At 36.6% G+C, this 72,089-nt stretch overlaps 1 protein-coding gene across 1 annotated transcript; it reads right to left on the reverse strand.

Annotated features, from left to right (window-relative positions):
• Window positions 1-1,076: 1,076 nt before the first annotated feature.
• Window positions 1,077-48,829, reverse strand: IGF1 (insulin-like growth factor 1 (somatomedin C)). Its single transcript, XM_010566305.1, has 4 exons — window positions 48,521-48,829; window positions 43,983-44,139; window positions 9,219-9,400; window positions 1,077-1,496 (listed from the first exon to the last, which is right to left on the reverse strand). Exons 1-4 carry the CDS (start codon window positions 48,581-48,583, stop codon window positions 1,437-1,439), a joined length of 462 nt encoding a protein of 153 aa, XP_010564607.1. The 5' UTR covers window positions 48,584-48,829; the 3' UTR covers window positions 1,077-1,436.
• Between the last annotated feature and the right edge of the window lie 23,260 nt (window positions 48,830-72,089).

A 72,089-nucleotide genomic window follows, 5' to 3' on the forward strand; every position in this document is an offset into this window, starting at 1 on the left:
ATATGTCTCCCACAAGAGTGCATGAAAGGCTATTGTAAGTAGCAGTTTGAAGGACGTTATGCTTCACCTCTTCTTGAGGACTCTTTCCACACTGTAATTTGGTGATTAGATTAGCTTTTCTGATTTACAGAGAGATGCAGCAGCCTAATTGACAGTCAATTTAGTCACGTCTGATTGTGGGAAGAATTAAAATGGCAGAGAACTTGAGTAACCCTCTGTTACCTTTGAATAGAATGCTGATATTTCAGAAGGGTTTAGGCCCTGATGGGCTACCCTTTGAAGTCATTTAAGGGCTGTTTTTTCTAATTGTCTTCTCTGGGCCTAGGCATCTATGAATTTGTGTTCCACATAACTGTAAGTGAAAACACCACCATTCAAACATCTGAAAGGAAACATGTATCTGAATTTTCTTTTGAAGATGGGAAAGTTATTTCCATGAAGGAATCTGAAGCCGGTTTAGTTCATTTAAACTGAGTATTTTAAAAACTATTTTGTTATTTAATCTTTGGCTTGATCTTTTCATATTTGCTTTTACCCATTACCATTTTGGCCAGACCCTTTCATGTAACAAACTATAAAATAGCACCATTGTACTATAAAACAGAGATTTTTACATACTGTTTGATATATGTGTATTATTGATATGCTAAATTTTACATACTGCATTATATGGAGGAAGAAAGAAGTTACCTATACTGTTGCAAAATAATTACCTGGAAGAATCATTAATGGTTTGAGAGCCTATGTATGCTTTAACTGCTTTTAAAAATCTTTTGTCTCACAAATTGCAATAAACTGCATCTTTGCAAGAGAAGGAAAAATAAAACTGTCTTAAAACAAATGCATCTATAACCCATATTCTGTCAAAATGCCACAGATGGAATTAATGGATGTTTAAAACTGTATATGTTACCTTACTGCTGCTGTTACTGGGAATGTCAAACTGTGCAAATATGAAGGGGTAGACAAACAATGTTATCAGACACTGTAAAACAAACAGCCTGTTGCTTGTATAGAAGTGCAAATAAAAAAACCACCACTTAGACAAGGCTGATGAATGACTCCAGCAGCCAGTGTTCATAGGTTAATTTAGTGCAATTGGATCCATCAAAGGCCCATAAATTTGTAGGCTTTTGAGGGGCACAGGACTTTAAGAGATTTTGTGCAGGACATTTAAAACAGGTTAACAAACAGTAATATATCAACCGCAGAATTTTTTAGCTCTGGGCTGGTTAAAATGTTCTGTTCTCTAAAGACTTAATATTGGAATGTTTAGTTGCATTGTTCGCTGGGAGAATGCCCATTGGTTGAGATTGCATCAAGCTTATTAAACCATAGGGTTTTTTAAGTCTTCCAATGTTTAACAAATAATTTATTTACAGCAAAGTATCCTGCAGATGGCACATTCATTCTTCATTCTTGTGGATGGCATGTTCTTACATTCTGTAGTTTCTGTTTCCTGTGTTCCCTCTACTTGTATTCTTCAAATGCACTTCCTGAAGGTGTAGAAAAAAATAATTATTCCAGATAGGTTTTAACATGCTGTATGACCACAAAATTCATATTAGTGGGAAAACAGTTATCCTGAATGCTGGAATTGTTAGAGCCCTTCTGCCAGTTCACAGAGAACTTAACTATACAAAACTTCTGTACACTAAATTCCCCGTTCTCTCAGGCATAAGCACTTTGATTGCCGCCATTGTTGATCTTGGCAGAGGAAACATCTGCATACTGGAACCTGGATGGGCTTAGACACACAGTAGGTACCAAAGATTTTCTTTCTTTCAGAACAAGGACATTTGCAAAAGCAGGATGTCTAGGGGCTAGGGAACTTTAGAGTTGTAACTGCAAGATTTATGGAGCCTCCTGGGCTTTGGTACCCAGTGGTCAGAGGTTTTCAAAACTGCTGAGTGGGACTCTGTTACCTACATATTGCATAAATGGCATATTAGATGTGTAAGGTTTTTGTTGGATAAGGCATTTAGGAGGATAAAAAGTGTGGGTTCACTGCAGGAGCTGCAGCCAAATAATTTTTATTTTCAAAAAGAGACCTGTTGATGTGCCAGGCAAATCAAGAGGGCTTTGGAATGAATAATGCCCTTGGTTCACTGTCATTCTATGCACAGGCCAGTTTCCAGCAGCAGTGGTGGTTGTGGCATAGATCTTTCAGTTTGATTTCCTTATTTGCCATGCTGGTAAATATTAGCCGGGCCCAAATCTTTTCATATTCAGTACCAGACTAGAGGCAGAATTCTTAAGTGACTCTCCATATTTATAATCCTCATCAGAACTAAAATTCTCAGTTAACTGAAATCATGTCTGTTGTTCTAAGAAAAGCCAAAAATAAAAAATCTCCTTGAGAAAGGTGAGGCATGTGTATGCAGCTCTACCACTGCATTATCTGCTATTTAAACCCTAAAAAAAAAAAAGGAAATGTAATCTCTAAAATTTAAAAAGTAATGAAATTTTTGCCTGCTTTTCTGATGGACAGAAAGAAAATGGAAGCTGATTTGATGCATTACAGTAGTTTTGTGGCTTTTTAAAAATGATTTCCTATATAAAATACTATTCTATATATAACTTTTCCATTTGCCTCTAGTATCTATTAAACACAAAATAAATCAGAAACTGGCAAAGGATCACAAAACTTGAACTCACATAGAGCTTATTAATTTTCACTGGTTTTGGATTGGGTTCTGATGGATATGAGTTGAATTATTATTTTCAGAATATAAAAAAACCCCAAGCAGTATTTGTAATTGTTAAATTAATTATACCACCAACAAGTAAAACATTGAGCCAAACTAAGATTTATCATCACTGACAAGCCAAATTTGTTAATAGCAAAGTATTCATAATGAAGAAATGTCTTTGTTAGCAATCTGCCATTCTAGACATTCTTAGTCCGAAATGCAATACTAAATGAGGAAGAAGAGATTAATCATCTAGTCATTATTCCTGTGATCAGTTCAGTAGGATACTGGCTTGTCTTCATCAAATTTTGCTAATACCACTATAGAATAGCTTCCTCAGCACGGGTCAAATAAAGAAACAGAAATGTCAACAGAACTCTCCTTATCCATAAATTAAAATTTTGCTGTTCCATCACCTGTTTCTCTTGCAGCTTTTCAAAAAATACCTTTTCTGTCTTTAGTTTTCCCTAAGTTATACCTTAGATTTCACCCTGAAGTACTCATTCTGGATTAACCCTTCAAATTGCACTGATTTTCACTAAAATCATCATTGCAGCACTTCACAGGAGTCTACCACTGTTAAGGATCCTGCTTAGTGCTACAAATGCTTACATTGGTAGCAATGAACTAAGAAAACAGGAATTCCTGGACTCATCTGCCCTGGTTTTTTTCCTCATGGCAACAAAGTAAAATATCCTGGTCAGTGCTGCCCCTAGGTTCTCCTCTTTGAAGAGAGTTTACCAGCATATAGGAAAAGTTATATGCTACATTTTAGTTGCAAAAAGTCATACATTCTTAAAAGCTGCACACTCATGACCTATAAAATGGACAGTGAGAGCCTTATTATGAAACAACAGCCATTTTGCATTACAGTGGCTTTCAAAGTATACTTAGATTGAAAATTAACTATATGTTTCCCAAATGAAAATATTAATTCTCTCCACTGCTGTTGTTGCCTGACTTTAAAATGGTTTTATCATCCAAATAAAGCAAATACTAAGATGCAGCAGGGTTTCAGTTATAGCTTTTAATACTGACATGTAGATGGAAAAAGAGCTGTCATAATACACAGGCTAGATTTGAAATTGAGGGAAGATGGGCAGGTTACTTTTAGAACAGTTTCTCCTTTGGAATCAGCGTTTTGATGAATAACTACAAAGTGGCACTGGTGGTGGCAGCAGTAACATGCATGCCAGAAAATGCTTTGACCCACATAACACATTTTTTCAAGTATGCAGTGTTGAGACCATTGAAAAAAAAACAGTGTGAATGCCTGAATCAGGTTCTCAGACCTGCATTTGCACTGGTATAGAAAAGCTTGCCTTATTTCTCAAGTCTTTGAAAAAAAGGTAATTAGAAATAAAATTGTTATCTGTGGTGCTTGTTTCATTATCAGATCCTCTGAACTGATATTCAGATCCAGACAAAGACAATAAGCATTTTAAGGTGGCAGGTGCAAATGTCAACTTTGCATAAGTCAGTTCAGGAACAGAGCAGTGCAGACTTCTAGCCTGTCACCTTAAGCATGGATCTTTGGAGACACGGCAGCATTAACATAAGGATTACGACAACCTCAGTGATAGTAAAGGTCATTTGACTAAGATGGAGGGGTATTGGGAAGCATGCAGCAGCATTCTTATCCTATTAGGCTGGACATTCAAACCTCATATTGGCATTAAAAGGTCTCTTGCTTTATTGGTAATAAATGGAAAGTCTAATGTTTGTAGTAACAGGCATGATATCTTAGCTAAGAACTCCCTGGGGTCTCTGAAAACTTTTTAGTTCTGTGGGCAGTGTGATCAGTAACATCATAACAGGGCTGGAAAGTAAGCAATGGGAGAAAATAGTTTTCTGAAGTGAAGAGGCCAAGTTCTTCCATCTGGTACACCTAAAGGTTCCCCCATTGGCTTGGTAATGTGGCATGGCTGTAGAAATTAGGATTAGTGCCATTATGCATATTTTGGCCTGTAAATGTATCTGTGAGTTGATATTGAGCCAAATACAAAAGAATCTGCCAATCTTAGAAAGATTAATGAGAAATAAAGTTATACTTTTTCTGTTTTCTTAATGGCTTTTTCTTAAACTAAAAATATTAACATCTTTTCCCTCTCTCTCTTAGTCCCACTTAGTATTTATTTAAATTTTGAAGATTAGCTAAAATCTGAAAAGGATTTTTGAGACAATCTGCTTCCTATTGATACTTTGGTGGTATATATGTATATTTATGTGTATTTTCCACATATGAGGCCTAAAGAAGAATAAGGACTAAAAATCTGAGGAAGAGCAAAGTTATATCAAGATGTACCCCTCTTTGGTCCTTTTGCTCAGGGTGCAAGGGGATGGCATGGCATTATGGTTTTTTGCTTTCCCTCTTCTTTATTTACTGGATTTTAAAATCAGCCTTACCAGCGTTCACATTCATGTAATAATTTTCAAGGTACCTTGTAGCCTTAAATTGGTAAGAACTTTGTGCCACTGGTTCTGTGACACTGCTTCATTCAAAAAGGTCAGTCTTCCCTCACATACACAATTGTTGTGGAAATTGCTCAATTATTTCCTTTGCTTGAAGAGAGAACAAGGGGGTTTTCGATGTTCTATTCACTGGTTTCCCAAATTGCTGTTAAAACTTAATTCACTTAAGGGTAAATAGACTAAACTTTTGTTAGTATTTCTCAGAAGAGAAAGAAAAGAATGAAAGAAAAGCTAGATGGAACCATGTACACTGAAGACAGAACTTTAATTCCCCTCCTTGCTCCTCTTTCACAGTTTAGAACTATAAACATAAACTTAGTGTAAAAATAGGTGAAACCATTACTTTGCTTTCCAGCACAAATACTGAAAGTTTCTCCCTTTTCCTTACTCCTACCTTACGAGCTGATGTATTTGCTCACTAAATGAGATTTTAATCTGAAAGCAATGTCAACAATTATTCTTATAGTTTTAGGTTAAAAAAAAATCTTGATTTGTAATGTGCTTTGGTTTCACACCTGTTCTCTGTTAAAAAATCAGGGACATCTTTCTTGGCTTTAGAAATGCTGACATATGATTAAGTTGTGTCCTCTTTAATAATCTCTGCTCATATACATAACTAACTGCAGTTGAGGTAGAATTTTATAATGGATTTGTATCATGCAGTTGATCACTTCCTATTTTTTAATTAGTTCTGGCAAGAGGAAAACCTAAGTATCTCTCATTTTTTAACAGTAAGAATTCTACTGAAAGCTTTCAACAGAGTATTCAAATTGCAAGCAAGTAAACAAAACCCTTCTGATGAGCATAATTGATGAGTGATCAGTAAATGAGAGACCAACAGATCCTCCAGGTTGGTTGGATTTCTTTCTTCATTTCTTTTTTTGTGAATCTGTGAAGCATGCTGTTTATATAATAACCCTAAGTATATAATAACAAGGTGTTTATTTTTCACTTTTCAATGTACTTTTATATTTATTTGTAAGTGAAGGTCTTAGAACAGAACAAATACTGGTCTTATAGAGAAATAAATATTTTGTTCATTAGCTACAAACAAATAAAACTCTACACATACAGTCTCTGTAATTGAATTAAAACTAGTTCTTAATGTTGGCCTTATAGCAGCAGATAGGCATTTTTGGAGTTCCCAGCTGACATTAATCATTCAGTGCCTGGCCCTCATCATTCAGATTTGTGCGTGTAGCATAGCAACTTTTGTAATGTAATGACTAAAGACCAGCATTAACATAACCTCTAAGCAGAACAGCCCTGCGCCATTGAACTAAGTTATTCTACCAAATTGTGCATAGAAGGAATGATCTGCTCAAGGAACTGGGAATGTGGACCACTTACAAAAACACTTAAACTAAACCCCATATCCTGTATTTGTTGATTAAAAAGGTTATGAGGCGATGCCACATAAAAATTACATTAGAAGTATGAAAAGCATAAGAACTGATTGTGTATGGAATCTGAGAGTAACAGTACAATGTCTTATGTATACCACTTAAGCCTGCCTTAGATCTTGTATCTAAATAAGAAAATATTAAAGAGGACATATATATTATCTTACATATATATATATTCACTTTATATGTACAAGATATATGTCTCATATATAACATAATATTGAGAGAAAAATATACTAAAGCAGAAAAAAATTGCTCAACTGAAAAATAATTTTACTTTAGTATAATTAATTGTTTAATTAAAATCAGTGACATATCAACACTATGAATTAGCTAAATGCATTCATATTGGGGGAGCCTATCCAAAGAAAAAAGTATGAACATAGCATTGTCTTTCTTAATGGAGGCATGTACAGCTGACTGAAAAAAGCAAGAAAAAATAATTACATAAGAATATGTACCAGAGATGTTTCACACAGTTTTTCTTAATGAATTGTTTCCCTTCTCTTCCCTTCCCTGTATTTTCCTTTTATCTATCATAGATCTGAATAAGTTTCTCCTACCTCTTCTGTATTTTTGTTTCCTCAATCTAATTTTCTCCATCCACAGATATTAATGAAAATTCAGTCTGTTTTTTCCATCAGATTTCTGTTATTTTATCAAGTTCCCATCAAGAAGCGTTTATGATTTTTCTGCTTCTGTTCACCTCTCTCCTCCTTTTCACATACATTTTCTTTAAAGGTGTTGTTTTCTTTAATATTAATTTTTCTCTAATTTTATTTTCTCTCCCCTCTTCTCAGAATCCTGTCTTTTCTGTGTAATGCACCATGGTTCATTCAGTTCTTCAACATTTCTCATCTTCTCAACCTCTCTGATCTAATTCCCTCCCCTTTCTTTTCCTCCGCTCCTCACTGTCCTTTTACTGCCCTTTCCACATCTTGATTTTTTCTCCTTTTAATTTCCCGGATGATTTCTTCTGCAGCTAGGTTCTTTCAATTACTACATACTCCTTCTAATTTTTTTTCTTCTTCCAGTATTCCCTCTTGAACACTACCTCCCCTGCTGCTGCAGAAAGATGCAAGGCCTTTCTTCTGTTCCTTCCTGCTTGTAAGAAAAGTGTTTTCCTGCCTATCTTTTGAGCTGGGAAGAGGACAGCTGCCTAAAGAATGACATCATTCCTTAGCCCTCCAAGGAAAGTGGTGTGGAGATCCATCAGAGAGCTGGCAGGTATCTTGTCTCCTTTTACTTGAAGTTACAGAATGTTTTACCCATCACCTTAGCAACAAGTATTGGACGGAGCACACAGATTGCTGGCTAAGCCTGTTTTCTTCTTCTCCCGCAAGCCTTAAATCTATGTGTGCCCGGATAGGAATGAACCACAGGGTTTTCTTGTCTATAGTTGAGCTCTACCTGAAGAAGACTTCACTCATCATCATGTGTGCCTTTTGAGGTGTTCATGGCTAAGGTGATACTTCCCCGGATGAATCGTACAGCCACTACTTTAAAAGGTTGAAAACTCCTGAGGAAGAGGTGAAAGGATTCCATTCTATGGATTGACTTATGGAAAAGAAATGGATGCTGGAACAATTAAAATTGTTCTTTTCATAAAGGTGATATTAAGGAAATTACTATATATAGCTGGTTTCCTGACTTTCTATGAAATCTTAGGATTTCATGCAGTTCCATTCTTATAAGAAAAAATTTTCAGATAACTGCAGGAGTGGAGTCAACATATGTGTAGGACAGACAGGGTCAACAGCAATAAAATATATCACTAGAGGCTTACAGCAGATGACAGATAACATGTAAAACAGATGTTCAGAACTCAAACAGGAGAGACAGTTGGACGTGAGCTTAATGGTAGCCTAGTCTAAGATGGGTTACTGAACTATAGGCTCTGTTGAGGAGAGATGAGATTTAACTACATGTATGTACAGTATATATCTAGTATGACAGGAACAAAAATCTGAATACCCTGAACTCCACAACTATACAAATAATACCAATGAATATTTGAAGTGCTTGGAGATTATACATATTAAACTTTAAATAGTTAAAATGAAGCATATAATGATTACAGTGACTATCCAGTTAATTTAGTTCTGATAGACAAAAAAAAAAAAGGCCAAAATAATGAGGAAAGAAAAAAATCATTTGTTCATTTACATATAAAATGAATAGCAGAAGACTGTGTTTTCCCTCTTGATCACTCACTCTACCTCTTCCTGACAAGGAAGGATGAGTGAGGAGGTTCTGGATAGATCAGTGGTTAAACATTCAGTGTTTGGTTTCTCTTTTGAAAGAAGTCTTAGGTGCTATTTATGATTGAATGATGTGAGCACTTGTCATTTACTACCCAGTAGCAGGATAAAGCCTCACAACTACTAGCTGAGCAATTCCATGTTTTATTCAGTGTTCTAAGAAATTAGATACAACCCACCATTTTTTACTTATTTCCTACCATGGACAATATTTTCCAAAACTCCACTAAATCTTAGTGTCCCTAGTAGGCAGAACACATCAGTTGTTTGCTATGTTATCAGCCTTGATAGATTTTTCCTTCCCTAAAATAGGCAGGGATTTGGGGTTTTTTTGTGTGTGTTTTTTTGTTTCGTTTTGTTTTGTTTTGTTTTCCAGCCTGGCCTACCTTTTGTGCTTTTGGCATATCAGTGTGGCGCTGAGCACGTACAGAGCGTGCAGATTTAGGTGGCTTTATTGGAGCACAATACATCTCCAGCCTCCTCAGGTCACAACTCTGGAAGCAGCATTCATCCACTATTCCCTTGTGGTGTAAGCGTCTACTGCTGGATCCATACCCTGTAGGCTTACCTATTCAAAACACAAATGGAAAGTTTTTATGTTAGAAAGAAAATGCAAAGATGTCAGAAGCAATCATATTAAGTTGCATTATTTTAACTGAGTCACCAATGACAGTTGTAGAAGCTGCCTGTGTGTATCTGTTATAAGACCCTGTTCTCAGACACAGGTTCAAAAGATGTTCCTGGAAAAGGCCAGCGTTGATCTCTGTCTATGGGTGGTTGCTATGTAAGCATTTGAGCAAAGTTGTATCTTCTTAGAAACGTATTAAAAGATTTTCTTGAACTGCCTTGGCATTTAAAATGGAGAGGGAGGAAGCTGAAATCTGGCATTTAGAAGCCTTGCAAAGGAAATTTGCCCTTTAGCTTTTGGATAAAAACTGATTGTTGAGCTGACTGGTGTTTAAAGATCATAGATCATGCCTGTGTTGTAGGCAAGTGTTTTCTAATGAAAAAGGCTACACTGAGCCACTATGTGAAGTCAGAATGGGTTCCAAAGGGGAAATAAATACTGTATACAACTGCACAGGCTGCAAGATCTGCAAGCTCAAAAACTAGTGGGAAGCAGGAAATAAGGCAAAAAAGTAAGCAATGAAAGGCAGCAGAAATAGGAAGATGATCGATAGGACAGATAAAAGCAGAAGATTTTATATTCTATAGCTTTGCACAAGACAGAAAATGGGACTGACATAATGTGGTCTTTTCTGTGTTTTGTGTTTGCACTGGGCATCTGTACAAACTACTTGATTGGCAAATATTTTTTCACTCAGCTCCAGTAAAGGGTGATGTTTTCATTCATAGAACTCTTACACTCTTCTCTTTTTTCCCAGTGATTTATGATTTCTTTAGTAACTGTTGATTTCTCTGCTATACTATGCAAAGATTACAGGCTCATTATTTCCTGGCCTTGTTTGTATGCAACCCAGTTGGATGTTCAGTTGCCCTGTTATGACTAACTAGAAATGAAGGAACAGTAAATTCACAAAAATAAGTAGTTGCTTACTTACTATATCTATTTTAAAATTCTGGTGGAATTTGGTTTCAGACAGTAAAATTTTGTAAAGGTTAAATGTTTTGTTTTGACATTTTAAGCATTAAATGTTTCCATTTACAGAATGATCCACATTGGTTAAGAACCCAAAAATGTGGAAAAAAAAGGAAAGAAAATTGCAGCAAGAGCCAAAAAATGAAGTAACTCAATTTAGTCAGCAATTTTTTCTTGCCCCCTCGCCCCCGCCCCCCTTCATTTTTATCACTGAGACCAAAAATCTGTTATTCACAGATTTTGGAAGGAATTTACTTTTTAAGAAATTACTCAAGCTAGATAAAGAATAAGGGTATCAAAAAAGATGAAAATTCAGTTTCTCTTTGGGAAATTATTGGCTCCAATGCTTACACAGCAAATTCTAGGTTAATAGCCATATACTTGTCCTGCAGTTGTCAATTTGAAGACAACACTGCATTTTGCAATTCTCTGTGATTAAAACATATGTCCACTGATGAAGAACCCTTGAGGCCTTAGCACATCCGTAAATGAAAAGACCTCTAGTGGTAAAGTATGTCTAACATTTTAGCCAGCAATACAGTCAGCTAAGAACTAACTATCCCTATGAGCTTTATAAACCCAGACAATAGGTTTTTAAATGTCTTTTTTTCCAGGGACTATAAATTAAACAAAAAGAAAAACATGCTTACTTAGTATATTGCAATCCACTGAGGGCCTCTATACTGTACATTGCCTGCTAAATTATTTGTTTCATAAGACTAAACAGAACAGCCAGCCAAGAGTAGATTACAGTAATATTTTGATTTGTCTGTGTGCGTGTGTGTGTGTGTGTGTTGTTTTCTGTGTATCACTGAAAAGTATTATAAATACTAAGACAGAGTTTGTTTTTTTTTTTTTTCCCCAGACTATTTTCACTCACTGAATTACAATATAAAGTACAAGCTTTTTCCTGGAGATTTTTCTGAAGTCTGTTAATCAGGTTGTCTTAGCCTAATACTTTTGAAATTTAGCAGTCATGGTAAAATGTGGAGTGTCATTACTGCACGGGATACCCAGAGCTGCTCCACATTTTGTCTTGCTCCCATTTAAAACATGGAAGGGCAAATTCTGTTCCCGGATATACAGGTGTAACTCTCCCTAATAGGTCCAGCTGAACTGTAGGTACAAATAGTTGGTTAGTTAAGCTTACCTTTCTTTTCTCAGTCTGCCAGTTTTTCATGAGCAAACACACTCTAAAAGCTTCTGTTTGAGAATTTTCCTTTAAATGGTATTTCATAGCAGCTAACAGTCATAGGGATTTGGGTGATTCCCTGCCTACTGCTAAAAATAAGGATGGACAGTTCATTGGTTAGTCTCATCTGGCTTATCACAACCTTTCTACCTAGAAAAGATATTACCTATTAAAAAAATTCTATCAATCCAATAGAAGATTTCAGGATTTGTAAGATTTTGCACTTCAAAGATTTTTACAAACGGTAGCTGCTCATGACATTCATGCTAGGTAGGTTTTCTTTGATGGTACAAGACGTAGAGGAACTAGAGCTGTGTACTCTAACTTTTAATAACATCACTCATTTATTTGTGTATGATGTCTTCCCAATAAGTCAAGCAGGAACTTGCACAATTTTTTTGTTAGTTGGAAGTTGTCAATTCTGAGTTTTATTCTCATCTAGCTAGTCTCTAGTTGTGTGATTATGTGGAAGTTATTTTACCCTTCAGCATCTGAATTTAACCATTTATAAAGTTGATAAAATACCTTGAATAACCCCTGATGCATTGCCTGCCTCATTTAGCAATCAGTAGCAACATTTCTCCTGCACTATCATATGCATAAATAGTTAATACAAATCCTGAAACCTGGAATCTTTCAGGTGAAAATCTCAGTGTACTTCACAATTATTTTTACTGTAGAGACACCAAAGACGTCTATGAGTTGTTCTTCTTTCTGACTGAATAATAACTTTATGAAGGAGGATATAATACCTTATAACTCTTTAAAAAAACAGCATAGTACATGTAAGAAGCTTGAATAGAATCACTAACACATCGGTGATGTGGTCAGCAATGAAACTTGATGTTTATTTATAGACTGAAATATTCATGTATTACAATTCATGTATTACATGGCATACTAAATGCTCATCCTTCATAAAAAAGATAACATTAGTATTGTGAAGTCAAATGGTTTTAATTTTTTGCTTAAAAAAAAAATATTTTCCTAAGGTTTTTGGAAGACCTAAGCAATCAAGTATACTTAAAATTCATATGAAATACAAGGTGATATTACCTAAAGTGCAAATAAATAGAAAAAAAATAGGAAAAATTATTCTTTTTCTGTAACAATGATTCTGGACTCTACTTTTGAGAAGTATCTGATGTCTAAATTAATTTTAAACCAATAGATTTTAAATTGCTGCTGTCCTCTTAAGTCCTGCAGTATACAAAGATGCTATTGCAGACAAAGATGAGATAAAGAATTACAAGGAGATACTACCACTTCTACCCATATTATCAGTATTTGGCCCATCTTCTTCTAGAAGGACTGCAGGAGCAGGTGGTCCCAGTTCATCGAGTTACCAAAGTATGCACTTAGATCTAGGCAAATGTTCAAGCTCCTACACAGTCTGTTGGACTAAGGCACATATTCAACAGTAAGGACATGCCTGAGTGCCCTCCTACATAGGGAATGATGTAACTAAGCACTTAAGTTAATTTCTAGACCAAAATCTGTATTAGCAAATAAATGGCTGGTGCTTTAACAGTTTTCTGTTCCTTAATTTTATTTTATGATGTGGCCTTAAAATACTGACTGATCCTGCTGTGTCAGTATACTGGGCACCCGTATAGTTCTTCCTCATCTTTCTGACACAATTTGAGTGCTGCCTTCCAGCTGTTATCAAAAAGTTCCTTGTATTTACTCAACCTTCAAAGTGCTGCCTGTGGACATATAACAGTCCTAGGCATTCCTTTTTGCTGATGTACACTGATCTCCTTTCTTTCCTTTTTTGTCAGTTGCTAGCTCAAAAGAGGTTTCATATCATGTAGGTCAAAGTTTACTTAATAGAATTTTTGGCTCTCATTTAATCTACTGTACCAAATATGTGAATGTTTCTTTCCATGTGCTACAAGCAGATACGAAGTCTAGTCACGCTGTTCTGAAGTCCCCTGAAAGCAGGCCAAGGTACAGAATTCCAATAGTTAAACAGCTGGCTTCTGTACTAACAGCACTTCCCTTTAAATAATGCAAAGTCAGTGGAGTAATTCAGCAGGGCTTGTTTATGCTTCATTTCTTTGTTCCCCCACCCCGTCTTTCCAAAATATCTCCCTGGTGCTGCCATTGGTTCTGCTCTACTGATGGTTTCAGTGTGAGAAGCACTGGTGTAGGTGGACTCTAGAAGTCTCAACTGTCAAACCATCTAGGCATTCTGTGGAGAATTATAATCTACTGTTGTAGCATTAATGTTAGAAATTACATGAGAAATAGCCCAGGATAAACACAAAGCTCATCTACTGTTTAGAAGATTCTAGGAAGAACTGCAGTTTGTAAGCTTTTATGTGACTCTTTATATTTGCTGTACGTAGTGTCTTTTTTAGCCCAGCAATAGAACCCAAGAATGCCATTTAGACTGTAATTCAGAAAAACATCATAAATCTGAAGAACAGTGAACTTATTTCTAACCTACTATTAGAGCCAATCTTTAGCTAGAACTGCAGCTTTTAAAGTAATGTGAAAAGCTATTGACCTATCATTGTACTATAATCTTGTCCTGAGAAACTCAAAATGTTTCCTTCAAAACATCAGGGTTATACAATTTGTACAATTTTCAAGCATTGATAGCTGTTTGAGGGCACTTCTGTGAGGGATCCTCCAGAGAAGTGTGATGACAAACTTCTTTTCTCATTTACCACTGTGTCCAGTTTGCAGCTTACAGTATCTGGATGTACGTAAGCATACTATGAAGCAGTAGGTCAGGCAGACAGAATTTTTCGGTGGCTTGAACAACAAGCTTGAGAGTCTGTGGTGCTGTACTACAATGTAGTAACTGGACAAGCAGATCCTGTACGCTAGTGCCAGACTGGGAGTTGGTGGTTGGAGTATTTTTGAATTGCATGTACTATCTGTCTTATGGTGGCAGAGAAGACTAGGGATGCTGAGTTTGAGATTCACCTTACTCAGCTTTACTATCTGAAAATTAGGGATCTAGTTTAAGATAGTCGAGTCAACAAGCAGGTGTGTCTGGAGAGTGACTTATTCCTGCTTTGAATGCTTTCCTTAAAATGAAATGAATCCTTGTCCTCTGAAAGAGCCTGTGTTCTTTCATCGACTACAGATAAAGCTACTTGATTTAGAGTATACGCACAACTTCTAGGTAACTGAACTCAAAGAAAATGAATTCCATTGAAAGTGATTTGTCCTAAGTCACAAAATGCGTGTCACTGGTAGAGTACAAAGCCATTCTCTTTTATTTCCATTTTAGCAATTAAATGTAATGACACATATTGTTCTAAAAAGCATAGCAGCCAGCCTACTGTTTAATTATATATCTCCATACCTCTTCAACTATGTTCTGTACATCAGGCTAGTATTCATGATAAATGCATACATATGCAAAATAAGAGATTGTTGATATCACTTTTCGTCTCCTTGTGATCTTAGACAAATGGTTTAATGTTATATTGGTAATACTTCTTGAGGGTACTCTGGAATTTCTAATCTGTATTTGGAAAATTATAAGTCAATGTTCAATCAGCAGGAAATGCCTGTATTTTGATACTTCTATGAACTGTTAAAACAAACAAACAAGCAAACAACAGATCTTGTGAACCATTGTAAAGTCCCTTAGAGAAATACCTCAAGGTTTAAATGTTGCGAAGTAGGCAATCTGATTTTCATGTAAATAAGTTGCATGCATTTTGAAGCTACAATATTTAATTTTTAGCTTCCATTTTCCTTCAATGTTTTGTTAGTGCCAAAAAATAATTATGCTTAGACTGATTTTTGTTTGTATTCATCAAAATGAGCATATATTAGCATTTATAAATGCTCAATGAATGGATGCTCTAGCTCTGAAGTCTAATTTAATATGCATGAGAATAGAGGATAAGCTTTATCAGTATGCACAAGTAAAATCTTTATGAAAGCATATGCATTTGTTAATATTGAGATACTGCACTAGAGCTACTGCTTTGTGGAATACTGGATTGCATTAATTACCGAGTCTAAGGCAAGATGTTTGCTCATTGCTCTGAAATTCTAGGCGAGTAAGACTGGGAAAACATAGGCGCTCAGTTAGTACTGATCTATAAGAGAAATCTATCAAGACTTCACAGAATGTTTTGCCTGAATAATTAAGATTTATAAGCTGCACCTTACGAAAAAATGAAAACTCTTTGATGTTTCAAATGGAGAGTAAAATAACTATTTCGCTTCTTTAAAGTCAGTTAGTTGACAAATGTAGATTTGTTCCAAATGGTGTCTTAATTTTTAATTTGTATGTCTGTGTTTATTTAGTCTGCCACACAGTTGAAGAAGGTAATTTTTTCCTGTAGAAATATGCTTTCAGAAGCATTTTTTTCTTCATTGTGTATTTAATTGGAAAAAAAATTCTCCTCTTCCCCTAAACTTATTTCCAAAGTATAGCACTTGTAACAATTTCCTCTCACATATAGCTGCACTGTACTCTGCCCTTTTTATGGAAGGGCTGCTTTGGAGGCCATTAAGTATATGAAGCATGTGATAGAGCCATTATGCTTCACACAGTAGTTCCTAAGCCAGTTGCAACGTGTGAAGAGAAAGACCTATAGTCTTGTGAGTATTGCACTGGGATATGAAACGGAAATTTCAGAGTTTAGAATTCTTTTGAGGAAAAAAAATAGCAGAAAGAGTGGGAAACAATATAATGTATTATTTTACACCAATTCAGTGCTCTAGAAGGTGAAAACCTTGCCAACCTAGCACAATTTACAAGCCTACGTCAGATTCCAGGGCTGGAAAGTGCCAGAAGCTGCCAAAAAATATATACTTTGGCAAGGGAAATGCTTTGCTGGAAAGAAATTCACTATTGCAAGAATAGCCAGGTTTATCGGAGTTTGGGACAAGATAATTAGAAACCAGTAGGTCATTGTTACATTTGAATATTGCCCCCTGTAGTGCATCAAGGAGGAGAATGGTAATACAGTCACCCATCCATAATGAGGATACATTCTCTCCTCTTCTTGTCTGTGCTCTCTCAGTAAATAATTACTGCTCACCCTTAGGTGTGGTGGAAGAATGATCAGTCATGATAGGACCTTTCATACCTTTCTTCCCCCATAGCCGATGTAAAACTGCCTTTTATTTGGATTACCAAATGAATAACAATGCAAAAACCATAACTGGGTGAAAATCTAGCATCAATGAAGTCACTGGGAAATCTTTTAGTGCAGTCAGGATCATGTCCTGATGAATCCGGTGCCAGAAGCTACTTTATATAACCTGATCCAAGGTCTATTAAAATCAGTGAAAAGACTTCCATTGCCCTTAGTAGGCTTTGCATCACGCCGATAATGAACAATCACTTGCTTTTTCTTCCAACGTTACAGTTCAGTGAGTAAATACTATCTCAGTGGTATCTAAAGAGATTTGCAGGGAATGGATATGATGCGATTCCTTGAAGGAGGTGAGAACAAAATGATGTACAATGTGAAGCAGAATGACTGCTGTGTAGTTAATGCCGCTGACCACATAACAAGCAGTACATTGCTTTGCGCTGTGTAATCAAGATTTTTATCTCTATAGGTACTCTTTCTCAGCTGTATTCTGAGACATGAAAGCAAATAACAAATGACAAACATGGTACCCTTGTTTCTGCATTTTGGAATCATCATCTGGTTAAAGGCAGAAGGTATGAATGGCTGTTGCATTAAGTAACTCCTGTCTAATACCATTCACACTATACAGAAGTGTGCTTATTGACACACGTTAATTTTTATTTCTATTTGTACAGCCCTAGCACTTGCAGGAGGTTAAGCAGTTGAGCGCAGGCCACCGTCATCTTATCTACTATAGAGGTAGACAATTTTAATTCCTGTATTAGAAACAAGCGTGACAATAGAAAAGAAAGCAGGAGGGAGAAAGAAGATAACAGTAAGGGCTTGGCTCACTTCTCACTTACACTAGTTTTGTATTTGTCTAATGCAGTTAACTTCAGTGGATTTACTCAAATGTGCTCTAAGCTCTAGAGCTACAAGCTTTGTTTAGTAAGATCTGATATCATTGCCGAGGGCTTTGTCAGCAAGAAGCATCCAACCTTGTACAATGATGCAGCAACAGAGCATAAGGAATGAACAAGATTCAGCACTGTGCCTGTGCAGTATTATCTGAATCTTGTTTAGAATTTCAGTTATTGAACCCTTCTGTACAAGTCACAATGACATTATTTTAATTACTTCAAAAATTACTTTATGCACGGTAAGATGACTTAATGCTTTTGGTAGAAGTCCAGCATGTAGTTTTCTTATGGCCAACATTTTAAACATGAATTATTTTCCAGAAAACTTATTTTTTATTTTCTGCTACTTTTGGCATATTGGGATACTTTTACTAGTGAAGACTGACTTACAAGATTCCTGATAAGAAAGGACAAATTAACCACTACATTCAGAAAGGGAATTAAGACAGAAAGATTAAGAGAGATTCTTTTAGCTTCACTGATGTTAAACAGTACTTTACCCTAAATTGAGAGAGCTCTTTGCAGAGAAAGGTAGTACTTAATTTGACTAATATTTATGGTGCCTACCTATCAATTATTTGCCCAGGAGAAGGCTGTGACAGTGCCAGGAACCGAACCTACATCAACATAAGCACAAGGCCAATGCTTTAACTATATACCTGTCTTCCTTTAACCTTATTTTTGAGTCAGTAGGGCATGTAAGAATCTAATCTTGAAATGAAACATTCTTTTGAGGTCATGATGCTCCTGTTAAACTTGTCTAATGAGATAAAAGAAGAAGTGAAACTTTCCAGTGGAGGCAAAGTCATTAGGGAGTGAGGATGAAGTCACTGGGATGAGAAAGGGACAGTGAGTTGTGTCTGGAAACAAAACCAGAACCAAACCTAGCTAAAATATACTGCTATGCTTGATTCACCTTTCACTCACACTGGTTTTCTGCCAGTTGTAGCTCCATTCTTTAGTGATTTAATACTGCAATAGCAGCTAGGAAAATCGTTTCTAGTGACAGGAACATAAAGAAAAAGTCACCACTGAATAATAAATGAAACTACTCTTGTTCTCCTTAACCATCCACTCACCTTGCTATTACTGAAGACATGCAGGGGGATTACAAAGGAACACTGGTATAGTGCAGGGAAAATTGGTTCCAGTATACCATCTTAAATACCAAACTTACAGTTTCTGTAGGATTGTTGAAAATGGAAGTGCTTATAGGCAGTAATGTTGGTTTATGAAGCAAATAGGAAGTAATTCTTCTTTTACAGGGCTGACAATGCCCTCTTCAGTCACAGTTTTAAAAATGGAATGTGGTTTCTGAGTAGATCTTTTTAAGTTCTCACTTGCCAAGTTTCAATGGCCTTTTCAGGGAAGTTCAAAGGTTTTAAAAGTTAATTTCCATTTAAGGAGAAGTTTTTCTAAGTAACCAGAATTATTCTCTTCTTTTACTATTTCCTTTCCAACTTGTTTAAACCTGAGTAATGATTGAAACCTCTGCATCAGTTAAAGATGTTTTTCAATGGCTTCTCTTATTTGTCAATCTTGCTGTCCTTTTGTTTTGCTCATAGGAATACTATAAACTTTAGAAGGGCTGTGAATAAGTATGCTTACAATGGTGTAGACTTTTTCATTTATCTTATTGGTGTACTCGTGTGTAAGCTGACTCTGTCTCACCTTGTTAAAGTGTAAGGTGAGTCTGTAAATGCTAACTCTGTCAGATGTGGTTCAGTCTACAAAATCATTCTTCCTAGCACTGGGTCAGTGTTTTTGCACATCACGATGTTGACTTCATCAGGCTGAGCCTAACCCTGCTCAGGAGCTATGGTGGTTATGCAAACCCCACCCCCACCCCTCCCTAAAATATTGTGGAAAAATGAAAAAAATACTTGTCTTAAGCATACTTGGCCAGTGGAGGGCTTACATGGTGTCACAGAAAATGAGAAAGTGGAACCAAGTAATTCCTATGAAGTGCATTTCTAAAGAATCTCTTTTATTCCTGTGTTGGTTATGAGAAATCACAGCCCTTTTTAATTCTCAGGCCTTCAACACCTATAATTTATTTTTTATTCCTTTAAATGCTAATAAATCTCAAAGCCTGGAGGACTTTGAAGAAAGCTTTTGATCATCTGAAACGCATAGATTCTGAGTTGTGTCTGAAGATATTGCTTGGACATAGGCATCAGTATTAAGGCCTTTTCAAATATTTTTGTTGTCTTTTGATATTCAGTTCTGAAGTTACAAGTTACTTAGCTGTATTTGAAATTAATAATCTAGTATTCAAACATGACCTTAAGAGTCAAGCTGTATAAAGGAAAATTATGTTCAGGCACACTCTTTTGGTACCCAAAATTTGACTTCATAAGATCATAAGTATTTTCAAATAACTATCCTTAAGTAGTTAATTGTAGTTAATCCTACAATTAAATCTGATATTGATATACATAAACCGAATCAAATAGGATAGAAAACAATACTTCCACACAAAATCCCCCACCAAAACACCAAAACCCTTGTAATTTTTTCTTCTTTGCTTCTTCTATCTAACTTGATACAACCAAAGGAATGGGCAAATGTCCAAGAGAGGTTAAGTAATTTTGAGATATTATAGATGTGCAGTTAAAAATTGGGGTTTTTTTATAACATATTCAAATTAGCTTTGTTGTTAGCCACTCAAATATCATTAGAAGTGGAATAATCTATACAATTTCCTCTGAATTTGCCTTCTAAAAGTACTATTGCATAATTGTGATAATACTTGCAACCTCCTGCACTTTTAGTATTTATACATTTTGAGTGTGGATGTAGATGCCAGTAGTACAATTTTTTTTTCTCTTAGCCCTTCTGTACCAAAACTTTTTAGAGTTCTTTCCATTGAGAGTGATTTTTGGATAAAATATGACCATTGCTCTCACTGAACCTTTGGTCAAAATGTATACCAAATGAAAGTTTTCTGTGGTTTGGGAAAGTTGGATTAATTTTTTTCCCCTTGTTTTTCATTTTACATTCCTCTGAAGTCCTCTTTGCTAGCCAGAAAAGGAGGTGCCAAAATAACCCAAGGAGGCTGTGCAGCCTGTCCGGAAGTGAGAAGTTCAGCAAGTTTAGTGAGACTGTGGCTGTTCATGTAAAAGTTCCAGCGTAAGGGCCTTAACCGGGACGACGCTTTAATTTTGCAGAACTCATTTTCCCCATTTGGGAAGTAAAATGAAGTCACTTTCACAATTCTGTTTGTCTAAAATGGCTCTGAGTTTTCACTTCTTTGCTTTTAAATGATTATCTAAACTGCTTCTCTTGTGATTTTGCTTAATTATTTGCAATCTCTCCTCATCTGTCAGTTGCTTATGCCTCTCATGCATTACTACTTCTCTTCTTCTAATGTCACTTCAGAACTTTTCTAATGAATTTCCTAAAGTCATTCTAGTATTCTAGGTATTCTTTGTTTATCCCTCTAGCAGTTAGACAGCAGGGCATTAAATAAGTTGTTATCAATTTAAAGTTCATAATTGTTTTGACTTTCTATCCAGCATCATAAAACTGCTATGCAATCAACTGTGATCACTCTAAAGATTAAAAACACAAAAATACACTACTGCATATGGTTTTCTCTATACAACCTCAGAACAAAGTTGGGTTTAGACCAGATAAATTTAACATATATCTCATTTAGAATTAGTGACAATAAAATACAATCAACATAAGCATCATCCTTGCCATTTTTTTTTGGTAATCTTAGTGATACAAAGCACAAATCGAGAGCTTTGATGCAGGAAATAGCTGCATATTATGAACCTGTGTGGGACTGAATCTCTGTCTTTCTCTCTTTATGTGTCTGTCTCTAAACTTGCATGGCTGTGATCTTTTGCCAACAGCTACTATGCAGCATCCTCATAGAATACTACAGGTACCATGGAGGCATACGCTGCCTCTCCAATGGCTTCTTGTGCCTTCAACTGTATATATTATGTGAATATTATATGAATTACCTGCTGTAGTGAAATATATAGACTTTTTTTTTCTCTATCATAAGAGATAGAGAGATGGAGCTGTTGTAATGAAGCCGTATCACTAGCAAATAGATCTGAGCACTGGAATTTCCTGGATATTATTTATATTATAGAGCAAACTGGCTATGCCTCCAGAAGATTTGAGTGATCAGCACATAATAGATAAAATTTACCCTAGTACATAAGGTTTATAAAAAGACTTTCTGTCCTTTAAATGCTTTTTATCAATTGTTCTTAAGGTCAAGGTCTACTGAAACATTTAAACCAAATATTTATCTGACAGGGACTGCAGTTTATTTCTGCATCATTCTCAAGTTTTTGGTTTCCTTTTTCAGTTCAGACTGGTTTTATGGCTGGTCACACATTAGCCCCGAAATCACATTATCCGTAGCAGCCATTAAGACTAGCTGTAAGTAGATATACCTTTTTTCCTTCAGTGTTGAGATCCAGGAGGTTTTATAATTGTCACATCTTCTGGCCAGCATGTGCTGCTGGAATGCCTGGGGACTGACAGTGGCACTGTGGTCATTGTTTTGCTGCATTATTATGTGCAAAATATAGGCGGTCGGTTCAGGTTGGTTTTTACACTAGAGGGCTCCTCCAGCCTTGGTTAGCAGTGTGGCAGAACCTCCAAGTCAGAGCAGTGGAAACATGCTGCAGTGTAAGGGTATGCCTGCGTTATAGGACATAACAGGCTCGCTGGGTCTTCGCTTCACAGAAATTGCTTCTGCATATCATGATACTGTCACCTCACAAGCAGTATTAGAGAGGCCTGTGATAATTTTTCCTCCTTCTTACCACATAAGTGGGAAGAACGGAAACACTACAGAACTATTTCTGGGCAAAGAGAAGTTAAGATTCGCTCCCTGTTCAGTTTATAGGTACACAGGAGAATGGTAAATGCTGTAATCAAGCCAGCTGGCAAACTGGAAATCTTACCTTGAATGTTTCCTTAAATTATGGTCACTAGGTAACATTTTTGGAGGCTATTGAAAATCATGTCAGCTTGTCTCTCTGCTCTTAGAGTGGCTGAGTTGATTTAATTTCAGTAGTGGGACCTGTATTTTTACAGGTTGAAGAAAATGCTTACGCTCGCTCTGCATGTTGTAGTAGCTTTTCCTGTCAGTATTTGGATCTTGGACTACAGTGGCTCAAATAACACAAGAACTAGAAAATGAGAAGGAAACTTAACTGTTGGAGGAAGGCACCCCCATGTGATAACTCCTCTTGACTTTTTTTAAACCAGAATTTCAGATAATTTTGACCTGTAAATACAGTTCTGGAATTTGAAAAATAAATTGGTAAAGAAGATGTGCAAATCAGGAAGTAAAACACTTCTTTGATATCTGCCCTGTACTCTGTCCTTTGGCCTCTTTTCTGCACTATTAATAGTTTTCTTAATTGTCTATACAGAAATTTCTTAGTATTAATCAGGGTAGGCTTTCTTCATTTCTAGTTTAAATGAAGTATTACAGTAGAAAACCAGGAAATTTACAGACAAAATAGCTGTCTGCTGTAGTTTAGCAACCTTTTAAGTTTCTAAAATAACTGAACTGTATTCAGTGTGAGGGGTTGTGTAGTAAAGAGCATTGTCCATTCAAGTAAGGATATCAGAACTTTCTCCCAAAACACTGAGTTATGTTGATATTTTAAAATACTGCTACTGATCTCCACAGCTTAAGCACTTAAGCCCTGCCCTGTTCTTTGTCAGCTTCATGCTTGGGAAATGTCACTGGAGTGACAGCTGGTGGAGCGAAGGCAAAGAGCAGAGAGGAAGCATTGAAAAATGCTTGGAACATGTTGCTGTATTGTGGGGAGAAAAGGTACTCGAAATCTAGAAAACGATATATGGCTTTTAAACTCCACAACATTTTCCATCCTATGTAAAAGACTGCTTAGTATTGGCTGCAATTAAACTTATATGCATGAAGAGCAGTATATTTATCAGAACTCCTTGCCATTCTTCAATAATGCAGCAACAAGGAAGATTATCCTTTCCCCTACTCCAGGATGACGTCATTGTACTGATAAGTAGGACTTAGGAAAGGTTTATGTTCTTAGCACTAGAATTAAAGAATATAATACTCCTTTTAATATAGTAATTTCTAGCTCTACTAACTTTCAATGTTTATCTTGCAAGATCATTAGGAAATTCAGAAATCATTTCTCTGGTTTGAGAGAAAAAGAGTGGGGTAATCTAAGGATAAATAAGCTCTCTGCTGTAGTGTTCCTCGACCACTGTATCACATCTGGCAAGTATCTACAAGGTCTTTCAAAATGATACGCTGTAAAATTGCTAAGAAATGCAGTCTTTAAAAATTCAAACATATTGTTAACATTTTAGTGTTGAAGCTGGTAGTAATTATTGAGTACTATATTTGTTTCCTAAGAGAACAGACGTTCTTAATTTATTATTTCATGTTGTAAATTTTCACATTAGACACCATACTGGATCAAGATAAAATATCAGTGATAGGACACTTGTTCTTTCTTTTTATTCAGAAGAAACCAGACATTATTGCACCATGTCCTCTATCTTGGTCAGATTCATTTTGACTCATTTCCTTACAGAAATTGCTGAAACCTCTCCAGAGTTCTTCATGGACGATTCATTCATTATTGTCTCAGTGCTCTGGCGCAATTATATAAAGTTGTATTTAGTGGATATAGAAGAAGAAAGATTAAGAGTTAGCTCTTCTGGATGGGCTATATGGCATCTGGTATAGCTCAAGCAGGAATCAGTGAGGGGCAGCCCAATCCCCAAAGAACAATTCATCCTGTCTTATTGCACAAAGTGCATATAAATGTTTGAAAATTAAATACTTCTGCAAAAGCAAACTAAATATCCCTTAACATTATCATCAACTGAGCAGCCAAACACAAAGTTTGGTAATCATACATATAAATTATCATTCTTTGGCACCATAATATTGCCATTGACACTGATAGTTAGAGCAGGTAACAACACCTAATCTTCAGATTGCCTCAACTTTGTAGTATTAATCATTGCCTTAATGTTGTTATAACTTAACCAAAACTTAGCTCTCTGGGTTTCAGGGTTTGTGCATTGTGCATCTTTGATAAGTTTTTGATGGTTTTTGTTGCTGTCTTGTAAAGGAATGGGAGAGTGAAAGGTGTGGCTAAAACCATTGAGTCATTTCCTACAATAAGATTAGAAGCCACATGGTTTTGCCCCTATTAAAATGCAAGCCCCTCTTCTCTGAAGTGTATGGCTATTTTATTGAATAACCCTTGGGCTTCCATGATGTGAAGGTGGAATTTGTGGACGAGGCAAAAAGGCAATTACTTTGGTTCAGATATGTACACTTGTGTCCTGCATGTGGAAATTCACCTAAACATTGCAGATTTCCAAGGTTCTGAGGTATTTATCAGTGAAAGTAGGTACAGGTATTTATCAGTCCGGTATAAGTATTTACCGGTTCAGTTAGCTGAAGAGTTGGGCTGCCACGAATGTTTTTCTTTTTATACCCCCCTCACGATAATTTCAAGGAGTTGTGATTTGGCAATTCTCCTGCTCTTCAGAACGGCTGCTATCATTTGTTACTGCTACCATAACTGAACCCGCTGTCTGATATTGACATTTCCCCATCTGAACATTGAGGTGAGGTTTCTCTTAAAAACATTTTTTTCTTGGACTCTACTGAGACTGAAGTTAATTGAGATGTGGCTGCTTTGTGGTTAGGTGATCTGGTGTGGGTATTTCTATAGAGATGCTTCACAGCCTGCTTCCTGCTCTGCGCTGAGCAGAACTGCAAGATTGATACTTCTATAGCTAGCCACTGACATGCAACTGCTAGTACATGGTGCAGTTACTGCCCAGCCCAGATTTGGTGAGAAAAATTGGACACAGTTGCATGTGCTGTGAGTTTGTGAGAGGAGAACTGTCCTTGAAACCTGGTTCAAACATGATTCACCCTCAAAGGAATCAAAGTCCTAGTTCAGGTAAGGTAGCTGCCAAATACGGAACTTTATTACCAACTTTTAAAGGCTCCTCTGTCTTAAATTATGTTTTCTTTTGATTCATCATTTTCACCTCTTTCCAGATGAATTTTTTCTGCCTTGCTTGTTAACACCTTTCTTTTACTGCTAACTCTCGCCTTCTTTTCTTCTGCATGCAATTTGGTTGTATAATGTCTGTTTTTAAAAGAAACATACTAGAGTATTGACTCCTTTAAATTAACGATGGGCATCTCAAAGCTCAGATTAAGGGATTTTTTTTCTACTGTTCCTGCATTGAGAATACTAGAAACTTTGAACAGAGTTTCTATTAAATTTGAAAGAGTAAAACTTTTCTCAACTGATTTTCCCAAACCAAAATTACTTAGCAATTCTGAAAAATAATACCGTCACAGCTCATTAACACAGTACTGACCCAGAACTGACAGATATCTTACCTACAGGGGGGTCACTGACTTCAGGGAAGTTAACCTCATGGGAATATTGATAGAAACAGGGCTAGTAAAAAAGCATGCAAGGCAAGTGCGCTCTTCTCTGAGGCGACTCTTTTGATTTATTGCCTCATCTCTGTGTTAGCATTGGCAGAATGTTGTGGAGAATGAAAAGAAATTGCTTACTAGGCTCTACCACTTTATTGAGAGGATGCAAGGAAAGTGGTGTGAAAAGTGGAATGTGTGGGGAATTAGAGTGAGAGCACTGTATTTTGTTGCTGGCAGATGTCTGCTAGGCTTCACCATTTTACTGGGTTGGTACAATTCAGTTGTTATGACACATCCAGGAAGAAAAACAGAAAACACGAGCTGGAGGCTTGGAGAAAATTAAATGATGATGACTCAGAACTTACACCCCAAAGTAAAATGAAGATTGAAACACTGCACCAATTTGTTTAGCAGAGGAATCTGAAGCACACGTGATGAAATGAGCTTCCAATTTATTGACGCTTTGCACTGATCTTCAGATGAAGAGGGTAATATTAGAAAGCTAGTGTCAAGGTGAAAGGCAAGGGTGATTACAGATAAACTGCAAGCTGAGCTTATATTTTTGCTGCCATTCTCTTTTCAAAATATTCTTTTTGTTCAGTGTGTAGTCAGCCCCACATCTGCTTCTGCTGAAATCCAAGGAAAAGTGTTTCAGTGCCTAGAAGTGTTATTGTTTGACTCGTTTGGCTGGGAGAGCGAGTCTCAAGTAACCTATGAACTTTGTGCCATATACTTGCAGTAAGCAGAGGGCCTGCTGGGGTGATCTATTTAACTTGCCATTAAGTTTTATGTAACTGTTATAGTATTGTTTAAAAACAGTTTGAGGGATTCTCTGCAGAAATATGGCATACATTAACTTCTAGTTTGGAAGTAGTAGCCAATTTTTATCCCTTATGTAAACAGATCTATTTTTATTGTATTTACTGAACCGTCTTCCTAAGTCTGATAGACTATTACCTATAATTTATCATCCTTACTGCAATGTGGCATTTTGCTTAAAACTTTAACCCTTCCAGTGGTTGAGTTATATATGGGTGAGCTTCTGAAAAATAGTATTTGGGTGGGTCGGAATGGTTACCTGAATCAGGGGATTTCAAAAGCATTTAAAAGGTGAATAAACATCCTTGCTTCATTTTCACACATGCTGAAAGTAAGACAAATACAGATGAAATGGGTTTGTTCAAGGTTAAGTAAGCTAGTTAGTCCCAAAGCTAGAAATAGTCATAGCCCTCCCAGCTGCTTTATTCTTTATCCATTGCCTATCTACAGAAGCACTTGGTCTGTCCTCTGAAATATAAAAGGTGAGAGAGAGTTTACACCAATTAGGCTTCTTGTATTCGGAAGTCTTATTTCTGGACACATGGATTGCACAGAAAGGGACTCTGTTAGCCAGAATTGTGTACTGCTGGACTCATACATTTCAACATCTCACCATTTCTTTTTATGGGTGCAAATTTATAAATACATTTTCTGTACATATGAGAATTTGGTTAGCAACAAGATCATCTTATGCAGCATGACAAGAAGACAAGTGACTGTGGGTTTGATGCTGGAAGTAATCTGTGTCCAGAATTCTTGTGCACTTTAAGTAGCAGTTATAATTGCCAAGTGTTGAAAGACCAGATGGTGGTCTTGTTATTTGTTACCAGAGAAATTCAGGCCCTTTTATCTTTGCCAAAGAAGCTGTAATTCAGTCTACCCTAGATGATGGTGTTATACGGGGCATATCATCCCTTATCTTATGAAAGCACAGCCTCAAAACTCATTGAATAGGATGCAGCCGACAGGGTATAGTAAGCCTTTATTTCATATTTTTATGCATCATAAAGACAGTGTTAGTGGTCTCCTAAGTGGATTATCAAGAGGGCAATGGCTACATTACACCACTGCTGATGACAGTGATCACGTAAAGGGACAATGAGTCCAACATAGTGCCTCTGGTTTACAGCTCCAATATACTGATATTCTAAAAGGAGGTAACAGATAACACCAGATACTCCCTACCGCATGTCACTTGAGGCAAAAGGTATCTGTCATTCCCTTTACTAGTACCTGGCAATACTGAATTCTGTTTATCACCAGCCACTTGGCAACAAGAACTATTATTCTTGGTCAGTGCTTTGCTGCTGCCCTGCACAGCAGCTGCTCTGGAATTTCTGCAGCTTGCAAGAATGAGGCAATTTCTGTCACTCCAGTGAGAGCAGAAAGAGGCTAATGATTTTTTGGAAAGGTGCTTAGGTTTGAAGAAAAAGAGAGGAGGATTACATTCCCAGTTTCTGTTACATGCTCTTCTCCATTGCTTATAGTTGTCAGGCCTAACCTATAATAAGTTAATTTGGACTGACAGATAGACCATTTACTCAGCAATTGGGAGTACTATGCTGTTTATTGACGGCATACATTTAGGTGCATTGTGGCCCATTTGTAATGTAGAAGCTCAAGTTTATTGTTGTCCGTTAAAGTGATCAGGATTAGCTCTCTTACGAGACTATATCACTGAGTTATATTGGCGAAGAAACCTGTTCTTACTGTGTCTGTTGCCTGAACCCAAGCTTCCAGTGTTAACGTTGGCTTAACAAGCTTTACATTTTCTTTTCCCCTTATAAAAAAAAAATAGAAAGAGCTCATATTTCAAAATAAATCCTCTGAATTGTACTTTGTTTAACAACTGACACAGCTGAGATTTTAAGCTGCTGAATGCACATATAATGCACTTTAAAAAGTGACATTGCTATGGTTATGAGTTACACAACAACATGATGTCAGCCCTCTGATTGGTGCCATGGTATTTAGCAATGCCACTTGGACAGGAAAGTTCACACACACAGAAGCCTGTCCAACAGTTCTAAGAATTTTATATCTTTTGAAGTATTCAATATATTTCTTTATGTGTTGAAGCACTGGCCTTCCAAAGCCTTGTTTTTATTTTCCAGCAATCTCAGTGAACTTGGGGTCATTGGATTGCTTGCTTTCTCACTGGCTGCACTGAAATCAAGCAGCCATCAGCTAAATTACTATAGTTTAAATGTGTCTAAAAAGAATTCAAAGCAGCACTTTAAAACAGCATGATGACTCTGTTTTCAACATGGCACAAGTATATAACACAAACCAAAGATGTAGAGGTGGTTCAAAGAAAAGGTGGATTTTCTGTAGTGGCTCAAACTAAGAAACAATGGGACTTTCAGATTTCAACTGCCTACTTCAGTCACAAGTTTTCTGTGATTATAGTTGTTCCAGCAAGAAATCAATCTACTGCTGATACAAATTAGGTCTTAGTTTTCCAAGACATCTCTCCATCTCCTGACACTATAGGGAAACAGCAAAATGAAAACTTTATCAAAATATTATCAATCTATACTGGCAATATGGCAATGATAGCCTATCAGTTCCTTTGTCTGAAAAAAAGTCAAGTTAAGGACAGTTAGGATGGACTCGACCAACAAAATCATATTTATATGTTCAGGTTGTTCAGAACAGTTTTCCACGTGTTGCATACAATACGGTGATGCAGAGTGAGGAAAGCAGGAAAAAACAAATTGACATATGAAGTGGGTTTTTTTTAGTAGATTACTGTCCATTGCCAACAAAGCTTGATATGTGAAAAACATAGTGACTGTTGAGATATGCATTGGTGGTCTCTGCTAACATTCACATCATAAAATTACTTGAATGAATTCTCATCTAGCTGGTAGTTTATTGACTACCCATGAATGGATAAGCCTAATTTATGTTGTCATTACTGAAGATAGGAAATTAATTATTCCAGCTGAAGGTTTAACATGCAAGTCTGAGAGGTGTTTACACAACCACAGTACTCCAGGAACTTCTTGTGAACAGATATAGGGATTTTCTGTACCACCTTTCATGACCTCCTTCATTAGTTGAAAAGGAAAATAATTGTTTTTATGTTCTTCTTAATTCTTTTTAAACTTTTCATCTAAAATCAGATCTCTTGACCAAGAGATTTCCATAATTTAAAATTTTAAATGATTCTGCACTGAATTCTGTTTATGACCAGCCACTTGGCAACAAGAACTATTCTTGGTCAGTGCTTTGCTGCTGCCCTGCACAGCAGCTGCTCTGGAATTTCTGCAGTTTGCAAGGATGAGGTAATTTCTGTCGCTCCAATGAAAGCAGAAAGAGGCTAATGATTTTTTGGAAAGGTGCTTAGATTTGAATAAAAAGAGAGGAGGATTACTTTGCTTTTGTTTCCAGCTGTCTTGGCAGAAGTGCTTTGTTAGCTCAGGTAGGATGGGGTATATGCTGAAACTGCTTTTGAGCGAGTGGCACACTTGCAGCGGCATGTTTTAAAATCTACTTTTGCCTTTTTGCTTCAGTTTCCCCTGTATAAAGGGAAGGTCCTACTTCACTGTATATCTAGGTTAAATTCATTGTCATTTGTATTCTGTTTTGAACATACCAAGTACTAGCAGAAATGTTAAAATTACTTTGCAGAAAAAAATCCTTGCCATCTCCAGTTGGATATGCAATTACTAGTGCAACAAAAAAAATTAAAGAAACAGATGATTTCCTAGGAAATTGTAGAATAAAATGGATTTGTCTGGATGCTGCAATCAAATACTTCGATGCTGAGCACTCTAGAGGAGTTTATGAGGAAAATATGAATTCTTATTGTCTGCAGTGTTTGGGTCTTGGAAGTCAATAGGGCATGAGACCATCCATTACATAGTGAGGACAGAATAAATATTTGAATGATTTTTTCCTTCTCCCAAGAAGCGTGCATCCTGCATAACTACGGATATGATTTTTTTTTAAAGACTGTAGTCATTTAGTGGTGGACTGTATCATAATGTAAAACTGATTGGCCTGTGACCAAAATTAATGCTAATATTCCCTGATTTTAAGGGATTCTTAAGACCACAGCTTAAGTCACTAGTTCTTTCTTTAAGCTCTTCTGTTTGAGTTGCAGCACATGTTTAAAAAATATGTTTAATTCATACAGTCCTGCATTATTTGTCTTATGCAAACTAATACTTTTTAATAACACCTGCAGATTCTCTTACTCCCTATATTGCAACGTATTTAGAATTATTGCAATAAATTTAGGTGCCATCAGATGGTCTCATTGCAGTGGAGACTAGGTCTAATTCACAAGTACATGAAACTTCAAAATATGACATCCTAAAGAAGTTTGAGAGATTTTTAATTATATTTTTCTGGTCAGAAGAAAAAAAAAACCAATAAAATATGCATTGTCTCCAACTTCCTGCAATTATTATAATTTTACTCATGTTCGATCTTTATCGTGTATTGTTTGTGGTCCATGTTTAGGCTTTGGCATCTTGCAAATGAGGTTAGTAGAAAGGTAGCATTACAGTACTTATTAACCACTGTCTGTTCCAGAATGCCTCTTAGAATATTTATTCAAATTCAGCCTTCATTATTTTTAGCTCACTTGGGAAATTATTAGCTTTCATCTGATGCCTCACATATTTATGCTAGAAATAAGAAGATTTCATACTAAGCGTATTAGTATGTTTAACGTCAGAGAGGAAGCCAAGTCATTATGCCAATTCTTATTTTAAAGAGCTTTTAATAGTGATAGCTTTTTCACAAGTAGTCAATAAGGTCCATAAGCAAAATTTAGACAAGTAGCTAAGGACTCTGACTCGTATTTCCAAAGACAACTAAAACCACAGGCATATGCCTAGGTTTTTTTTAAAAAAAAACCCTGCCTAGGACCACCTTATCATTGATTTCAGTGGAAATTAGATACATGACTGCTTCTGAAAAATCTCTTGAGTGTCCATCTGCCTCTTCAGTGCCTAAAAAAACATTGAAAATCTGCCTCGTATGCCTTTAGGAGCCTCCAAGGTCTCACTGACTTTTCATGAGACTTGTACTAATTTTTGAAAATAGATTAACACTTCTAAAAAGTTAGTGTTCAGTCTTTTAGATGTAGCCATCTACCAGCCACAAAATCAAGACCAATTTAGGCACTTCAGCAAACACTTACATAGAAAGAATTGATAATTTTTAATAGTTTGTACCATGAATGGTAGATGAACTTTAAAATTACACTACAAACCTTTCAGGTTGGTTTGAATGAATGTTAAAAATAAGTTTTTTGATGTACGTGTACCCTTTTCAAATCAGGCACAAGTAGTATCTATTGATTGCTCAAAAGAGCCTCTATTTGCTATATTTATAATACAGAAGGAAAAATATTAGAAGTTCAGCTGGTAGTTCTTAGGAAAAACAGATGACTAGTTAGAAACCAGTGGGAATCCAGTCAAGGGAAAATATTTGTGGTGCAATGATACTTATGGCCAAAAGACCTAGGAAAATCAATGATCAATGTTTTCTTTAGTGAGCATAGAGAATTCCTCAAATTAACTCACACTATCCTCAGTGCACTGAGCCAAAGCCAACTGAAGTTAATAGATAACCTTGAGTAAGTATCCATGGACTCCTGATTGCGGATTATGAAGTGAAGAAACTCCGGGACAGGGCCAGCCTGGATTACTAATACATCACTATTTCCCCCTTCTTTGGTATCATCTTTGTCCCTTCTTTATTATACTATATATCAGCTTTTCCTTGACAATGTCTCTTTTTTCTCTGCCATATGAAAGCATAGCTATATACTTTTTTTGTCTTACATCCTACAAAAACCCAACAAGGGCACTTCCACCTGTTTCATAATTCAAAGATAATTGTTTTGCATTCAAAATTTGTTGCAGGTTATTTGATTCTTGAAGGGGGGTTCAAGCCTGATTTATTAAAAAAAAAAAGTTCTTTTTTCATAGAGCTTCATCTGTTTCATATCAGAGTATAAATTTATATTTGAAAAGAGCAGCAGACAATAAGAATATCACCACTTATGAATTCTGCTCATTTTATTAGTCTTCATCTTAGTGATAACAGGAAATAGTTGTATTTTATTGCATCTACTTCTACTGCTTTCAAAATCAAGATGACTGTGTAACAAAAATTATAGTAGTTGACTTAACGACATTAGAGCTGCAGTTGTAGAATTTCGTTCCATTGTTTGCAAAAAAGAAAGATAAGGGTCAAATTCTACAAAAATATCTTCCTATTATTTTTTGAATGACCATATTATCTTGATCACTCCACTTTTTTAGATGATTGTATCTTGGGATAGCTATATTAAATCTACTGTATATGATTCCTGAAATAGCAGCGGAACTCTACAAGTGTACAAAAATCATTCATGTCTCTCATACCAGATCACCCTTCATGACTTTTAAATAGAGAAGTCACTACCTAACTGTGAAGTGAGAGAATCTTGTGGAAACGCTACCCTCATTTCTACCCCATTTCCCTCAAGCCAGACCAACTGCAAATGGTACAATGCACAATATTAAGAGTAGCCTGAAATAAACTAAATTGTATACATATTTATTCATAGCAAGTATAAATAATCCTTTCTTGGTTTTAGTGCTTTACTCTGACTGCTTCAGAACAATACAGTTACTGAAAAAGGTTGGTCAAGATCTGGACAACTTAAGTACAGTTCCTACCCCCCATAGCTGGTTTAGAAATTTTAACTGCTGCAATTACTCTTCCCTGCAAAGGGATCACTTCAGAGGAGATCACGGAATGCGGTTATCTTTGAAGTGGTTCTGTACTATTTCTATATTGCCATGGATGAAGGGAGGAACTGAAGTGAGGAAGGTACAGGGACTTTGTGCTGTTGATTCAACTCATTGAATGGTTAACAACCTCAGGTAGGGTTCTGTCTTACTTCAGTCATATTATTGCTTTTATAGATGAGCTCATTAGGTCAGCAGTAGCTATTTTTTAAATCTTCAAATTGCCTGAGTATCTCAAAACTGTACGGCCATCGTATCAATGAGTATCTCAAAACTGTACTTAAGCATCATTCTGTGTCCTTTCTCCATGATAATATTTTATGGTACAGCATTCTAATCGAGAAAATGCTTCTTTAATGATGTCTCATATTTAGATGTCACTCTAGGTTTTAGATATTATTATTGTCTCAATTTCTTAAAAAATTGCTGGGCCATGTATATTCATAGGAATGGACATGAATCGATGTGACCAACAGTGTAAAAAATTGCTTCATTATTTATGCATGGGTGAGTGCACTTGTCTCATTATGCAGGAATAAAATGTGAAGGAGTGTTACTTGTTATGGCGTGTAAGAGTATATTCTATCTACTATATCAAGAAAGCAAAGATAGATAAGCTTTTCCCTTTTACTGTCACAGAGCAGAGTGCTTTCTCCAATAGGATTCACACTGAGTCAGACTAAGGCCTGGCAGTTCTTAAAGGCCAAAGGAGCAACTCTCACTAGTGTTACCTGCATAAGGCACATTCTGGGTCTTTGCTTAACTGTATTATACGATGGCAGCTAAAATAAGCTTGGATTTCCTTTGATCTGAAATGTGGTCCGTATGAGTGCATACTTATCTCCACACTGAAGTTCACTGTCTGGTTTTAAATCGAGTCAACCCACCAAAATTTAGGCTCTTATTGAAGGGTCCTTACTCAACCGACTTACCTAGTTTAAGGATACAATTGCCATAGCTTCCTTGCTTAATTTAGTGGAGAAGGAAAAGTATGTCCTATGGGATATTCAGAACTTAATGAGAGCTCTGAAAGTTTCTTACTCCTCTCACTGACTGTAGAATGAGCTTGAGTAGGCTCCTAACTCAGATACCTCATTTAAGTGCCCCAAAGTAGATGGAATGAATCTGAACCAGAATCTCCTTGTGTATATTGGATCAAGCTCTGTTTAATCTTTATCATTCAGAAGGTTCAGTGTGTACGTGGATAAAAGAAAATTATGTTTGTCACAGATTGTCTGACTAGAAAGAACTGATTTTAAAAGTCTTTTGTCTGAAAAGAGGTGAAAGGCACAATACAGGCAACAACATAAAATACAAATGAGAGCTTTTCTAATACATCTATCCTTCTCTATATGAATCATGGAGGTGTAACAACATTACCTATTCTTCCTACACCACTATCCTCCCTTGAGAAAAAGAAGAAAATTAAACCACCAAAAAACGTCAGTAAGGAATACTTTGATATTACTGAATTCCAAAATATAAGTAGGGTCATAATGCAAATTCTTTCAGTACTACCTCTGTTTTCATTCAGTGCCCATTGATTTAGAGTAAAATGCCAGAAAGAATTAGAAAAAATAGAAGTGTTCTAAAAGCAAATATAGATGGTGTTTTTGCATTTAACCTTAGCTATATATTTCAGAAATAAACATGGCTCTTATTCAGGACATGTATTTGCCAATAATACATCTGATTAAACTAGGAAAATTAGACATACTATCAGTAGCTTGCTCCCAAATTACACAAGAAGAAATTAGATACATTTTCAGTAGCTTGCTCTCAAATCTCTTCAGTCTATGAGTCACCAGATTCTTCCTGCCAAACTAAATAAGTCTGTGAAAGGCTGGAAACTTTAATGGAAAGAAACATAAAACTTGAAATACGTAGGAAAAACTAAGTTTTTTCATGGAAGACCTGTTGACTAGTAATTCAGGAATTCAGGGGATGTAGAAACAAATTATTACATCTTACTTGTCTGCAGAAGTTTCAGGGTATGAAACGTATTCAATTTAAACCTGCTATGTTAACCTAAAATAGATGTCCTTATTAGCTTTCATGTAACCTAAAGTAATCAATGAAGACTTACAGAAGGAAGTTGTAAAAATTTCATTATAACAGTAGAAGCTCTTATCTAGTCATTTTGATGGGGCTGAGTTAAAAAAAACCTTCAGTACAATTCATGCAAGTCTGAAAAAAATCCCTCTGTTGTAAACTGGATTTATTATATATAGTACCACACAGCCATCGAAGCTTATTAGGAATATACTCATCATTTCAGATCCACAACCATAATGACATCTTCTCTAGCATTTTCTCCACAACACTTATACTTTTTCTACCTTTGCATAAGCCATATATTTAAAAATATTCTTTAGAATACAGACTTGTTGTGAAATACAAAGTTGTGTGCGTAATTCCAGCTTTTATCCATTGCCTTAGTAGGATATGGCTGTTTAATTAACATTCTTTTGAAGTCAAAACAATTTTCAGTAATATTTACTTTCCTTAGAAGTTGCAGTTTGTAGGAGCTGGGGGTGTTATTTAAGTGCTTATTTGTTTGGAGATAGAAATAGTTAATAAGTATTGCTAGAATACTTATTTTCAGAAGGAAAGCAGTTTTGTTCACTGGGCTGGATTGAGTCAGAATGGTCTGAGCCAACCCCTTCTTTTTTCTGCATACTCAGCCCTGTGTAAATTTCTGCCCAACACACAAAGACACAAACACTATAAACAAATAGTTCTGTATCAAAAAAAAAATCATATCATTTCAGGTTTGGGTGTGAGCCATAATTTCCTAATGGAAGTGCTTTAACAGGACACTCTTTCCCTACTTCCACACTTTTATGGGCACATAAAGAAGCAGAAGGATCTGCTGTCTGGAGGCACTCTCTTACTCTAGAACACTTATATTACGTAGATGGGAAAGTTGGGATCACAGGAAATTTCAAAAGTAAGATGGGAAATATATAAATATGCTGTAGACTCAGGGGAAAAAAAAAAAAAAAATGAGGAGCCCTAAATTGTTTCTTTGATAAAAGGAAGCTATTCCAGTTTTCACTAGCAAAGGATTTAACATGAGGTAAGCAAACAGCTTCCACTCCATCTCGTAAGAGCAAGAACACTGAAAACATATGAAATTTGACTGTATATGGGATTCAGTCAGAAAATACAGCAAGTACCTCAGATGTGTGTCTGATTTTGTAGGAATTTAGGTTTACTAAGGAAATCAAAGCAGTTTTCTAAGGAATTCCAAACCAATTTACCAGGAATTGGCATGGAAGAGGCAATCAGAAATTTAACCTAAAAGTTGCTCAGATAAAATTGGCAAGATAAGCTCACCTGTGTAATTTGTCTAATACTTAAAGAAGTCTGAAAAGAAAATAGCATTTGCCTTTTCTTGCTTTCATGCCGTAAGAAAAGCAATTTATCCTATTATTCTGAAGATTATGTGTTAACCAGTGCCTAAGGCACAGCTTTTTGGTTGAAATAGACATTTAGTATTTAACTAGATTCAATTTTTTAAACTTTTACTTAGAGTGACAATGCAAAATTTTCTGTAAGTTGGAGTGACTGACTGGTCAGTGTACGATATGCCCCTCCAAAGGCTATGGATGTGTTAAAATTCCTGTTCTCAGAACCTCATTCACAGATACAAACATGAAATATGACTGTCATTACTTAGCAATTAGACCCAGTACTTGGACTATATCTTACATAGTGATTTTGCATTAAATGCACCACAAAGAAAGTATGAATTAATGGCTTTTTCTTCTTTTTGACATGGAAGTTCCTGTGGTTATTACCAGAGATAAATTTAGCATAAATTCTTCAATAAGTATACATTTGTGGTATTTCTTTTGTCTTGATTTCTCGACTGAGAAATGACTTAAGTGTTGGTTACCGCTTTCATTTGTTGTCATATTTTTTAACAATTAAGCTTTTATCATAGGGAAATATTGACATATGGGTGTGGTTTAATAAACCAGTTCAGTTCCATCCTTTTTTAGCAAAGCTCTGAAATGAAAATGGCTTTAAGTCTCTTCGATTTTCAGTGATGTGAGGGGGTTTGAAACGTGTATAAGAGATAAAGTGCTGAATAACCTCTAGAGAAATGGCTGTATGAACTTCCTTCTCTGAATGAGCACTCTGTATAGATTGCCCTAGATGCTCAAGTATTTAATGTAAGAAGTTTTTATTAAGAGACTCTGTGGTTCTGCTAAACTGAGTAATTTGCCTTGTGACTCTTGCTGCTGTTGATCAAATATTGCAAATGCATGACTATTACCAGAATAAATGAAGAGGTCCATATGCAAAGGTTTTGGCCAATTGCATGGAGCATATGCCAGAATTGAAGTCAGTGAAGGGTTTTTCTTGGTATTTAAGATTCAGTGGAAAAGTAAGAGGGGCAGCTATGCCAAGAATTAATGCTGATCTTGCCAAGTGCTTCTTTGAGTGATTTTATCCAACATGAGACTAAACAATGTATTAAATACACATATAGCAGTTAGGGAATCAAATGTCAAATAACAGCTTTCTGCTATTTGAGACCAAATTTGAAACTTGATCTAGTGCATAGATAAAGGCAAACACCATAAAAAGCATTAGCATCTCTAACATCTAACAACTAATATAGACACATATAAATTGAACTTCTGAAGAAACTGTACTTATTTGATTTTGGTAATGGACACTTTCTGCAGAGATGTTTCTTGCTGAAATTTATATAAATGGTTTGCTTCCAGTCACCTCATTAAAATTATCATTACTACTACAGTCCCTCTTAATGAAAAGGTTGAAAAATTATGAAATCCTTGGTGAACTGAGAACTAGCTGTAGAGGAGACCTGTTTGTGGAGTCTAAATTTAGTGTGTTTTAGAGGCTTAATCCTCCTAAACTCACTGTGTGATCCATGGAGAAAGAAGGCAGAACCTCTTTCTCTGTTATTAAAGAGGTAACTTCAGAAGATTAACCGCACTAAACTAAGGTTACCCTTTATGAACACTCCCTAGCCTTTCTTAATGTGGTAAAAAAGCACAAAATTCTTTCAAAGACTGGCTTATTTTCAGAGAACTTCCTCAATCATTACTACCAGGGGCAACAGAGCACACACCATACATTACATATCAGTTATTTGATTACACAGTGATATAATTCCAGAAGCAAGAGCTGTCTTTTTTCTTACAGAAGTATATCAATAACTGTGCCTATAGTCCTGGTTCCCTAAGCACTGACCCTGCAGACCTGGCTAAAGCACATCTTAGCTCCTTTCCAGGCTAGCTTTCCTGAAAGTAAGGAACCTGGGGATAAAGACTGAGGAATACGCTCAAATCTTCCATGGATACAGGATTTGGACATGAATGGGGCATATAGCCAGACCAAGGAACTGAAAAACACTCTCAGATCTTGCTGTGTGAACATAGCCAAGATGACCAGCATTTCTTTGCAAAGATTTGTAAGACTGTCACTGACACCGCAGGCTGTGTGTGTCCACGGCAGCTTTTCAGCATACCTCTCCTGGGTTTGTAACATTAACTTTCCTTTCAATCAGGGACACAGAGAGGAGCTAATGACTCATAGCTCCTTACAGGTATGGAGTAGTTAAAGAACTGAGTGTCATGCCATCTCTTGTAATTATGTTGATAGGTTTGACAGGCCTAGAAACTTTAATAACCTCTTAAAAGCAGACTTCCTGAAGTAAACAAGCTGTTAACTAAAGGGGAAATGGAAGCAGCAAAACGTAATTGCCTATTGCTATGCCCCTTATTTCCTCCTTTGTAAGGCAGCAATTCCTCCATATATACCTTAGTTCTACAAAGCAACAAGATCTGATGACAGCTCTGATTACCCAAAATTATGTTCACTGTCTTATCCTGATTTTCTGATGATTATAAACCCATAGTCTTATGTTGCACACAGCTGGGTATATTCCCAAGGACATCACAGAATTCTGATTGTTTTAGTGGGAAAAAAAAGGTAGTAAAAATCTGTAATGCTTCTCCACAAAGCAGTTGACACAAAGACCATTAGGCTGGATACCAGAAAAGCCTGTTTTTTATGGGATTCACTCTTTTGCATATGGAAACATGTGCTAGATCATTCTCCATTCTCTGAAGAATATCAGAGGAACTCCATTGTGTCAGGTATGTAAATTCAGCTCCTTCTTTTCCATGCAAATGATGCTTCAAAAGATTCACCATAAGCCCAAAGCAGGTTTTTTAACAGAAAAAAAGTGGTTTTTTAATTCATGAAATTGATTGCCATGGCTTCAAATAAGCATTGCCATCTAACTTGGACTTTAGAAATTAGAATGACTGAAAGTGTCTAAGTAAACAAGAAAGGTATTTCTTTATTGGCACTTGTGTGTACTCTTAGCCAAACTGGTATCCATTTATTGGAAAAGGAAAAGGTATATTTTCAAAGGAGAAGAAACTAGATAAAAGAGAATATAGCGTTTGCTCCTTAGAGCAAACTACATTTGCTTTCCTATCTCATGGTAGCAACAGTCCTCAGGAAACAACATGAGCAAGAATGAATGATTGCCCATCAAATTCAACTTGTATGAAGGAAAAAAAATATCTTTTTTTTTGGTTAATCTACAAAGTAAATTCCTGTCATAAGACTAGACTATTTCAAGCAAGATTTCCCCCCTCCTGGGCCATGGCTTCTGTAAGTTTCCTGTAATTTGTCCTTTCATTTTTTCCAACATTCTCTGCCCTCAGCATTGTTTTGTAATAGCAATGGCATGATAGACCTTTCTAGGCATTAAAATGCAAATGAACACAGCAGCCGTCTCACTTTGCTTCATGACTCTTGAATCCAGAGTTTTTGAGACTAGAGAAACATTAATTGAGAAGAGTTGTTTCAAAGCATAGCCACTTGTACAGCTGTGGCCAGGCTCTCTGTTTGTTGGCTTCTAACATCAGGAAGCCTGCAGGAACTTGAGTGGCAGAAGTCCTGCCAGGGAGGTGTTGCTAGATAAAAGGTGGCAACAAACTGCTCTTCACGGGTGAATCATGGGAGAGAGGAAGCTATCCAAGAAGCAGCCAGTGCTGGTTGGGGTGAAATGTGACCAAAGGAAAAGGCAGATGCTCTATTTTGGGATTTGTGTAGTGTTCTCCCCTAAAAAAGCCTTTAAGAAATGCTCCTTGCCAGTCTACCTCATGAAGAAAGGGAGTGGTAGAAACCACATTTGACTTCCTCCTGAAGTCAATACTTTTCTTTGTGTGTGGTAAGCAGCTGGGGCATTTCTTCAGAAGCTGTAAAGCATTTTCTTTTATAGCTAGGAAGTTGGGCAGAGTAGGCTATATAAAGGAATTTTTTTCCTTCCAGTCCTAGCCATAGATATAGCCTTGTGGTTGTGGAGTAGAGTTTCAACAGAAAGTAACTCAATTATTTCTATCTTCATTTCCACCCACAACTCCCAAGGAATAGTCAGAAGTTTTGACCTTGAATTGGAACCGGGAGATCCACCTCAGCCAAAAGGTATTCTTTATATTTGGAGTCTCTAGTGACATACAGAATGATGGAATAAAAACCTTCCCTCACAGCTATTTCCTGTGCAAGTTAAAGACAAACATTACCATTGATTATACTTTATATAAAGGAACCAGAGTATGAGAATAGAAGGCTTAAAATACAATTTAAATTGACATCCTCTTCACAATAAAAGAAAGTTCACTGGATTTTTACTTTTACATTCTTAAAAAGTCCCAAGAAATGGAGCAATGTTTTTAACTTCCAGTAACATGCTGTATTCTGTAATACATTTGTTATGAGAATCTCAAGTTGTTTTACCACTGTCACTGGACTTACTTTTCTATAGTTCTATATTTTAGATTAAACACTAAAAAATTAGAGGGAGAAGGCTAAAACAGATTAAATTGCTGCCTCATGAATCAGAAGTAGTCAGGTAGAGGACACACATTACTTAGCATCCAAGGGCCACATATCAAGTCCATAAAATTCCTGTTGATTACAACAGTGCAAGACTTTCCTAAACCAGGGTGGTCATTCATTAGTAAAACCTTCCACAGTCTTCCATAAAAAACAAGGTAGACCTTTATGGTGTCAACAGTTCCATTATTTCAAGTGAAAACTCAGAATGTAGGAAAACAACAAAGAAAACTAGAGAGAAAGCCTTTACTGACAGCAGATAAAACTCAAGATTGCAAGGGTAAAGATCTCCTTTAAGACTTCAGAAACCCATCCTGGTTTTTTAAGTAAGGATGATCTAGCTTAGGGAATGTAGAGATTTGAAACAGATTGTGCAACCTTAGAATAACTGTAATGATTGAAAACAAAGAGAGTTATTGCTGATGATTAGCGTTTCACATGTCCTCTCACCTTGAGGAATACAAAGAGCACACGTAACAGTAAGTCTGATTGCTTGGCAGTAACAGCCACTCTTGTGGTAAGCAAGTGTGATAGCTGTCTAAACAAGCAGCAAATATTCTGCAGGGAGAGGAATGACTGGGAAAATGCCTAAGATACATGCACAGTAAAAAAAAAACCCTGTTATGCTGCTCTCAGGATGCAGTATATTGCCTCATTGTTTTCTGGTGCAGAAACAGGAGGGGGAGATAAAAGTCTTCCCTTACATTCCTTCCAGCCACAAAGAGAAAGTATTTGTAGGACACTCAAGTAGCCCCTTAAGTGTAACTCAGCTGCTGATAAATGTAACAGATTTTGGTGTTCAAATGAACACATAAAGAGTTGGTAGAAAAATGTGAATTCCTTTATGAGAGATTCCAGTATTTTTAATATTGTGTTTAGCACCAGAATACTAAGTTAAACAGCACCCTAGAATAGATGCTTACTAACGTTAGCTAAAGTGTTAAATACAGAAAAAAAGGGTTCTTTACTGAACTAATTTGTATATATGAAACTAAGGCTCCCAGTTTCAAAGGTAAACTTTAATAGAAAGTGCCATGAAGACAGTGAAAATGTCTGCAGCTGGTATGTTGAGGAAATCAGGATTTTCTGTAAATTAAAGGTGCAAGAATCTGGATTTCTATTTTTATTGCAAGCAAGGAGACAAGTATTGAAAGCAATAACTCCATGAATAGAAATGAATAGGAATTAGGTGGGTAAGATCAGAAAAACAAAAGTGATAGCTTAAAAAGCAAGAGTGATTAGGCTAAAATGAGGATTATAAAAGTAAAAAAAAAAACAACCCAAAACAAACCAACCACAACCAAAAGCAAACCAAGAAACAAAACCTAGACCTTACAAAGAATATAAAAATAAATAGAAAAAAACCCCCTTCAGTTAATTTCTTGGCTTTATAGCCTAACCACCCCAGATTTCCTTTTCTTAGTTATATTCTTGTTTGGAAAGGTAACTGAGGCCCTGAAGGAGAGGTAACTTCGGACAAGCATATATTAATACTAAAAGTAAACACTAGCTTCAGAGGCACTAAAAGCACAAATTCTTGCATGTTGAATTCTTGAATAAATATATTAATGAGTAAATTCAGAATTAATATATTCCTAGCTAAAATTTTCATTAACTTTATGTTAATTAAGTAGCAAATAGCTGAGAATCAGAAATAGATCTCTGTTATTTATAAGTTGTGTATATCTTGATCTTGACAGCACTTGCAAGAAGGTACTAAGATAAAAGAGTTATCTAACAACCCTAGCTTTGCACAATCTATATCACAGCAAAGGAAAAATACTGTGATGTTCAGTTCCAAAGTGTAGGTCTTGCTCCAAAAAGTTATTTGAGTAGTAATGTATCCACACTATTGCAGATTTAATTTTATCTGTTTTCTGTACTGGTGTTAATCTTTATTATCTCACTATGCATGAATTTTCCTTCACCTGTGTTTAACTGACGAAGCACGTGGATACTTGGATGGGGTAACTTTCTGCTTGTTGCCTTCCAGCTTTTCTTTTTTAAAAACCAGATGTTGAAGCTTAGTGTATTTTTAATATGATACAATGTGTACTTAAGCTGTTTACAAGTAGTCTGACATAACAGGTACATGCAGTTCTGCCTCAGGAATATCTTGGGTCTAGTAAGTGCTTTCATTCATTTAATTTCAGTGGCAGGTCAGCAGAAAGCAGTAACATAGCAGGTGGAAAAGCAGCAGCTGGAAAGTGGTTAAAAACAATAACATGCCTGAAAAGGAAAACTTGTCAGAAACTCAGGCTGAACGCAGGCACAGCTTTATTCTTTACTGAGACTTCATGGTTGTTGAAGTCTTGGGTGTCTCCATGATAGACGGTACTAGTCATACTCAGCAGCCTGGTTTGATCATTCCTAAGCTCACTTAGAGCAGTTGCAAACTCCAGTGGATTACATGGAAAAGTTTAGCAGTTGAATGAAAGAAAGGGTTGACTTACTGAAGTAAAAGCCTCTGTCTCCACACACGAACTGAAGAGCATCAACCAGCTCAGCACCACAGAGTGTTTCTGGGCCAGCAGCAGCAGAACTGGTTAAGGTAAGCAAACACAGGCCAAGGTAGAAGAAATGAATGTAGGACACAGTGTGCATCTTCACCTGCCAAGGAAGCAAAAGCAGTGTCAGAATTTCCCCACAGAGTCCTAAAGAAAATGACTCCTGCACCCTTGTGAGTTGAAAATGCATATGTACTGTAATTTGTTAGACAATAAACACAGTACCAGGAAATGTCTCACCATAATTTTGCAACTGTCTACATATTCTAGTCCATGTATTTTGTAAAGTGATTACTTCCTCTGGCGAATATTCTTGGTTCACATTCACACGTAGTTAGAGAACCTTGTAGTAACTATGATTTATGGTTGCTCCTGCAAAAGGAGGATATGGAAGGATGCAATAGACAGGCAAAGAGAAGCCCAGAATAATAAAAGTAAGGAAGACTAGACAACCTTGAACTGTTTTATCTGAGACCAGATATGCTATGAGGGAATATGACAGTTACCTGCCCAGGTACTGGGGCAGGTGGAGGTGGCATATGACAGAGAAGAGCTATTTAAACTAACAAACAGCACTGGCACAAGAATAAATGGCTGTAAACTGGATGGAAGGAAATTTGGCCCAATAGGAAAAGGGTTCATAATTAGTACTCCATGGTTCTCCAGCCACCTTATAAAGGGAAATACCAGGACAAAACAAAAGAAGTTTCAAGGTAGAGCTTGCCAAAATTACAGAAGAGTTGATGTGGGACCTTACATAGTAGGGGACTGCATTCAGTGACTCTTACAGTCCTCTGTTACTGGCAAGTTAACGTTTGGAAGCAGTCAAGAAATTAAGAGGAGCACTAGTGGGAGTGTTAAGGATTTGTATTTTCACTTGATGGAAGCAATGACCTCCATTATATCCTCTTAGTCAGGTTTGGCTATGAGGTATACACAGAGGTGATAATTCTTTTCTCATTTACATTTGGTTACAAACTGTCTTTTTTCCCGGACTTATGACTGAAGAAACACCAATCCTCAATGGGTGTAAATTTGCACCATTCCATTTATGCACTTCCTTTTATATCAATTTATATCAACCAAAGACCTTACCCAACATGTCAAAGAAGACAGCATTATCTTTTTTAAATACTAGGAAAAGCTATTTATATTTAGTAGCAGGACAGTGAAGAATGTGCTTAATGCATATTCTGAACTGATTCAAATCACTTGCCAAAAATACTAGTTTCGAAAGGTGTAAATCTGAATTTAATTTCATTCTCTTTCAAGGTTAACATTAGTATTGCAGTCAGGTAATAGTTACAAATCTTTCTCGCACATACAGTTAACCTTGACTTAAAATGGCTTTGTATTAGCAGACTGGTGCAAAGTAATTGGAGTAAAATGATTAATCTTCCTTAAAGTTTCTTTCAGGGTTTCAGGGACCATTTAATCTTATTTTTTCACTGAACTTCTGGAAAACCTATGAAATTATCTATTGTCTGCTCACATGGGATCTGATCCAGTGGGGTATTGAGCCTTCTCTAGTCAATAATTTTTTAAAATTCTTATTTTCTTGGCAAGGGATCTTAGCACCTTGCTGGATGAGTCCCCTATTTCAACTTAAGTCAAAGCTGAATAGGAGACAAATCTATAAATAAATCAGGAATTATCCCCCTTTTTTTCCTGATATTTCCACTGTGAAAATAATGAACAAATCTAAATCCCATGATATATCATAAAAAGAAAGAATAATTATTTTCCCATACACAAGAGTCTTTAGCCAACTTTGCCATGCAAAAAGCAAGAAACTTTAATGCATGGACACGACTTCAATGGCAAGTGGAGGAAGATCAGATTATAAATGAGTGATGATAACACGAGGCATTATTTCCTGTAATGATTCCATATCTTAACAACATCAATTTCTTTCTTCCCTTGCCATATTTTTGAATTTCTAAGATAAATGTGATGCACCTGCAGTTTAAGATGGTTCCCAGTTCTGAGGAGGTAAAGCAGAAAGCTGTTTAGCACACCGCCTCAGAAGGCTGAAAGACATTACAAATACAAGAACATTATGTATTTAACAATTTGTTCTTGTATAACATTTGGGCCAGAAATAAACATAAATCTTAGACATTTAACAATTTTGTATTTTTCAAGACTTTTCAGCTGGGTTGCATTTTCAGATAAATATCAGCACTGAACTACAACAAAACAGATTATCTACTGTTTTTCCTTTAGGGGAAGCCAAAAAGTCTGCACAGTATAAACCACAGAGAATTTCTAACTTTATCTCCAAATTTAACAACAGTCAAGAACTTTCAAACAAGTAAAAACTTTGGGGAAAAGAAAACAGACTCACATGTTTCTAGGGCTCAATCAATTATTTGTTAAATTAAGTGCTGCTTCATCAAAACTAATTCCAAAATATAGTTTAAAACTTTAACTTTGCTTCATCATTTTAATTAAACATAACATTAGTTGATTCAATATGTTTGTGATAAAATCAAAGTTCCCATTTATGTCTGAGGGGAATATTCTTAAGAAAATACAGAGTTGTAATCCAATATTGCTTCAGGTTCCTTACAAAGAGGCAGGGTGCTTGCAGTGTCCCCAATTTGACTAGAAAGTTGAGAGTTTAAAAGAAAATGCATTGGCATGTGGGTGGGGTTTATTGAAGCATCTAATTACATTTGGAAATTGAATACAGGTTCAGGATGAGCCTGGTTAAGCACTTCTTTTAGTTGCATAGAATGACTGACCATATTTTCACAGCTGGAATTTCCTCTTTTTTTTCAGTAAAATAACCAGCTTTTGCTGCATTCCTTTTTTAATAGTCCAGAAGAGTGGCACCACAGAGGAATGTCACATATGAACACTCTAGATCTCTTTTACTTCTTGATTCTTCTATGTAAGTCCTCTTCATCTAACAAACTATCAGTTGGCACAAGTTGTGCATAAGAATTCTTCACATGCTTGGTGATTTTAATAACACATAAGAACATCTACAATAATTGCAAATATCTTGAAGGGGGCAACATTTTTTATGGATAGTATATGCTATTATAGCTGATAGCTACATATAGCTATTATTTGCTATTAAAAAAAAAAAGAGTTATATTCAAAATTACATTTTGCTACATAAAGTTTGGACCTGATTGCCAAGCCATAGTAGAAGTATGTAATTAGTATGTAGTAACAGTATTCACTAGTAATTATTATATAAATAAAGCATATTTACTCTAGAATGGATCCAGGTTTAAATACTGCTAACTTTGATTAAAGAATCTGGGCTAGATCCTAACCTAAATCAATATGTTCCATTGATTCCAAGGAAGCTTGGCAGGATGCACCAGCTGAAGAACTAGCACATTACTTTTATGTCTCTTAGTGCCTTGCTCAATACTTAAAAAAAAATCATCTTCATCTTTCAAGTATATTGGAAAGGATGCCCATTTATACATTAAGAGAATGGTTTCACCCATTGCAATTACAGACCTGCTTTTTTGAATCACATTAAGGAATGACATAAGTGTGTTTTAAGTGTAAGACATTCTAAAAAAATAATCAGGCCCTAAACAATTAAAACAGGAGAATTCTGTCAACTGCATAAGTGTCCTTGCAAAATATTAAATAAAAAAGTTCGTGAAGGGTATAAATTTGCTGATAATGGAAAGTTGAACTAGGGCCAATTGAGAGAAACAGAGGTCAATGCACCTACTGAAGCCAAATTTACTTAAAGACAGTTTATATTAATGTGTAGAAATTACAGGGTCGTAACATGAAACTTCACAAGCAAACTTTCCTGAAACAGCCCTCCCTACAAGGGAAAACTTGGAGATGAACATGTAGGGGAATTTCCATTTTCTTTATGTACAATTGCTTAAGCTATACAAATATGCAAGGTCAGCAAGAGTTGCAGCTGGTTTCTAGTGTAGAAAACAAACTGAACTTCACATTTACTTTTAATTTATGAAAGCAAAAAACAAGTAACTGCTACAATGCTGCCAGAAAATTGCTGCAGTGACAACATCCCTTAAAAGTTTCCCTGTGAAAGCATGAACATTTTATCTATAAATGTGTATAATAAAACTGCAGAAACTTAACATGTGAATAATACCTTTTTCCTATAAAACCCTGCACCTGCAGAAAATAGCTAAAAGTTCTTGTTTTCAGAAGCATTAATTAACAATATAGACAATGATGTAATTGGACCCTTTAAAAATGACATAACTGAAAAATTGCAAAGTTCTCTGAATAGAAGTGAAATTTAAGACATGTATCTGCAATAGTTTACCCTTACAGTTATCTATGTAATTGCAACTATTACATACAGCCATTTTCCAGATCACATAAAATTGCATGTTCAGCAATTTATAAATAATTCTCAGTTCTAAAATAATGTTATTGAAAAGTGCACAATACTCTTCAAACCAGAAGCAGACAATACACAGTAAAATAAAACTAAAAAATTATTTGAAATAGTAATAAAGATTTACCTTCAAGAAATCACAAAAGCAGCACTTAACTAATTGTGTTGATAGACTGTTGATTTTTTCCATTGCTTCTTAAAAGTGCAAAGTCTGGAAATGAATTTGTTAGCAGTAATGATGAGAAAAAAGAAATCCAGAGAGATGTGAGATGTTGAGAGCAATGTCACATTTCAATATTGAGGACTTTATTCCATTGCGCAGGCTCTATCTGCTCTGATTTTAGCAGTGACAGTGAGATTTAGCAAACAGAAGAGGGATTTAGAGAAAATCCTCACATTTATCTACATTACACAGACACTGTAGACAGGAAACAGCTGGGGGAGCATTTGCCTTCTCTCTCTCTCCCTCTTCTGGCAAAGTTACCGAGTAAGGACTTTTTTGGGCATGGTGACAAATAACATCATACCTTTGCATTTTAAAACTAGAGCACAGAAGCATATTTTTTTCCCCTTAAAAGAATGTGAATTAGTGACTGAGGGGTGAGCAGACAAAAAAGCTTGTGCTGCCATGAAAAATAAGAAAATGTATTCTGGTTAACTTTCAGATAGCTATGTGTGCATTTGTATTTATGTGTGTGTCTGCATTTCAAATATATAAAAACTTACACACGTAAGGGCATTGTTTGTATACATGCATACCTTTGTATGTATGTACACGTTTTATTTATGCATAGAGGCACAGGTATTTTATTTATATAGTATAGAAATACAGGCTGTCGGTTATCGACTTTTTTCTTAATGCATCTTTACGTTATTAAACTTGGCACACCTATATGCTGAGTAACAATTAAAACCTCCAACTCTCTGTGCTATTAACCCTAAGATAGCAGTTTGTAATTTGCTAAAAATAACAGAATTGTTGAGCACTACTTGTAAATAGGGCAAAACAGCTTTGTGATCTTTTAGCAACCACACAGGAGAAGTCGTATCATTTCCTAGAATTTACAGTACTATGAATATAGTAACACAAGTAGCCCAGTTTGGGGGGCTTCCATGACATTTATCTTAAGTGTGCTGCTGTAATTATAAAGTGATTTCCCCCCCCTTTTAGTAGTAATCTTCATAATTACTCTTGATAACAATTTAAATGACAGTGGGAGAGAGACAATTCAACTTTGTTAGTTCTGCAATACCTAACTTTTGCCTTTTTATTTTTCCTCAATTATGAGTATATTATAAATAACACCAGCTGGCCAGCAACATGCTCTCACGGGTTATGATGTCATTCAAATCCCTCAACTGTGTTAGTGGCTTGCAATGTGCTCCAAGCCAGCTGTTTTTCTATTTATAATGTATGCTTGCATTTCAATACTTAGCTATTGAGAATAAAGTTGTGATGCTGTTTTATAGATACAATTTGTACTTGTTACCCTTTGGTTTTGGAAGATGGCATTTAACAGTAGAGGATTAAACAAGACTACAGCTCCAGAGACCAAACAGCGCATGATTTCCATAAAAGCTGTTTCAGAACACTGCATTTTGTCCCTGTCCCCTTGCACTCAAGTGAGAGTTGCATGCTGAGGTGCTAGCTGTACTTTATTATTCAAAATAACAATTGGGGTCGTGTTTGCCCAGGTCCCCTCTCAGTTTTCAGATCCACCTTGATCTATATGGTGCTTGCCAGGCAGAAAGGGCACATTTAGTTATTTGTATCCTCTATGAATGGCTAATACTCTGCTCTGTGCAGTTTTAAATGGTGTACGGTTAGCTAAGCTGATTAATCTTTGGAAGGGATTTCTTCTGATGTAGCATAATGGCAGAATCACGGGGGGCTTTGAGTTAAGTTTGTTTAGTGCTGGTAATACCAGTATTTCAAGTATTCTAATACACATTTGCACTGCAGGTACTGTATTTTAATATTCTGGTCTGTTTTATTCTTCCCTCTGCATTTCAGAGGTCACTGAATAGCGGCACAGTTCTACACATAGCTTGACGTACGTAGCCTGCTGCAGCTCATGGCACATGTATCACTTACTTATTTCACCGGCCTAATAGAAGAATGTGGGAAGACAAATTATCAAAGCTCTGATATTCTTTATCTTTCACTTTTACAGTACTACAGATGGGTACACATACTTCTGCTTTTTTCTTCCTAAATAACAGAGAGAATCCACTCATTCATTGCTTCCCCACTGCCTGCGCCTCAAACCCTCGTCTCACTCCTCACTGCTCGCTTTCTCCTAGGTTTCGCCAGGCCTCTCCTGGTTGTGAGAGCAGCATGCAGTAGAAGATGCAACTTTTGGCTTTCAGGGTAGCCAGAGAATTGTCATGTCTCTACACAACTGCTAATCCTGTTTCTTTCCAGCTGGAATAGTCAAGAGAGGGGTTTGGTAGTAAGCTTTAGACTTACTGTTAGTGCAGGGCTTTTCCTCACTAAGTAATTCCACTTTTGTCTAGAAAATTAAACATTTCTTGGGACATATTGATCTGGGGATCACTACTTTCCTAAAATATAGCTTCTATTCTGGTGATAATATTCTAGTCAGTATAGCAGTCTGTTAACTAACGGAGATTTGTTCATTTCTCCCTTGTTAAATATAATAGCTTTTACTTTATAAACCATTTAGAATAAAGTACTGTGTGATTACTACATTATGATTGAGTGCTTATGCAGTTACATATATTTCCTTGAATAAAATGCACCTATAGACTACAGAGGATATGACAGTCATCAAAATACTCAACAAAAGAAGTCCAGATCAGAAAAAAATTATTTAATTGGAATGTGTATAGCTATTCTACATTAAAAGGCAACAGCATATATATTTTTGTTTGGCTTCTTAAGCATAACCTGCAGTGATGTAATAGCCACAAAGATATATGAAATGTGTGAGAGATAGATAATCAGATATTTAGGAATTTGTGTTATGATCCTCATCTTTTGCAGTCTAATACTCCTGTGATATCACTAATGTGCTGTAATGCTGTAGAGCTCATGTGTCGGTTTTTCTGGAGAGAACTCCATTTTATAGAAGACAGCAAAACTACAAATAATCAATTATCCTAATTAATCCTTAATTATCCCTCCTTAAATCCTTCCTTAAAAGCTAGGAATATTGCCACAATGCCTGAAAAAATCTGAACTATAGTAAGGCAACTGGCATGCCATCCTCTTGCAATCTTCTATATTAGATCACTCTTACCTGTATGCAGTTATTTGTTGTCTGTAACTGTTGTTTCTTTTCTTACATTGGGATTGTAAGTTTTCTGGAACCCAGATAGAATCGCTATAATAGATATCACCTGAGAGGGTGATAGGGCTGAGACCATGGTGGAAGACAGGATGGGAGAAGACAATAAACACAGTGGCTGGCGAACAGCTGTTCCTCATTATATGAAAATAGCAGAGACAAAATTGTCTTTTATTATGTTGTTTTAAGGACATTCATCCTGCAGAGAATATACACAGATGCAGTAAGATTCATGCAGTGTGAACAGATGATGGAGCTATATTGAATGCCATGGGTAATATGTCCCTTCTCCTCTCCATCCCCCAGCCAAAAGCAGAAGAGCCTTTTGAAGGACTGATGCCTTAGCAGTCTTCCCTCAGATTACTGACTGGTTACTGAATTCAGTTCACTGGGCCAATGGGAACTGTATTTTTTGGTCTTTTTTTGGGGGGGGGTCGGGAGGTTGAGGTCCCAAATCATAATATTAGACATTAAAGCATGTTAATTTGCCTAAATCTAGGCATCTAGTGTCATTTTTAGTGCTGCGGGATATCCTGCATGCCCCCAGCTTCCACTACAGTGATTCTTGTTTCCCATAAGTCTCTGTGTCCTATCTGCTGACCTCATATAAATTTCTTGCATAGTTTAGGGCATCTCAAATGGCCTTCAGCACCTGCAGGTAACTGAACCCCACCATAAGGCCTTCTTCTGGCATGCTGATCTGGGATTCTTGTAAGTGCAGCCTTTGGCCTGAGTATTACCTTTGGCTTCTTCATAAATAGAGATAGTCTGTCTTCTGTCATTTACTATTTTTGTGATCCATTTGTGAAGAGGTTTTAAAGTGGAGAACACAACAATTTTCATTGAATTTCAGCATGATCTGAGTGTGTATTTTCCTTACTCTCCTTTGCTTATCCTCCAGCTTAAGCTCTTTTGGTTTGGAGCTGTCTCTTTTTATTTGCTTCATAAATCATCTCCTTACTTTTGGATAAGATAAAATGTTATTTGCAATGTTAGTATTATTTCCTGAAACACACAAATGATTGTTTAGCTCTTATAGTCTCTAGTGAATGATTTATAAAATATTACGTGTTTACTATTGGAGAAGTTTGGCTTTCTTTTCTAGGAAACAACTTTGGAGAAAGGGGTGAAAGGGAGTATTTTATTAATATGGAATGTTGTGTTGAAGTTGGTGGCAAATCAAGTATATGGTGGAAAATTCCTTTCGTCAAGTTAAAAGTTAGGAAATCAAGAAAGAAATCATTTTACTTATTCATTTGAGCTAATGAACTGTTTAAAAAGAAAACCCAAGCACCTTTTCTCATGGTGGCCTAAGTAGCATCATCACTACATGAAAAACAAGTAACATATTTGACGGGGAGGATGAGGGCATGCAATTTGAGCTGTCATTACATCAGCAATATTGAAGAGACACAAAGGAGAGAGCAGTGCCATGAAAACCAGTTTCTCACTTGGGCAAAACCGGGCAAGTGCAAGTTTCATGACTGAATGAGGATCAAGTGAATTGAAACCTTTCATATTCACTGATCAAAAACCCCACAAGTGTTTCAAGAGCAGGTTGGATGCCTGAGAACCTCAGTCCAGAATTAATGCTTATAGGTAGTAGTGGTAGAAACAATCGGTGTTAATAACAGGTCAGAATTAATCCACAGACTTGTATACTGAAAGTACCAAGTACTTCACACTGTGTGGAGTAATAATAGCTTTACTAAGATCACAAGAACGCAAGGACTTTATTGCTTGCAACTAGGATGCAGAGAAAGTGTGTGGTTAGAATGCTATGATGAATAAAATGAAGTACTGTATAATTTTAATTTATGGCATAAGTTAAAGTAGCTACCATTTTGAATATCCTTGTATTGGTAGGGTTTTTTTTCCCCTAGATTTCAGAAACAATTGCTGCTAAAAATAATAGAAAGCCAAATATTGATCTTATTTTCCTTCTCAAATGAAATGTACATCAACTATTGGATATATTGTTTTCACAATTTAAAAACTTGATTTTTAAAAATTATAATATATTATGGAAACTCCATATTAATTATTATTAAGTGGGATGAGATGATGTGTAGTTATGACTGGTAAAACAAAAATACAAAATATGAAAAGTAAAATTAAATAAACAAAACTAAAAAGCTCAAACAGAATGTGTTTCAACATTTTTTAAAGCATTTTTTTTAAGTTTTTTGATTTCTGTTTTGTGGGAAATTTTGAAATAGTTTGTTCTGATTCAGAATAATCAGAATACCAGAATTTTCCATTAAACTGGAAATTCCCAGTTTCAGCTGTCTGTAGTCTTGCTCTCCCTTTCCCAATGTTAAGCACTGAATAGATCATCATTGCTCCAAAAAGTTGCTTGTTTTCTTATTCCTAAAAGAAGCAAAAAGTCAGAATTAACAAAGAAAGAAAATTGAGAAATATGACTGCATAAGCTCTGTGCTTGCATGCACAGAAAGAAGGTAAAACATGTGGGAATTGTGATAGGCTGGGGTTTACATACATGCTTACAGCTTCCTCCTAGATGAAGGATGGTTTCCACAAGTCACTTAAATGTCTGTATCACAGGAAAAAAAATGCAGGGCCTTAAATATTCTTTTCATTTCCTAAACTTTTACGTCCACATTTAGATGAAATGTAGAGGCATATTCATTTTTTCCTGAGTCATCTCAAGGTTTTAATCTCTGATCATAGATTTATATAAAATACCATCTAACAGTTATATTTCATGGTGTTTTGCTTTTTCCGTAAGTTAGATACAGGCATTAGCATTCATATGTGTGATTTTTTTTTTTTTTTTTTTTTGGTTTGCTGACTTAGAAAGAACTGTAAAAGAGGACAAACTGAATAATGTAAATTTTTGTTACAAGCAGGTTGCATATTTCCATACAAAGCAAACAGTGTGAGCCCGTGGCAAAATGCCTGTTTATTTTATCTTGGCCTGAAGAATTCTTGCATGAGTTACAATAAGGAGTACTTTCTGAAGTCTGTACTTATAAACAAACACTATTTGGAGATGAAATAAGATGTCTCTAAAAAAAAAAGAACATCTGCTTAGGCCATTTTTAATTTCTTTAATTTACAATTAATCTGGCTCCTACTGCATTGCTTCGGACTCTTTCTTCTGGGTTCATTTCTCTTCGCTCCCATGATTTACTGCACAGAAGGGGCTTATCTTATAAAATTTATACAATGTTTTGTGGACTGAAGCCAGTATGTTCTGCACCTTCAAAGACTAAGCCCCCTCACTGACATTTTCATTTCTATTTTCTTCAAATAGAAGTTACAGATACATTGGTCACCCCTGGTTTGGCCTATTAGTTACAGTGATAGTCTGGTTTATTTTGATCAAAACATTAAAAGCTAATGAAAAAAAAATAACCCAAACCCATAAACAACCTCACCTAATTATAATTTTTAGATTTTGGTCAACTATGCTTTCATTAAGAAACTACTGAATAATTCATTTAACTACCAAGCTACTGAAAAGAACCCACAGAATGACAAAATTGCCCCAAATAAAAGCTATATCAATTCTGATTCATAAGTGCTTCTCTGTAATAAAGACTTAACCAGTGTCATTTAAAGCTCAGACCTCAATCTATACTGTAGCCATAGGATATAACAACCATCTCTTCAACTGTCATCTTAAATGGTATTGTCTTATCAAATGACCAAATCAGATTTCCTTTCCCTCTTTTCATCTTAAAATAGGAAGTATGTTGGGCTATAGCAGAATGAGGCTCCGCATTTAGCAAAATTGGCTCTTATTATCATTTCTACCTCTGAATTACTGTATTACCTTGAGCCACTTGAGCCATTTCTCCAATCAGTTCCATATTTTCCTGTTTGTGAAACAGGAATAATAGTTCTGAAATGTTTTGTAATGTACTTTGAGACTCATAGAGAGAAAGCAGAGTGAGCCACGTTATGTATATTTTGGAAAACATCATCGTGGCCAAAAAACACCTCTGTATGTTTATAGGAATTGACGAGTTACTGTGTTAGCCCTGCGCGTGTTATGTCTGTCATTTTCCAAAAGTGTTAAGCATAGCTGGAAGAATTCCCAACAGATGCTTCCTTTTACTTATTTTCTTATTTTTTTCTTTTACACCATTCACAAGTGTTCTTGTCAAAGACCTTCTGTGCAAAACTGCTTCTGGAATGATTGTTCTTTATATGATACTAATCTTAAAGTAACGTTAAAGTGATAATATTAATCGCTTATGCAAGTGAGGAGTGATATATTTGAAAACAGTGAAATATAACTGGAAAGAGAATTGCATCCCATGAGGTGGCAGACACCAATGGCTAGCTATATATTACTTGGGATATATAGGGAACAATTTAATAAATAATCCTTAGTCTAAACATGTACACATGACTGATTTATAGAATAAGGTCCTGACTCTACAGGAAACTTTTTTCCCTGTCTCTGAACCTGCCTATGGGTTGAGCATTGCCCCTCTGCAGAAAAAAACCCACCTGCTGGCAAAGTGACTCCTGTCTGGGTTCCTTTCAGTGGTAATGAGCACCTGCAGCTCTGACTTGACTTCTTTTGGTGCTAGTGGGTGGTTACCATTTAAGATTGGTAAAATTGATTTGAATCTTACTTACTCTTTCCATAATCCTTTAACCTCCTTTCCTTCAGTGTTATGTAGAATATTTAAAAAAATAAAATAAAACATCATGAATATGAAAGGTTTTATCACATGGAGAAAAACCACAAAGAAAACTTTATCTTTGTTAAAGAGGGGCAAGTTCTGTGAGAAGTATCATGGGTTAGAAGTTTAGATGATGAAGAGAAATAAGAGTCTTAAGCCAAATTATTTCATTGTTTAGAGTTTTAGCTTTTCTCACAAAAGATTAAGAGGAGGAGAACACATTTACTTCATATTCTGTGTTATCTATTTAAACAGGACTTCCCTGTTTCTGTGTCTACTTTTACAGCTATCACATCTTTAGCTTGCTAAATCTTGATTTTTCTTGCATGTTTTTTTGTTACATAGGATATCTTCTAGATCAAGGATTATTATTGCTTCTTTAGAAAAATGTTACTGTTTACCATCTTTCTTTTTATGGGCAACAGCATCATCATTATAGTAAAGAACTGAATAATGGTGCAGTTTTGAGATGCTTCCAAATATCATCAGTGTTGCAAAACACTCCTTTTAAGATTTGAAAAGTGTAGCAGGCTGTGTAGCAGATTTTATCAGTGGAACAAAAATCTTTGCTTGTTGTTTGATTTAAAAGGTTTCTCTTTATAAATTTCTATTTCCATTCTTTTGTCTTTTTTTAACAGATTTTTTTTAATGTTTCTATAATCATTAATACTGTATCTATATGCTACTGGGTCATTCAGAAACGCAAGTCCGAGTCCAATCAGCTGTGAACATAAGATCACACTTCAGCTGAATAAGGCACAGCAGAATTCAGCATTGATGTGGTTTTATGCTGGTTGCAGAAGGAGACATGGTATTTTATTCTTCATAACTTTGGAGGGGTGCAGGCAATTGTTATGTGAGCTGGCATAAAGACTGCAGGTACAAAATTAATCTGTCAAAACTTGAGCAAATTTTAATAGGTACAGTGAGTTTTGTTTGAAGCTTCGTGTCATGTATGCTTGGAATATTTTTATATTGTATTAGAAGCCCTAAAATTGAGTGTACTAATCATTGAACCGTGGACTTTAGCAAGATTGGAACATACTGGCTTAGAATCAGTTGCCTTTTTTTTTTTTATTTTAAAAATTATTTTTGAATATTTTTGTAGATGATTACAGTGCTCTGATAGGCCTGTTAGGTTTCTGTTTCTTTTATTCTAATCTTTACTGATAATTTTAATAATTTTCTGCTTATTCTAAAAACATATATTGTTTATATGGAAAGAAAAGTATGCTAGGTGCTTTTCTGTCTAGTTTTTGTTGTGATAGGTATATATTATTCTAGTCATATTGAAATAGATGTAAACTTACTTTTCAGTTCTTTACTGGAGCAACATTTTTCTCTTTTACCAGTATTTCTTCCATCAGAAGAATCTCTAACATTGCTACTATATAAAATTAACATCCCCTCCCCTCTAAATTAAAAAGGGTGATTTTAGGGTTGAAAAATCAAACACATGATATGAAAAAAAAAAAAAAAGATTTACAGTTGCACCTGAACCCTTTTATTAGCCCCCACTGTACATTCAGTTTCTTCCCTGAATGAAGAAATTCTTTGGGGGAAGTACTCTGTGGTCATGTAATTACAGGTTAATAAAAGGATGGACTCAAGGCTACTTGAGTGGCCACATGTTTGCCATTTCCAAGATGACTTTCCAGTTTTGCAAAACATCCATCTGAATAGCAAACATGTCATTTCTTGCACTTTGAGCATGAGACTCACTCCTTTTGCTCATACTTTACTCCTCCTGCCACAAAAGTGGTATCTCATTACCACTTAGTAAAATTATTATTGCTTCTCCGTGGCTGCACATGGCATGTAGTACTCAAAGATAGGGAAAACAGCCTGTATGGTTGTGTACAGTGCCATACTTAGCAGCCATGTTGGTTTTGGAGGCTGTGTCTACACTTCACAGGGCGGGCAACCTGGGCACCACCTTTCTTTGGAAATTACAGCAAAGAAGGGTGCGTGCTCAGGTCTTGACTCAAGGCTCAGGATGTGGACAGGACACGCACCTCAACTGGGGAACTTTAGGACTGCTTCTCAGTTTCACTGTCCATATCTAGTCACAGAAACCTCATTGACCAAATATTGCCTGGGAGACAGCCTCCTATAATTTTACCGGCTCGGTCTTCCTGGAGGCAACCATTACTTGACCTTGTATGTAAAAAGATCTGACATGACCCAGATGCATTTTGTACTAATTAGTCATACCTGCTACTGGGTTTTCATGAGTGTCAGGTGAATTGAGAAGTCTAGAGCAATCTTAATTCCAAACACATGAAACCCTTTCGTAGCTCAGCAGGCACGTGGCCTTTGACTATCACACTACTACAGATGACAAATTAACCAAGGTGCTCTCATGATTTAGTTGGGAATCTCTGCCAAGAAGGTCTGTGTGCTAAAAGAAATAGCTTAACTGATGCTGTTATTCTCCATAAAGGTGTGAAGGCATACACTGATGCCAAAAGAGAAAGATTTAGCAGATGTTAATGATAGGTCCTAGGTCCCTGATTTTACCCTTGCAGTTACAGATGGTTATGTTTTTCTTTCCTTCCTGTCCTGCACTGATACACCATGCTGCGCATAGTGAAAAAATAAAAAAAAACCAACTATGTTCCACTGGGGCTCTATACAGGAAGACGTTTTTAACATTCTTATAGACTCTTCAAGACACATACTGATTATGAATATTTATTAATTTATTTCAAAACTAATGAAGTCTGTATATGATTTTGATCATGTGTGATTCTTTTTTAAAGGCAGTGTTTGAATAACAGGTGAGACAGAATGGTTTGATAAAAAGAAAAAAATTGTGGTTTTGTCTCTTCCACCCAAACTGATCAGTGGCTTGCTTACTACCAACAGAACTGTGAACATGTTTACATTTATGCTTAAATACTGTTTGGTGTGATATGGGTAGTGAAATCTATCCTCAAGATAACTGCTGGAACTGGTAAGTTATCCTAATATTAATGAAAATGTTCTCAAAATCATGCTTTACAATACAGTATTTTAAATATGCATTATGTGAACACTTCTGGTTTGAGTTGATTCATGTGTTATAAGAACCAGCTGAAGTTCATGATGTAACCATGTTAACACTTTTTAATAGCTTTTTGAGAACACAACACAATTGTGTTAATGATAATCAGTTAAAGACTCTATTTGTTCCAGATGTTACTTTCCTAGGCAAAAAAAAAAGATTAAAAACAAAAAAGAATTTCTTCTATGTCCCTGTTTAATATCAATTACTCAGAAAAGTCCTAATGTAAACCTAATCACTTTCTTTAGATAACATACTAGCAAGCCATAGCTTGAATTGGATATGTGAATACAATTGTGAAAGAAACAGAGATGCCTAGAAAAGCATTTTCTTTTTCTGGCATGGGCCTTTAGTTCCCAGTGGCCTCAAGTCCCACACCACAAAATCACTATAATTGGCATGGCTGGCAACTTCTTCTCTCATTGTCAAACAGATCTTTTACAGTAAATTTGTAGGAACTCTGAAATTGAGCTAATACCAAAAGTATCAAAAGGAAAAAAGAAAGCAAACCACACACAGATTCAAGCATACCATGAAAAGACTGACTTTTGATAAACCGTAAGATTAAGTGACCTATATTAACCAAAAAAAGGCATTTATTTATTAGTTGCTTGTATTTTAAAGGTTTCTCCAAGAGAAACTTGACATTCAATGCCTCATCGGCAGCATGAGTACATTTTACTAGACTTATGTTAGATAGACATGTCCAGGCTTGTTCATAATGTTTATTTAGCATTGATCTTAAGGGTTACAACTCCAGGAAAGAAAGGAATAGGAATCTTGGGAGGTGGTGAAACATTATGCAAATATCTCTATGTTGCAGTAGTAGCTGGAAAATATCTTTAGTCATTGCAATAGCTTGTAAGAAATACCTTTTCTAGAACTTTTCCTCCCTGCATAAATTAGGAAAAGGTATGATGGCCCAGAAACTCTCCTGCCCTAGGACAAGCTCAAGAAAGGAAGGAAGTTATTTATGGGTCCTACATTCCCATAGTTATGTAGCTCCTTTACATTGCTCCAGAGATCTCCCCAATAAGGGTATATCAGGCAGAGGACACGTACAAGACCATAATGAATATCCCATGATTTTCAACCACACCAATGTTCACAGGATGCTCTTGGGATACAGTCCCTTATAGCACCTCTTGCAAGCATACTTGGTCTCTTCTTTGCTCTATACCTCAAGCATTCTGTGGCACATCATACCGCTTTTCATAAAGAAGCGTTCTCATTGTTCCCTTTCAACACTGCCAATGATCTTTCTCTGACTGCAATTTCTGATTAGTCATGATTAACAAGGTTGGAGAGAAATAAGGAAGGAAGCAGGAGGCTTCAAGGAAGGAGGTGGACCTACTGCCCAGAAGTAAAGCAACATTCTTCTGCCCTCTGCACATATAGTCACTGTATCTTGAGGACTGTGTCCTTTTGGACAGTGCTTGTCATGGTCAAGTCCCAGTTTCTCTTTGCTGCACCAAGAACATAAGAGTTCTGGCCAACTGTGTCTTGGTCGTTCTGGGCATGGATTGTGAGCACCCTTGGTACTGTCATAGGATGAGACTACAAGGAATTTATCTACATGGAACAGCTGCTACATATCTGCTGAGTTTTCCTCTGGTTCACTCAAAGCACAAAGGTATTGCCTATGAAGCAGGTGGACTGGCAGTGTGGAGAGTGCTATTAGGATCACTCAGGACTACAGAGTCTCCAAAATGCCTGTAGGGAGAGCACGGACTGTCACTGTTTATTCCAGTGCAGTGAAGACCTTGACCTTGGTAGATACTGCTCTTGCAAGGTAAGGGAAATATACCATCTGTATCAACATATATTGGGCATTAGGCCAAAATAATAGAGTCTTTTTGTAAACAGCAAAACCAGTTTTTTTGGTTAAGTGTAAAAGTCACTTCTGTTTTCCAATTTAAGGAGCTTTTATTAGCCTTACATGGAGAAAAAGAGTCTTAAACTAGTGAGACCTGAAAAACAGACCTTTTTTTCTCTATTGTTAAATACAAATACTCCCCCTGCAAAAGGCAGAAAATGTTTTTTGCCAGTACAGTCAGAATCTACATAAAAAGGCTACCCATATTAATCACAGTCAGATTAAGCATTTACTTTTTACAGAAACACTGTGACATGTTCCTGCCTTTGATGGGCTGCCTTATTTGGATATTTTCATTGTGTTAATGAATTTTTGCAGTTTGATCATGGAAAAATAGAAAGTTTAAATACAAGTCATGTAGTGACAAGTTTTTTTTCAAAGTATTTAAGTAAAAAAGCACCCCTGACAGCAACATGTATTTGTGGAAGAACAATGGGCAAAGAGTGAGTGCCACTAGCCTTCTCTGTCATACAGACTGTTGAATTCTCCACTGAGTATTCATTAAAAAAATGTCTGTTATCACAGTTCCTGTATATGACTGCAAACAGGACATCCTGCCTTACAAAAAAAAAAAACCCAAACAAACAAAATCAAGAGTCAAGAAGAGCCCTTTCTCCATGTCTGTCAATAATCCTTTGGGAAACTTGTACTTAGCAGTCACTCTACTGCCTGGTGTTGAGGATATTCTGGATGCCCCCTCTGTACTCTTTTCTTGGTCATGTGGGTAAAATCACTTGCCTGACCTCCCCAGTGCTGTATATGTATAGACTGCAGTAAACAGGCGGGTGAGCTGAGCTGGAGTAGTGCTGCTCTGGGTATAATCCTATTAACAGTGGCAGTTCAGTCTGCACTGACTGTTCACTTTTGCTGAATGGTGATCCTGCCTACCAAGGCTGTCCTTGTGCCTTGCAGGGAAGGGGACTGTGGCCATATAGATAGGAGAGATGTTCCACTGCCTTTATCTGCATCCTCATGGCTGTAGACCTGGGTATCTGCCACATTACACTTCCCCTCCCAGGAAATGATGTAGTCCACTTCCTCGTGCTTGTCCCTGAGGTCATGACCACACCCTTCTCCCAGTTGTGAATATCTTGTCTCCAGAGGGAAAAATGCCAGCCTTATGAGTTTGGTCTGTTCAGCAGGGTTTTGGAAGGGACATATCTTGTGTAGAGGTATGGGGCTTAAGCAGTCTGATAGAAGATTGAGGCAGGGTGGGCTATGCTGTGTTAGGTATAATGTTCTGGAATGCTGGGATGGGCTGGCAGGAGTGCAGATCATCTAAGCTGTGTAAAGAATTCAGAGCATGCTGGAGGAGAGCTCTCTGAAGGTTTTTTTTCTTGACATTAAAACAGCAATGCTCTTGGTTTCACGTAAGGGAGATTGGAAGTGCTAGGCAATGTGGGCAGTCGGGGAATCTGGTCTTGAGTGTGCTGCTGAAACAGTAACAAGACAAACTGTAACTGCAACACAGCAGTTGACTCGACTTGTTCTGGCCATAGCCCTGGCATGACTGTTTTAAAATGTGCCAAGCTGATTATAGTCTGCAGGAGACTATGTGCCAACTGAGAATTGCTGGAAGGCAGGCCAACATCAAAACAGTTAGAGGGTAAACTGCTTGTTGACTTTGTGAGTGACTTCTGGGAAGAGGGGCAGCCTCTGGCAGCCTCTGAAATTGCTGAGAATGGAAGGAAGTAGCGTCCTCTCAGAAATGCAGTTTGGGGTGGTTATGAGAAAAAAAAAAATAACCCTTGTGCCTCTTTGAGACAAGAGTTGTGGGAAAGATAGAGTGAGTTCATGGACTTAGTGTGGGGGAAGGGAATGAAGAAACTTGCTGGTTTTGTTAGGAAATGGGTTAGTTTTTCCTTGCTCACTCCAGTTCAATCCAGAGGATTGGGGCCCTATATGAGCCAATGAAGTCAGGATGGTTTGGAATACATTGTCCTTATTGGCCACAAAAGCTAAAAGGGGAAGGTATTTAAGTCCACCCTTTTAATAAAAATGGGCTCATATCATGCAGATACCCCTGGACTTTATTCTTTCTGCTGGTAATAAGTTGACCAACGCCCCTCAGTTGATCATTACCAGGCTTCTTAATAGGGACTTAAATTCATAAGCCATAGCTGTATTTCTTGGCTTTGGTCTGTGCTTAAAAGCATTACAGATGGAGCAGGAGTTGACAGGTAAACTTGTGGCACTTAAATCCAGGCACTTATTCATTATAAAATTTATTTAGTTCATTAAATCAATCTCTCTCTGAGCATTTTTTTCTTCTGCCCTCAATTCCCTGTATCACTACGACCAAAAGGAGTTGTAGTGTCTGCATGTTTTTAAAATAAACAGAAAAATCCTTGATGGTGCTGGACTAGATGTTCCTGATAACATGTTGCCAACAGAAAAGTTCTCATCCTTGAAGAAAGTTTTTCAAGTGGTCATGACACTCTCAATCATGTAAGCTTCTCTTCAGAACAGACATTCGGTGCCCTCAAATGACTCTTCAGACTTGGCTCAGAAACAGGCTGACACAAAAGGGGCTAATTAACACACACATTTTCATGTGGAGGAATCTGGTTTCCAAACAGATTTTTACCAGTAATATAGCTGACGAGCTGAATCTGCTAGGGCTGTTTCTTCCGTCCAATTTGAATGAAAATGGAAACAAGGGATAGGAGAAAGAGACATTTCATTCCAGTGACGATACAGACATGATGAATTCCTCTGAGCCCAACTTCTGTCATGTTATATTTCTTCTTAAATGAAGCAAGGCACAAAATATCAGAGGAAACAAATTAAAATATAGATAAATGTTACATGTGCCCTGTACATATCCACAGGAAATGTGGGTATGTACATTTCTGGAGTATGTATGTATTTATGGAGAAGAGGCAGAAAGGGAGTAGAAAGGTGGTCCTACACTATAGCACTGGCCTAGAATCATGAAGACAACACTCCATTTCTCACTTCTGGTACAGACTTCATATCCTGTAATTCCCTTGTAATGATTGCAGCCGTATAGCCCTACTCCGCACAAAGGTATTAAGGCTGCATGTGCATCTCTTCAGACAATTGTGACAGCACAGACAAAAGCAGTGAATTTGGTAGAACCCAGAAATGGACCACCACCACCTCTACTCCCTCACACTCCCTCAACACTGCTTCGGAGAAGATGTCCTTAACGAGCAGGGCCTCGGGTTCTACTGCTTACTTTCATGTGCTCCCTCTTCTACCTGGATTGATTCTGAACCAACTATTATTTTACTGTCATCATTATGGGATATTATATATGCCTCTCTTCCCACCATAGCAACAACTACCAAGTATTGATAGTTAATTGCTCCAGACTAATCCACTGCACGTACCCTTGTGTCTGGCAGGGTATTGTAGTGGCTGCTAGTAAAGGGCTCTGAAGATAAGAACAGATTTTCACATGTTTTAGTGTATCACAAGGACTCCATTGTAACATTGTGCCCTTTGGATTAACATTAAAGAAACGATTTTTTGTCAGTTTATCAAAGGAAAATTAAAGTTCCTTAGACATCAGTTACATTGAATCTGAGCCTTTAATCATACTGACAAGAAAAGATAGAGAATTTGAGCTAAAGAATGCGTTCATAGCCTTAATGTTGGGTGGCTGGTATTTAACTCTGTGTAAGCTACTGATTTTTACAGGGAAGAGTTTTATCTCCCTAAAGGTACATACTTCCATATCATTTCAGTTTAAAATATTCTACCCCATATACCTCTATACATTTACCCCATATGGTAGACTGGATTTTTTTAATTCCAAAGACTATTAGATAAATTTCTAGAAATGGTTCATTCAGAAATCAGTTTGGTTTGCATCCAGCAACACAAGGAACTCAAACAGATGTTTAGGGGAAAAAAAAGTCCTGATTCTCAATGACACTGCCTGGGCAGTCCTTATCCAATGTGAAAGTCTGTTTGCAGTATTAACAAATATTAACGTACTGAAAACTGTTATAAAATGGGTACTGGACCAGCTCCCAGAAAAACCTTTAGGAAATGCTTAATGAAAAAAAGTGCTAAACTTGAAGCTTCTCTTTAAGAAAGTAGGAGATTGCTAAGTGAAAATCGTAAGCAAACAGAAGGTGATCTGGTTAGTAAATGAACTACTGTACAGTTATTTGGGATTACAGGCTTTTCCACATATGACCAATAGAAAAATGAACAAACAAGTTACAGTTCTAGAAATAAAGCCTCCTGGACAAACAGCTGGGGGTAATTATAAGACCATGACCAAGCCATCAACAGTGTAGGTGTTGCTTTCAGTTTGGAGCCAAAGGGAAAAGGAGGCAGTTAAAAACATACTCTGGGGAGAAGGAGTAGGAAAGAGCTGTAAATATAATAACATAAAGGGTCACCTTAAAAACAAGTAGTAGGAGTAAGCAGAGACCATATAAGGCATAGAAAATGTACATGTTCAAAAGAAAAGTACATTTTTAGAAACAGAAAAGTATAGAAATAGCTTGAGAGTTGTCCAAGGTCAAGCTGAATCACATGTTACAAAAAAAACCCAACAAAAAAACCCCAACAGAAAACCTAGCTAAAATGCTTATCTAATTTTCTGTTCTACTCTTCCTATAGTGGGCTTATGCCACCTTTTTTCTCTCTTGCTATATAATTTTCTGTTTTCTCCCTCTATATTTGCAGTGCAGCAAGTATTTTGTAGTTCTCCTGTATTGTGTGCTCTTCTTCACTTTTATTAGTGTGTACTTTCATGGGTTGTCTGCCACCTTTAGCATAAATTCTCCTTTTCACTGCTGTCTGTTTACTAACTGCAACCATGTTGAGCATTCAGGACACTGAACTTCAGGTGGAAGGTGGTATACAAGAGATTTTCCTTGGAAAATCTTTGCTTCTAATTAAACAAGATTTTTTGCTATGAGGGATGTCTGGTCATTGAATGCCATGGGTGATAACTTGTGCCAGCAAAATTATTCAGTTAATATTAAGACTCTGAAGCCCAAAGCCTCATGGGAGATGGATTTGTGTGGTCTGACCACTGAAGAAGTGATAGCTCAAATCTTGTGAGATGAAGGGGAAATATTGAGATGTGGGATCAGTGGTGTAATTAGCCTAGGAGGAATGACAGCAAGGACTGTAGTTTTATGTTGTTACAAAATAGTATAGTGTGTCTTCAATGTCTTGCTGAAGTATTAATCAAAACTAACATGAAAGAAAAATACCCAGCAAACAAATTAACTTCATGTTACTTCATTTAACAGCAGAGGTATTCACTAGAAGTCTAACATCTACATTTTGGACAGACACAGTCATTCATTTTACATTTCTCATGGTCTCTACCCAACAGAATAGTGTTATAGTCAGTATCATTAAATAGCTGAGAGGACTAGAATTGATCCTCTTTAAGTTTCCATTCATATATTAGTCTTCAGTTCTGCAGTGATGTAAGATGCAAAAAGAGATTTATCAGTTTTGCTGATTCAGAAGGAGTAATTTTTCTGTATGAACCCTTAAAAATGTAAGCAAGACTGACCAGTTCCAGGTTCTGAAGGAACTATGAGATGAAATTCAGTCTCTCATTCAGTTCCAAAGCAAATAATGATGAGTGAAGGTCTACATGCATCCATACAAGAGAATGGGTAATGAGAATGAAAAAGGCTAAGACCTGTCACTAAGAAGTCTCATCTGAAACACCTGGTGCAAGCAGACCTGTATCTCCCTAGTTTTATTACAGCTTGACTAAAGTACAGCTGAAGTTTAGCTGATTTTGAATTCACAGACTTTCTGTTATGTTCTCTACTGTCAAACTAGTTCATTTTTTTCCCCTTTCATAAACCGATTGCCTGTTCAGATTGTGCAACATGCTTTTTACCTTTGGAACTACTGGTAAATGCTCTGGAATTCTGATTTATGATTTGAATGACACTAGGAGGCATCAGGTATAGGTTTGAGCATTTTTCAGCGTAAGTTCTTGTGGAAAGCACCATGCAAACACCACAAAAGGTTTTGACAATAAATCTTGAAGGCTGTTGAAAGAAAATGTTGAAGTACAGTGAAAAAAAAAAAAAAAAGAATTTGTAACTTTAACTTGTTGTGTTGGTGTGGATTGAGCATGTATTCCTCTGTTTGGGAGGTGTCAAGTTGAACATGCTATCTAACCACAGCCCTTTATAGTGGCTGAGGTCTAAACTTGACCCAAGTGCATGTTTAGCCAGATGTCATTTGCGATTACAGGAATTTGGACTGACTTTCAGCTAAACCACAAACCTGGATGAATGAATGTTGTTCCAGATGCATTATCTCATAATCCTAAAGAAAATAAGATCTCAGATGAAAGGACTATAGAATTTTCCTTTGTATGAGCTTTGAAAGCTAAGGCTAATCCTGAGATCATTGAAAAGGTTTAACCTACCACTGTGTGAAATTTTAGCCAAACAGAACTTAAGAGCTTTAATACTTTTAGAATCCCTTCAAATTAGTAAAGAAATATTCAATATTAGTTGAACTGGTTCAGTGATTTGAAGCATATAACAATTTCTCACTTTAAAACACTGTAATATATTATTATGTGTTTGTTAGCTTACATTGTGCTAGTAACATCTCGGTCATATATGGAATATTCTTCATTGTGGGGAACTCTTTACACATAGTGTTATGCAGAAAGATCACAGAGATATATAGTCCAATAATACCTCAACATAAAGACTTGTACTGAATATCTGGAAAAAAAGGAACTGGCAGAAAGGGAGTGAATGGGGTTTAGGAGCTGTTTTTTATCTCCAGTCAATGAACAGCCACTGTACATTTCTAAGATGAGTGTTTGTATATCTATCTGTCTATCTTGCATGAGTATTGGAACTCTTAATCTTACTCTTCTGTGTTACTAGAAGGCAACCCAGGCTACTAGTTTAGTTACTAACTTTTAGCTAATTAAAGGTCTTGGGTGACACCTCCTCTCCCATAAAATATTCCAGAAGACGCAAAAATAAACTGGGCTTTCAAACAGCAGTGAAAGCCCTATATCTTCTGCACAGCTCAAGATCCAATATTGTTAGTGCTACTCTATCACCCTCAATTTCAGATGAGGTTATGGTGTTTTAACAGGCTGTCTGTCAGCTGAACCGTGGCAAATGTAAGTGGGTCTTCTTAGCCTGTAGCATGAGCAAAAGTGAGTCTCACTTTAAGGCATTTTCTTGTGGACTGAGCTAAGTCAGTACTTTAACTTTGTTTCTGGCTAAGAGTGAACTGGCAAACAAAAATCATGTGTTGTATGATAATTTGTCAAGCAACTTGATGGTGTGTCCGAGTCCTTATTGAGAGATATCCTAAATATTCTAAAAAAATCTATGCTTGGTAGAACTTACAAAGCAAACTGATTTATATGCAGACACAATAATTAACAAAACCAGGCCCATGTTCTTAATGGTGGCACACTTTACTGGATTACTGGAATCACAGAATTTAAACAGGAAAAAGAATATATATCTCCCTAAAAGACTATGAGGATCATCATTGGTTTCCTTAGTGTCACCAGAGAGATTAATGGTTTCTGAACTACAATTGTGGAAGCAGCCAGAAAATGAACAGATACAGAGTTATGGGAAACAGTGACATGGGATAAATATGCAGGAACTGGAAATCAGTTATGCTGAAGATATTACTGTTAATGCCTTAGAAAAATATTTGGCTCTGCTCACAGTACATATATCTTTGAGATGTCTGCATTAGCCTAATGATGAAGGATTAGCAAGCCTCTTCTAGGTAGCTAATTCATACAGGTTTGTGTCAAAGAAGAATTATATTCTTTTGGTTTGGGAATTTGACGCCTTGTTACAGATAATTTAGAGTGTATGAGAGAACTACCTTTTTGATGCCAAATGGCAATCTCCAATAATGGCCAGCATTGTTATAAAGAGGATCACAGATTTGAGTAGTTACTCCTTCCAGCTGTACTCTTTCTGGATGAGAAGTGAAAGTCTGCTAACATGATATTCAATGATTTGCTTACCTTCTTAACATTTAACCTGCAGCAGCCAAGTTCACCTTATCTCTTGTTGACCATTTACATAGCTAATCCTTTCCTACCATGGACACTTCAAAAAAAATGACACCTATTTAGTGAAATGAACTTTCTTCTGCTTTTGTTTCATAATTTATTTGAACTCAGGTGATACTCTCATCTCAGGAAGAATAGGAAGAATAAATAATTACTGGCTTTGCTGAGAATGGCTAGTGAAAGAATCACCTGAAGTAGATTTAAATTCTTTACCTGTGCAACATAAATCAGAAAACACATCTGTCACACAATTCAAGATTTGTTTTCTGTGTATACATATCAATTAGCTACAGGAATGCTTTGATAGTGTTTTCTAAATGTGTTGTAACCCTGCTGAGGAAATTATCATTAAAGAGTGCTGAGGTAGCTGGTTAATGTCATTGCAATGGCGCTCTAAAAAATCTTTGAGAACTCATGGCAGTTGGGCAAGATTCCTAAGGACTGGCAGACAGCAAAGACACTCCTGTTTTCAAGAAGGACAAAAAGAAAGAGCAGCTGATATTGTTTATTTTGACTTTAGCAAGGCTTTCAACACTGTGTCCCGTAATATCTGCATAGACAAACTGATGAAGTTTGGACAACATAGACAGTGAGGTGGACTGAAAACTGGCTAAAGTGCTGGGATCAAAGGGTAGCAGCATGAAGTCCTGCTGGAGAGTAGTCACTGTTTGTGTGCTCCAGGACTGGATACTGGAGCCGATACTGTTTAACATCTTCACTTATGATCTGGATAAAGGGACAGAGTGCACACACAGCAAGTTTGTGGATGATGCAAAATTAGAATGGTTGATACACAAAATGATTGAGCTGCCTTTCAGAGAGACCTTGACAGGCTGGAGAAATAGGTCAACAGGAATCTCATGATTTCTAACAAAGGGAAATATCAAGTCCTGCACCTGGAAGGAATAACCCCATTCACCAGCACAAGCTGGAGACCAACCAGCTGGAAATCAACTTTGCAGAAAAGACCTGGTGACCTGGGGATCCTGGTAGACAAGTGGACTACGAGCTAAGAATGTGTCCTTGTGGAAAAGAAAGCCTACAGTGTCCTGGGCTGTATTAGGCAAAGCATTGCCAGCAGGTGGAGGGAGGTCACCCTTTCCCTTTTCCCACTCCAGTCCTGGAGTGCCCCATATACAGAAAGGGCACTACCATACCGGAGTGAGTCCGTTGAAGGGCATGAAGATGATTTAGGGACTGCAGCATCTCACATGAGTGAAAGACAGAGAGCTTGGAATGTTAAGGCTGGAGAAGAGAAGGCTTACAGGGATCTTTTCAAAGTGGTAAAGGGGAGAGGGGCTAAAGAAGGTGAAGCTGGATTCTTCTCAGTGATATCCTGTGAAAGGATAAGAGGCAATGGGAACAAGCTGAAACGCAGTATATTCAGATTAAAAATAAGGAAAAGGGGTTTCATAGTGAGAGTGTTCAAAGGCTGGAAGAGGTTGCCTGCAGAGATTGTGGAATCTCCACCCTTGGAGATATTCAAAACCTGAATGGATATATTACTGAGCAATCTGCTTTAGTTGACCCTGCTAAGACCAGAAAGGTGGTAGATGAGGGGAAAGCAGCTGATATTGTTAAAGGATTGATAGACAATGTCCAGAGGTCCCTTCCAACCCCAGTGATTCCATGATTCTGTGAAATGACTTTCAAGAACTACACCTTCCACACACTATCCACACACTAGGTACGCTAGTATGCCTGCATAAAATGTCATGACTTACATGACTGAAACAATCAGAAAATGTGTTTGACAAGGCAAAATGTTGTTTTGTGAACCACAATGCATGAGAATTTAGCCTTGACCTTTTCTCTGGGGTTGTGAGGAATTGGTTGGGTATACAGGTAGCAAAGAAGTGTGGTTAGGGTAATTGGTTGGAAGAAGCCTATTTCGTTTGCTTTTCTAGCCCATGAGAAGGTTTTGGCAGTTGTCTTGGCATTCAGTCATTTATAGGAAACAATATACAGGGTCTATAAAGCAAAAGTCTGAAACTGTTGAGCATCCTTCAGTTTTCATGAGCCCACAGCCTACAGGCAAAGTAGACCACATATATGGACTAATTAATAAATAAGATGTTTAATATTTGTCTCTTCATAGATAAGATTTCTGCTAAAGTAGCATTTCCCATTCCCTGTGACGTACCTAACAAGGTATTTCAAAAATTGAGAAGAGCTACATTTCTAGTTCTCTGTAGTGACTTGTTGGGGAGAACATATTTATTTCTTGTACGGATACAAATAGCTGGGAAAAGCATACTGTTATTACTAACTTGGCTCAGGTCACAATTATGATGTTCAAAACTAGACAGTACTTCTACAAATATCTTGCCTTTTTCACTGTCTGAAGTTTTATATGTTTTAACTTTCAGCAGTAAATGTGTCACTCATCTAGAAGCTTTATCCAGAAGTCGTAGTTGGCACACACTCCATTATACCAAATAATACTAAATAATGAAGAAGAATGGAGACTGATTATTAATGCAAAATGACTTGAATAAGCGAATGAATAGAATGACAAAAATAGATTAAATAATTGAGTCTCAGAAAGGATGTTAAAATGTACGTCTTACATAAATCAAAAATGAAGTGTGTACGACACAGAGTGACTCATCCTGTGAATAAGGGGAAGATGAATTCAAGTGTTATTTGCCAGTAGTAATAGATGGTACCACTCTGGTTCTGTCAATCTGCTAAATAATAAAGATGGACCTAATACAGGAAGTCAGTAGGAGTTTTGCTTGGCTAAGGAATGTAGCATAGAGCA

Source organism: Haliaeetus leucocephalus, unplaced genomic scaffold (assembly GCF_000737465.1).
Source record: "Haliaeetus leucocephalus isolate CR32 unplaced genomic scaffold, Haliaeetus_leucocephalus-4.0 Scaffold206, whole genome shotgun sequence".
In the NCBI taxonomy this organism is placed as follows: Eukaryota; Metazoa; Chordata; class Aves; order Accipitriformes; family Accipitridae; genus Haliaeetus; species Haliaeetus leucocephalus.

What these genes read in the sequence shown, in the direction of transcription:
- IGF1 (XM_010566305.1), bottom strand. Translation starts at nt 48,583, where the DNA reads ATGGAAAAAATCAACAGTCTATCAACACAATTAGTTAAGTGCTGCTTT. An exon ending in AGACAGAGGCTTTTACTTCA is followed by an intron (nt 9,401 to 43,982) that starts GTAAGTCAACCC and finishes TGTTTTGAATAG; the next exon opens with GTAAGCCTACAGGGTATGGA. An exon ending in ATATGCCAAAAGCACAAAAG is followed by an intron (nt 1,497 to 9,218) that starts GTAGGCCAGGCT and finishes CTACACCTTCAG; the next exon opens with GAAGTGCATTTGAAGAATAC.